The following is a 72,089-nucleotide window of genomic DNA, read 5'->3' on the forward strand; positions in this document are numbered from 1 at the left end:
TGCCCTTCACGGACGAATGAATAAGGAAGATGTGGTCCATATACACTATGGAGTATTATGCCTCCATCAGAAAGGATGAATACCCAACTTCTGTAGCAACATGGACGGGACTGAAGAGATTATGCTGAGTGAAATAAGTCAAGCAGAGAGAGTCAATTATCATATGGTTTCACTTATTTGTGGAGCTTAACAGATAACATGGAGGACATGGGGAGATGGAGAGGAGATGGGAGTTGAGGGAAATTGGAAGCGGAAGTGAACCATGAGAGACTATGGACTCTGAAAAACAACCTAAGGGTTTTGAAGGGGCGGGGGTTGGGAGGTTGGGGGAGCCAGGTCGTGGGTATTAAGGAGGGCACGTGTTGCATGGAGCACTGGGTGTGGTGCAAAAAACAATGAATACTGTTATGCTGAAAAGAAATTTAAAAAAAAAAGAAATACCTAATAAGATATTTACAGAATTTAAAAAAATTTATTATCCCCCTTTCTCATCTCTCCTATTCTGGTAATAACTCACACACAAAGTGGCTGTTTCCAAAAACTCTTATTTACCTGTTCTTCCAAATTTCTCTGACTAATCTCTCCAACTCCTGCATTTCTCTCTTGACTTTCTACTTCTGCCTCCTCCTTCCCTTACAGTTTTCAACGTCCTCTTCTAGGCTCTCAGTTGATTCAGCTCCCCCCTCATTCACTGGTTTGATATTCATTATGAAGCCCTGAAAAAACAAACATAAAATCTATATTTGAAGTTCAGAGGTGGGGTTTGTTTACATAGAACTGAGAAAGTAGATGAGCAACACTATCTCCTGATATGTGGGGGCAGACAGAGATTGTGATCAAATGCACTCATTACTAAATGTTTTCTTCTCAATGTTTTACATTTTTCAGCTTATTAATCTTACAAAGAAGCTCATATGTACACAGGTTAAAAAACTTCCAAAGACCCACAAAAAGAAGCAAGGCTTACTTTCAGGCCTAATTCTAGAAACCATACTCTTAAATGTCAAACCGTTGTCCTGTGTTAAACTCACCTATGCCAATATTTGTAGTCCCTGTCACACATGACTAACATAACTGGGAAAGAGAAGCATCTGCAAGTGAGAGTATATGCAGACATGGATGCTTTGCTTAAAGCTGAATGAAGGCAACAATCCCTTAATAGTAAGACACCTATTTAGCACAAAGAGCCAGCCAGGTACATTAACTCAATGTGGTGTTTTATTTACTGTGTTTGAAATAAAACATTCATATTAACCAAATAAAACATGGCAACACTAGGTCAAATATTTTTATATATCACCACAATTTTTTTATATCCTATTATTCAGCTTTTATTAAGTTTTCATTTGCTGACCATTAATGCTACTGTAACCATATGCTATCTTTGAAATTCTCCTTTAAGAATTATATATTTGGGGCACCTAGGTGGCTCAGTGGGTTGAGCCTCTGCCTTCAGCTCAGGTCATGATCTCAGGGTCTTGGGATCAAGCCCCGCATCGGGCTCTCTGCTTAGCAGGGAGCCTGCTTCCTCCTCTCTCTGCCTGCCTCTCTGCCTACTTGTGATCTCTGTCAAATAAATAAATAAAATCTTAAAAAAAAAAGGAATTATATATTTGATGCTATTAGCATTCCTGTACAGCATTCTAGTAATCGTTTAGTGACTTTAATTTTTCTTATAGAAAAAAGTAATTGAAATGTAAATTTTTATTTAAGACTTTATTCATTAATTTGAGAGAGAGAGAGAGAGAGTGGGGAGGAGCAGAGGGAGAGGGACAAGAGGACTCCAAACTTAGCACAGATCCAGATGCGTGGCTTGATCCCATGATCCTGAGGTCATGACCTGAGCTGAAATCAAGAGTCAGATGCATAACCAACTGAGCCACTCAGGCTCCTTGAAATGTAAACTTTTTGATAAATTTTGGGAACTGGAAGCTTATTATTACAGGGATCTAACTTGTCAAACTCTGGAAAGCATTCAGCAAGAATAATTTGCCAGTTCACTAGCTTACTGATATTTAATACTGATTATATAAAATATTCTTAAAATGAGTCCCTTGTTAAGGAAAATATAAGAACTAAAGAAATTCCTTAATTTCCAGATTTTTCTCATGACCATTGAAGCATTTGTTTTAAGGATATTATTTTCCTTTGTTATGTTAGAGAAGTATCTGTTGAGAATTTGTTCAATTCATGATTATCTTTAATGAAGCCACAAATGTTACTTGTTAAAAAAAAAAGTATCAGTTAATTGGTTCACTCTTATTTTGGTAAGAAATGCTGCCCAGATGCTAACCATTCACCTGGCAAAATGTGATCAGGTGAGATGGTGAGAATGGAGAAATACAAACACGTAATTACAATAGAAAAATCAATTATCAGGTCTTATCAATGAGTAATAAGAAATACAGAATCAGGGGTACCTGGTGCCCTATTATGGGCTGTTAAGTCTGCCCTATTCAGTCTGTTAAGCGTCTGTCTTCGGCTGAGGTCATGATCCCAGGGTCCTGAGATCAAGTCCTGCATCTGGCTCCCTGCTCAGTGGGGAGTCTGCTTCTTCTTCTGCCCTCCCCCCTGCTGGTGCTCTCTGTCTCTCTCACTCTCAAATAAATAAATAAAATCCTTAAATATATATATAAATAATATCATAAAGTAAACATGATATGGAGACAAGAGAGTTCTTATACAGTTAATATTTTAATACATTTGCATAAAGCACTTACTGTATAAGCTGGATTGAATTAGTAATAATTATTATTAACATTATACATATATAATTACTGTAAGAATTATTACCTATAATTCTTTTCCTGTTACATTTTTTTCACATTATCAATTTTTTGAGTACCTACTATGTAGCAGCCTGAGAAGCTCATAATCTATGTAGAGGGCAAAAATGAAAGAATCTCTGGTATGATGGAAATATGTACAGCCTTCCATGAAAGCATATCAAAAGAATACCTAACTAAATGGGTTGGTGAATGAAAGCTTCACAAGATAGGATACCCAAAGTGAATAAGTAGAAATTAGCTATGCTCAGGTCTGTAGTCTGAAGTGAAGAACAAGTGAAATATACAAGTGTCATTGAGCATAAGTAAGTGGTGAAAGATAAGGAAAAAATAAGTAGAGTTCGAACATATTTTCCAAGTCATACTCTGTTGTTTAATTTTTCAAGGAACAATAAATCATTGAAATATTTTCAGCTGAAGAATAAAATGATCAGATTGGCATTTTATAAAGCTTGATTTGATATAAAATGATTGCAGGAAAGACAGTTTGGTACATAGAACAGTTAAGAAACATGTACTATAGAGGAGCATGCTTACCTGGAAGAGTAACCTAAAATGGGGTGTCAGAACCCAAATGGGATGAGAAGGTCACTTACCCTTCAAGTAATACCTGGAAGATTCTTATGAACAGAGAGAAAAAAATACTAACTTGCCAAGTTAATAAAAATCAACAGAATAAATTCCAACTCATGTATCTCTTCCCAGTATATCATTCTCCCACTCTTACACTTCCTAAAATACTACATAGACTCTGATACAGATAATAAATTAATAAAATAAATCAATAAATGTTTTTTGAACTTTTATATCACTACAAAACATTAATTCTGAAAACAGAAAGCCGTGCTTGAATAATAGAGATACATCATCACTAATCTCAGAGAGACTATGTCAGTACCCTAAGGACTCTAACTGTGCCCTCTCCAAAAGAATGAAGGTTATAATAGAACGTAAGTTTAATACCATTTTTCAGAATGCCTCAGTGTTTTTTACATGATAAAGCATTAGAGAGCTATAAAACATATGCTATTTTTAGCAAGTCTATTTTACATGGCTGAAGAATTTGGAATAATCCTGCTAATTAGAAGTCTTTTATAGAGGAGAATATAAAGAATCATTTTGGATGGAATAAAGTTAATGCACACTTCAGCTATTATTAAACAACTACACAACTTTAAAACAAAATCATCTGTTGATAAAATGATATTATGTATGATAGCATGATAATTTTATTTTTGGTAATTTGACATTATGTCTCACATTAGAATAAAGAAAAGTATTGCAGAATTGGCTATTACCAGGTCTAAAATTTTGAAAATAATGATGTGAATTTTAAAAATTACTATTTTGATTCTTTTCCTTAGTATAGATTGAGAGAGAACGTTATTCTCCTCTCAACTCCCTGGAAATGAAATTAATCTTGACATCTGTTATCAGGAATGCATCAGTCTCTGCCCAGTTTGATGTCTGGGAAGACCTGTATCCTGTTGCCTCTTTCTTCATAACTTAATGCAAGCGTGGAATATAACAAAGGATGTAGTGAGAGGGTTGGCAAACTACCACTGGAGGGCCAAACTGAGACATTGACTTGTTTTGTAAGTAAAATTTTACTGGAACACAGTCCCACCCATTTGTTCATATTTCATGTGTGGCTTATGCGTGGCTTTGTCCACAGCTGCTTTTGTGCTGTAACAGTGGTTTCAAAAAGTTGAACAGAGACTGTATAGCTGCAAAGCTTACATTATTCACAATCTGGACCTTTAAAGTACAATTTTGCAGACTCTTAGACTAAATGGTGGTAGCCTCAAGGCTCTTACTCTTTCCATATTCACAGTAGGGTTCTGAGTACTGTCACTTGTCATTCTTTCTTTTAAAGATTTGATTTACTTATTTGAGAGACAGAGAAAGAGTGAGCATGAGCAGGGGAGAGGCAGAGGGAGAAAGAAAGGGAGAAGCAGACTCTCCACTGAGCAGGGAGCCTGATGCAGGACTCCATCCCAAGCCCCTGGGATCATGACCCAAGCCAAAGGAGACACTTAACCTACTGAGCCACTCAAGCATCCTGAGTCACTTATTCTATATTGGATATCAAAATATGCACGCATCAAACAAGAGTGTAGATCCATCAGTGATAATCACAAGAGAATTAGGAATTTCCTTAAGATGTCCTGATATTAAAACATTCAACAAATATCCTTGACTTTCAAGTGTGCAAAATGGTGTGTGTTTAGAGAATGAGGTTTTTTAAAGTAGTTTTTTTTGTCCTTTGCTTCCAACCTTGACATTTCTGCCTATATTCAATGTACTCTAGATATAAAATTGATTCAAATAATATGAAATCTCAAAATAAAACCTAATTTTTAGAGATTATTTACATTCAAATGGTTAGTAAGGCCATGATAATGGTATTTAAGTAACAATCATTAAAGTAGTCAGGGACAAAAAGCAATCAGTCCAACATTAACAAAAAAATAAAAACTAGGCAATTAGCCAAAGAAAAATCTACTTGACCAATATAAGAAATACATTTAATGTTTTCCTATTTTCCTTTTATTTTTACTGTGGGAAACTAACTAATGTATAAATCAAAGACTATCTCACCTAAAACAGTTGTGAGAGAAAATTTACTAATGGTATCTAAAAATCATCACATAAATAATTTATAGAAATTAATTTTGACTTTAATTTTTAGACATTTCAATAGATATTTTCATAAAATAATAGGTAAATGCTACTGAGCATAATATAAAATTACAGGATAAATTTAAATACAGCAGTGAAAATAACACCTGCCCTCCTAGGTCTCTGGAAAGGATTTACAGTCAGCCCCAAGATGCACGTTTATTTATTTTAAGATTTTATTTATTTATTTGACAAAGAGATCATAAATAGGCAGAGAGAGGAAGGGAAGCAGGGTCCCCATTGAGCAGAGAACCTGATGAGGGACTCAGTCCCAGGACCCTGAGATCATGACCTGAGCCGAAGGCAGAGGCTCAACCCACTGAGCCACCCAGGCACTCCCCAAAATGCACGTTTAAAAGAAACTTGACCCTCAGGCCACAGTTATGACCATTAGCTAATAGCCTCCTTTACAAAAAAGCAGAACTCCTCTTTCTTTTTGCTGTGCCCTGGGGATGGTAGATGTTTAAAAACTCTTTCTCTGTTGATTATAGTCCTATGGACCATTGAGTATAAGCTCCACTGGCCACCAAGCCAGGCAATGTAGAGATATCCCCTGGCAACAGTCACATAAATTGAGGCACCAGATAGGAATATGAGCTCCTTTTTTTGGTAACTGATTATTACAATCCCACTGGACCAGGAACATAAGTGCCTTTGGCCTTCAGAGCCCAAAGATGATCAAAAGATGTCACCTAGATAGCAGCTGAAATAATTGGGGTACCAGATGTATGTAAAAGTTCCCTTCCAGGAAATATTGGTGCTATGGAGAATGGCAAAGGGAGAACACAGATGGTACCCATCAGTCTCCATCCCTGGAAAATGTTCCAGCAGACTCTTAGACGTGTTTGTGAAATTAGAGATCTGCCCTTCAGGCTGATGCTTTAATATAAGCAGCAAGCCTCCTTTACTTTAAGTGAGGTCATGATCAGCTGCCTCTGAGCAGGGCCCTTGATTGGGTGAGTCCCAGTACACCCACCCACCCTGTAAGAGGTGTGTTTTAGATGACTAGAGTATATTATGGGTCTTGGGACAGGAGTTCTTTTGCTTTTCAAAGTTAGACATTTTGGAGGTATGTCTTTCAAATATAAGTTTCAAAAGTTGGGATGCCCAGGGGCACCTGGGTGGCTCAGTGGGTTAAAGCCTCTGCCTTCAGCTCCGGTCATGATCCCAGGGTCCTGGGTCTGCTCATCAGGAGCCTGCTTCCCCCTCTCTCTCTGCCTGTCTCTCTGCCTACTTGTGATCTCTCTCTCTGTGTCAAATAAATAAATAAAATCTTTAGGGAAAAAAGAAAAAAAAGTTGGGATGCCCAAAGTGGATTTGAATACTTTGCTCCTCAGGGAGAAACTCTAGGTTGTGAAGTTCCTCAGGCTTGTGGGATGCTGCACTGAAGGTGGGTTTATTTTGAGATTATTTCCAATGTCCTGCTCTCACTTACCACTTTGATGTGGTTTTCTTCTTGGTTGTTGATGTATAGTTGTCACTCAGCCAGGCTTTAGGTTTTTATAAGAGAAAACTGCTATTTGTACCTGTAGACTCATTGTGTCCATGGGAGGAGATAAATTCAGGATCTTCCTACATCATCATCTTGAATCAGAATTTCTATATAATCTCATTAAGCAATTTCTTTTTCTTTTTTTTTCAATTTTTTTTCCTTATTTTCAAATTAACACCAGGTATCTAAGGGCCTCTTGAAAGCGGTATTTTCCTGAATTAATTTAGATAAGCATATATATATGCTAACCTATATATGCTATATATATATAGCATATATTATAAATATATTCTTATATATATAACATATATACTTTTATAGCTCTGTTAAGTTTATAATTTAGACTTAGCTGATTTAGACTGGCTTTCCACTAAAATAAGTAAAAAGTATATCTATTTTATTAGGTTAGTTTGGTTCAAAAGCTATCCTCAGTTAAATTCCCTCAGAACTAATTTATACTTTCTATGGAAGAAAGTTCATACATGAACTGTGATAAATATACTCCAAGAATAGTCTCTGTAGGCATTATTTTGTTAGTGGTCTATAGGCATTATTAATATGTAATAATGCCACAATATTATGCCATAAGTCAATATGTTCTAATTAATTTATTAAATATATACAGCATTGCAAATTATAAGAATTGATGCTTCTATTATACCTTTCATTTATTTTTTTAATTGTGTTATGTTAGTCACCATACAGTACATCATTAGTTTTTGATGTAGTATTCTATGATTCATTGTTTGCATATAACACCCAGTGCTCCATGCAATCAGTGCCCTCCTTAATACCCATAACCAGGGTCACCCATTCTTCGACCTCCTCCCTTCTAAACTGTCCGTTTGTTTCCCAGAGTCCACAGTCTTTCATGGTTTATCTCCCACTTTGATTTCTCCCCCTTCATTTTCCCTTCTCCTAATGTCCTCCATGAAAATTATATACCTTGCATTATTTTGGAATTCTAACAAATAACTTCAAACACAATGTTTCAGTTTTTATCAAAAACTTTCTGGTTTGCATTGCTTTTTTCAAAGACTGCAAATTAATCACCTGGGTTTTTTTTTTTTTTAATGCTTTAGGTTGCACATAAATCTTGTAACAAAGTAAATCCCTGTAATTCAAAGAACCAAAAGTACTTTTACTTCAGCATGCTATTTTCCCCTGCAGCCATATTGTTGCTGATTACTCTCTCACTTTAAATTTGAAATAGAAAACTAAGCTTGCCAAGTTTAAAATCAACACTGGTGTGGTGACCTCTTCTTACTAAAAAAACATAATTTCAGTAAAATTCCAGGTGTTGCTCCTCACTGGAAAACAAAAACAAAAACTTATTCTTAAGTAGACATTAGAAATGAGGATACAGGAAATACTTTTTATTCTGTCAAAAAATACATTTAGAATGTAAATTCTCATTGGGCACTTTAGGAGTAATAACAAGTCCCATGGTTTATATAAATAAGGCACTATTGGGAAATGAGAGACCAAGTTTTTAGGCCTATTTCCCCTGGATGATAGAGGAGTAAATGTGGATATTAAAACCTGTGAAAGGTATGAGGTTTACCTATTTACAAACTACAGTGTAGCCACCAGTCTCATACATGTTGGCAGAAAATATGAAATGCCTTTGTCTAACAGACTTTTACTCAGAATACCAGGTAGTATGAGTTTCATGTGTGCATTTGTTGGCCAAATCCCCAAACCTTATTGGGTCATATTGAGTGGCCCAGGTGGATGCTGTACACACAGTGAGTTTACATCACAGTTGAGCAACCCTGTCATGTAAATGGGCACTAGCAAGCCTGCCAATCTATGTCCAGGAGGGAGACATCATCTTTACTAGTTTGGTCAGGAAGAAAATTTACCCTGTGTCTGGGCAAAGGAGACACTATTTACTATCCTACTAAAATGTCTGTTATAAGGCATCCTTGAAAAGGTAATCCAGAAAAAAAAAAAAGCCCTTTGTTTAAAATAACAAGAAAACATTAATGATTAATGGAGAGAATTGTCTTCCAACATTGCCCACCCATGTTTCTACACCATCTTTGTTTCAGGTAAATTTTTCCATGAGCATACCACTTCTCAGTGACTATGATTCATCTGCCCAACAGGAGATGCTATTTTCCTCTAGCAGCAATGCCATCAACAGGACTCCAAGCAGCAAGGTAAGGCCAATCTGCAATATTGACTTCAGCCATGCCCTCTGGGGTTCTTGCTAAGCAAATGTGCAAAACCCTCAATATCTACCATATAAAGCCACATTACTGTATGGACATTTCTAATTTTCCTGAGGCATTAATCCAGATACAACAGGACTGTGCAAATTCCACCTTGACCTTCAAGAAGGAAGTCTAGGGTATTTGTGTCATCCATCACAACTTTAGCCAGTTAGTTGAGACTGACTGGAATGCCTTCCACGGTGAGGTGGTATTTCCTTAAACACCTGAAGAACTCCTATCACCCAAGATGCAAGTCACTGTGTTCTCAGAAGAGAGGAAAATCAATGTGTGATTCTCACACAGAAAGTAGAGTTCCAAGGGGACAGAGAGTGCCTCTGAATGAAAGTGTGTTCACACTTGTTGCATTCCCCAAGTAGGACTTGCACAGGGTTAAGAGTATTTCCCACGTGGTTATTCAGGTGGCTGAAAGGCATAGGGCTCCAGTTCGTTTAGAATAATTGGATCTAGTTCTTCTGTTAGGTGACCTCCTGTGATGAGTAAGGCCCACCTGTTCTGTTAGTCCATGTCACCTGTCAGGCGGCATTTGTTTACCCAAAAGAATGCTAAACGATGGTGTTGGGAAAGATCCCCATAGGCATTTTGAGCTAGGTTCATCCCTGCCATTTCTAATCATCTTTTCTTCCAAGATTAAGGGTAGTAGCAATCAAACTACAGTCAGAGTTGTATAGCAAGAGATAGACCTAGCAGTCAATTAAACTTAAGGGATTTGTACCAGTTTGAAAAAGCTGCACCATCCACAGATTTTTTTTCTCCATCCACAGAGTTTATTAATAAAGTGCCATAACAGTTCTCAAGACAGTCAGAGCAGAAGTGTTCCTCATACAGTACAACTAGACCAGCAGGGAGAGGTTCTAGGAGCCTATCCATCCACAGAGCAGTAGATGGTGGTGTTTGAATCCTCCAGAGCCCAGTACTTGGTCCCAGGCTCTGTAACTCCATTAATCAGTAAGAAAGATGACAGAGTCCATGAAGGATAAGCAACAATCTTCTCAGAACGTCTTTTCATCATAGATTTAATTACCATTCTGATAAAGTCCAAGAGCTAAGAGTGGCCCTTGCACATACAGGGGACTGTTCCGAGTCTGACTGCATAGCTGTCGCTAGATCCACATGTCCATACATAGGAATGACTGACTATAAACCTGAGCACTCAAGAACGGCTAAACCCTGCACTTGTAACAAACACTGATAATCTTCTCCATGGTCAGTTATATAGTTATACCATCAGTTATACAGTTACACAGTTGGTTATCAAAGACAAAATAATACTAATAGCCTCCCTGCTTTAAATTTCCAGGGTCCAAAATGTTCCCTCTACAATTTTGGGGTTCTTGCTATACCACAACCTCCAAAAAATCTGGTGTTCCATTTTAGCAGCTATAAATTCATAGTTTTTCCAATTGTTCTTTATTTGAACCCAAATCTTTTGTCTGTATGCATCATGTTCAAAAGGGACACAGGCACTTTTATAAAACATAACCAGAATTCAGTTTGAATCCTCTACTCTCCTTTTATGAGACTGTCAAATGGGACATGGGTGAACTTGGTGCATTGAGTTTGTCAATAGTGGAAGGAAAGACATTATGCCCAGAAATGTCAGAATGGATCCTGAATTTTCAAATATCTCTATAGAGTCCTCCATAATTGCCCATGTTTTTTGTCATGATAATTATTCAGGAATCAGCCAAGGGGAAAGAATCCTGTTCTGGGAAAAGGCATACTCATTTACTAAGCACCTTGTTAAGACGTGTATGGACTAGGAGAAGATAAGTGTGGTAGAGTCAAACTATCAGATCTTTGGTCGGTTTTGGGATAAGTGAGCCATAGTCACTAAATTTTAAGTCATCCATAAAGTCAAACACAGGATACAAACTAGATTGAAGGTCAAAGTGACATGACTTGAGTTAGTTGTTTAAAAAAAAAAAAAAAAAGAGTCAATAGTGGTGCTGCACCACTGATCATCCCAGAAAAGGTTTAATGTCCAACTGGTCAATCTACCAGGAGGGGAAGTGGGCAATGCTGCACAATGTCCTTCCTCACCCTACCTCATTGAGACATTGAGAGATTTTAGAAAGAGTTGCAAGTTAAGCAAGCAATGAAAGACTCTGCATTAGACATAGATTCAGGCTGGATTAGCAATTCGATTCCAATCTCATCAGAGAACAGGTCCTTACTGTGGCCATCTGCATGAGTGATGCAGACAGATTAATCACTAGCCATGATTTTTTATATAGTTCATGACCCCCTAAAGGAGTTCTTTAATCTGCCAGCCTATAGTTTTCCCAGGGAGAGAACAAACCCTTTGTTAGACCACTGGCAGTATCTCAAGAGTCAGTTGGTTTCAGCAAAATCTATGGATCTCTGCTTTAAGCAGTGGGGTGGGAGATAAAGTTTCCCCCAGAAGAACAGTTGCACTTTTTCATGTAAAGCAGAGGAGACACCAGGACTGAACCAACTGCATCCTTAAGCATGCTGTCTTAGTCTGGGTCCAGTCAGGAAATAGAATCCATACAGCATGTTAAACATGGGAAGCCTAATACAAAGAATCATTAAATACTGATAGAAGAGTGAAAATAAGATAAGGAAATTTTATCTGCTCTCATAGGAATGAAGGACAGAACCCAAGGAAGAACAAACTTGGGAGGGGACTCTTTACTTGAGGCTCAGGTTTTGACCAAGGTCTGATTCAACCCACTGGACAGCACAGAAATTCAGTTTTCATCATACCAGAGTTGGTCTGAAGTTGTTAGGCCAGCAGGAAGCAATATTCCAGAATATATACGCAAGGCATTCAGGCAATCAGCAACTGTTGGTGTGGGGACACTGAGAGAGTAGGGTTCTGGGATGCAGACGAGTACATACTGATCTACAGAGAGAAGGGCAGTGGGTGCAAGTAAGCCATGCAAAAGTCCGCAGAGGGACTTGCAGCTCAGTGGAAATTCCCTGGGATGCAAATCTGTAGAATGCGCGATAGCTAAGTGGTCCAAGTAAGGGCCTAATGGTAACATTCCAGGCCTCAGTTTTCAGAGAGGGATTATGGTGCTGGTACATGAAGGCGTCTCTCAGGATACTGGTTTCCATTTTGAGAGAGTCACAGGATTGTTGCTAGGTTAGGCTGAGAATGCAAGGCTGGCAAGGTACCATGTGTTCTGGATGCGTGCCTGGTGGAGAACACCACCCGATGTTCTCATGTTCACACTACTGACCCAGTGAGCAGCAGCCCTACACAGCTTCAATGTACTCCCAGTGTCCTTTATGCAGAAAACTTAACATGGTGCACTCAATAAAGAAGAGATGTTTAAAGAAATTCAGCTTATTATCACAGAGAATATTCTGAAATATGAATTTAGATCTGAGCAGTCTTGATAACTGCTATATATAATGAGACTTTCGAGGCCCTTCCCACTCTTTTAGTTATTAAGTTCAAGTTGACCCACCCTGATATGGAAATATCAGGCCAGAGAATCACAGGGTCCCTATGGGTTTGGTGTTCCACTTCAACAAGAGCCCAGTAGAAAGCTAATAGCTACTTTTTAATCAAGTGTCCTTGGGGAGCCTGGGTGGCTCCATTTGTTGAGCATCAGAGATGCTTGGTTTCAGCTCCAGTCTCTGGGTTTCAGAGCATGGAATCAAGCCCTGCTTCAGGCTCTGTGCTCAGCAGGAGTCAGCTTGGGATTCTGTCTCCCTCCCCCTCTCCCCCTGCCTCTGTTCACACATACTCTCTCTCTCTAAAATAAATAAAATCTTAAAGAAAAAAATACAAATTAAAGATAGGCTACATGTCCTAAAGAGCTAAGGATCCCCCGAGAGGGGGAGGACACTTCTGATACATGTGCGTTTGTTTTTTTTTTTTAATTTTATTTATTTATTCATGAAAGACAGAGAGAAAGAGAGAGAGAGAGAGAGAGGCAGATGGAGAAGCAGGTTCCCTACAAAGCAGGGAAACTGCTCCATCCCAGCAACTCGATGCCAGGACTGTGGTATCAGGACCTGAGCTGAAGACAGACACTTAACCAACTGAGTCAACCAGGTACCCTGACAGAAGCTTTCTTTTTTATTTTTCTTTTTTTATTATTTTTTTATCATTATGTTCAATTAGCCAGCATATAGTACATCATTAGTTTTTGATAGAGGCTTTAGATGGCAAAATAATCACACAGATTTGTATTGACCCCAATGTTCAAGTAGTAAAACGTGGTGCTAGATATTTGGGGTTTTTTTGTTTGTTTGTTTGTTTGCTTTTGTTTGTTTGGTTGGTTGGTTTTGTTTGTTTGTTTGTTTTTTGGTTGTTGGAGCTTAAGAGACAAGAGTACTTGTTCCACTGCCAGATGGTAGAAGGTTGTGAATCAAACTTTATATTCCTAAGAAACTATTTGGCAATCAGGCTCCTGAAGTTTTTCAGCGTTATCTAGGCATCCCTTCTTGTAAAGCTGTAATAGACCATGAACAGAATACTGAAACCTAGGCTTCTAACTTGCCAACCAATAGGACATCACTTGTATAGTGAAAACTTTGGAAATCATGGGGTAGGAGTGTTTGCACTAAATCCCAATTCACTTCTTACTGGTGGCAAATGGCACGGCAGTTTATCTTACTAGCACCTCAATACCTACAGATCTTCCCTTGGAAGACTAATTTTCTCTGGCACTTATGGGATGTGTAAGTACAAGCATGTAATACATCAATTTCTACTATACATTTGGACCTAGAAGCAACAAAAAGAGAACACTGAAATAGCTTAAAGGACTCAACTCTCAAAGTTGTATTAGTTTCTTCCCTTACTGTGAACCCTGTACAAACAAACTGCATTTAATCTGGGCACCCAACACACTCCATACTGCCGAGTAGGATGATCAATTGGGTACTTGTAGTCAGCAAAATCATACACGTTTAAGTCCCTTCCCCGCTGAATTTCTTCCGCATACTCGGAGACAGGTATTTGTACCTTTCACTCCCACCTGGATACAGAAAGACCTTGGCCCCACACTTAATCATCTTTCTTCTTAACGTAGCAAATGTTGAGAAGGAGAGAGAGAAATCAGAATGTGCTAAAGGAGGGAATGGCCTTGCAGCCGCAAGCAAGATTTTACGTTCACTCTCTGTTTTGAGTAGCATACTGTGTTCCTGGACTAAGCTAAATAAACTTCTGGTTTTGGTCCACATAAAATTCTAAATTATCATTGCTGACATAATTTATTTCAATACTGGGGACTCCTTGACCCTTCCAGAAGAAAAGTGTGTAACACCCAAAATACTGCTTGTTTTGATACTCACTAGCAGGTAGGGCAGTGGAGAGCCCCTATACCGACCCTTCCTGTTGACAACTTGGGGAACAGCATTCACTACCATATCCCAGGGACCTTTTCTCACATCAATTTATTGTTTCTGCTTGAGAAAGCCATTTCTCTTTCACCACCTCATCTTCATTACTCAAACTGCCAAGAGCTGGGAAGGGTCTGACATTTACCCCGCTTGTTAGCAAAAATATTCGCTTGCCATAGTTTCATGGACAATGACAGGACATAGAAGATACACTGTTGCATCAAAAACAAAGAGGAGTTTATTACTCATAGCACTAGTTGTAGCAACTAAAATCTAATGGACCAGAGGTATTTATACAGATTTTGGAGTTGTTTACAACTAAAAGACTTGGGGGAAAAAAACAAAACAAAACACTGTGAGATTAGGTCAACCTGTTATCAATTTCATCTACAGTTAAAGGTAGACCATCCTAAAAATAAGCTGTGATTTCAAGAATTATACAATCAGAAAACAGACTAAAGGCCCACCCTTATTATCTCTTCAAACCTAAAACAGGTTCCACTTGCTTTATATCTTATCCAAGACTTGTTACTCTAGTCTTTTCAATTTTCTCCATCTTAGCAAGATTATAGTAGAATCTTTTCCCAGGCTGCTTACTATACACACATCCTTGAAGAGTCTATAATAAAACCTGCCAATGCTTTGCTCAGAAGACAGAGAGAAATGCAAGAGATATATGGAGAACTGGTTTCCAATAGTGGGCAGACCATTTTTTCTTTCCGTGAACACCACTCATTTATTATAAATGTTAAAATCTCAGTGTTATTTATGTTAGAGAATTATTCTGAAAAATAAATAATGTAATTGATAATGGAAAGAAAATTACTTTCTTATAAAGTGTTATATTAAAAGGTTTAAAGTTGGGTGCCTGGGTGGCTCAGTCAGTTAAGTGACTGCCTTCAGCTCAGGTCATGGTCCCGGGGTCCTGGGATCGAGTGCCGCATCGGGCTCCCAACTCCACGGGGAGTCTGCTTCTCCCTCTCACCTTCTCCTCGCTCATGCTCTCTCTTACTGTCATTCTCTCTCAAATAAAATCTTAAAAAAAAAGGTTTAAAGTAACTATAATGCTATGTATAGTATGTCTTAAGTATATGAATTATTAGAAATTTTGACTACAATCCTTAATTTTGTTTTATTAGCTGTCCCAAATTCTATTTTGGTAATTATGAATTTATGCTGATAGACAAAAAATCTTTACACTTTTGAGGTCATCTGAACTCAGTGACTAGGGAAGACACTGAAAGCATTTTAAATGAACAAGTTATATAGTAACTGGATGACCAGAAATTTCTTCAAATGCCATAGCTATTCACAATAACTAAGATGAGCAAGTTTTGAATGTTTCATCTCCTTGTGATAAAAATTAAGATAAATTTATATTAAAGATTCATAAACAACCACACAATTGGATAAGTCTCCTTAATGTATTTGTGTTATTAAATACACAAAAAAAGTCTTTCTTTTTATGTTATTCTTCTGAATATTAGTTATCTGGCTTCTTGCTGTTTAGAAAGTATAAAAGTTGAAGTGAAGAAAGTAGGGAATATTTAAACAGATACAAATCACTGTATGATAGTGGTCTCTCTTTTCAGAACATGTCAACTTTGAACTTCTTATTTTTATCACAGTGTGATCAAGTAGTGAGATTTTTCATGGCCAATGTGTTAAATTGACTTGTTGCAATGTCATCTGCCTAGATAATGAAAAATGTTCCCAAGTCAAGATATGCACCAGTGTTCAAAACAGGCTTAATATGCCTGTGCTGTGGCTGCAGGTTATAAGTGATGGTTTTCTTATAAGTTTCCATTTATCTTGCAGGAGAATTGCAGAATACTCTTCCTTGTCTATAGAAAGTTAAATGGAATGACTTAATTTAGATCCAAATATCACAAATTGCAAGAGATCATAAAAAGTGTTTTCCTTCAGTATTTGTGTTTGTTTATTAGATTCTATAAAAATTTTCCTGTTTGACAGAAAAACGTTCATGTTTAGCTTTGAACAACATTTTCATTTGGAATATTCTTGCTCCTCATATTTGTATTTTAGACGATGTAGTGAGTAATGAGCTTTAACCTTATACTTTTCCTTCCTAGGTACTATAATCTTCCCCATGCTGTTCAAGTCTAGAATAAAATGGAATTATTTAAGAATACTTCCCTTCTCTGTATTGGCTTATAGGTTTAAGGGAAGAAGATGAGGTCATGTTTGTTTCCTTTTAGAATTTTCTTACCAGTCTTGAAAAATATAGTTTCATAAAGATGAATCGTTTAGGAACCATGCTATGAAAGACATGTTGATAACACAATAATGGTTTCTGTCTTCTAGAACTGTGAGGTAAAATATGATATGATGGCCGCAGCTTTTCTTCCGAATATTTTAGTGACAAATACAATAGGTTTCTGCCAAGAATATTAAATCATTTTTACAATTAAAATGATAAAGAGAAGCATGAAAAGAAAATGGACTGATTCTAGAAGATAAAAACAACTGCAGGAAGATTACTACCTTATAAGAGATGCTATTTCAATATAGGTGCTGTCCTGCAAAAGTTACATATTTAAAATAGGAATTAATTTAGTATACAGTCATAAAATTACCTGTGACCTAAAATAGACAGAAAACATATTCAAATGGGGGGCACTTGGGTGACCAGGTCATGAACTGGGGGTCTTGAGGTTAGCCTGGCCTCTGGCTCCCTGCTCAGCAGGGAACCTGCTTCTCCCTCTCCTTCTGCCCCTTAGCCCAGTTTTGCGATCTCTTTCTCACAAATAAAATCTGTTAAAAAAATATTTATTTCCTCATTTTACAATTTAATTGGCCCACCACCATTTATTGAAAAGACTGTATTTTCCCCACCAGTCTGTAGTGATACATTTATTATAAATTGTCTATATATGTATTAAATCCATTTGCATAGTCTGCCAATATTATACTGACATTTGTCTTTTACCTTTAATTTTTCAATTTTTTGTAATCTTTACACCCAATGTGGGGCTCAAACCTACAACCCCAAGATCAAGAGTCACAGGCTCCACCAACTGAGCCAGCCAGGGGCCCCATTTATTCTAATTTGTAATAATATCTTAATAATTGATATCTCATAAGGTAATCAGTCTGATAAAGGATTCTGAAAATAACAGCAAACAGCAAACTTAATAGCGAAGTCTTTAAACCTTCCTTCTAGGATTGCAAATGAGACAAGAAAAACCATTATCACTCTCCACTTTTACTTCAGGAGCACTTTGCTATTTGTGGCCCTTGAATCACTACGTAAATATTATACCAAGCTTATGCATATATACACACATGCATACACACATACACACATAGATATCTGTATTTTAATAACTTTGGGCAAAGCAAAGTTGTGTTTATTTTTAAGTTATGCACACATTCTGGGATAGAATGCATATATTATAAAATATTTTTAACTTTTTGAGAAACATCTATACTGTTTTCTACAGTAGCTGTGCCAATTTACATTTCCACTAATAGTGCATGAGGGTATATTTTTCTCCACATTGTTGCCAACACTTGTTCAAAATATTTTTAAATGCTTAAAATTTAGTTCAAAAAAAATGAAAACACATTGTAGAAACCCTGACTTCAAGATGAATGGATTTGAAAAATATTGAGCTACCTTCTCTATTCCTGCCCAAACTTTTGTTACTATAGACTGAAAACACTTACTTACAAAATATGATAACGAACAAATGTATTTTTTTTAAGAAGTTTTTTTTTGTGAAGCAGATCACTATCTGCTTCACAAAACTGCCTCTAGCCTTACCTACCTTAATAGTCCTATTCAGACATCTCTCACTGAGGCCCAAGTTTATCTCTGTCTCATTGAATTTCCAGATTCAGGACTTTGAATTTTTTTTTTAAGTTTTTTTTTAAATTTATTTATTTGACAGAGACAGAGATCACAAGTAGGCAGAGAAGCAGGCAGAGGGGGAGGGGGAAGCAGGACCCCTGTTGAGCAGAGAGCCTGATGCAGGGCTCATTCCAGGACCCTGGGATCTTGACCTGAGCCAAAGGCAGAGGCTTAACCCACTGAGCCACCCAGGTGCCCTGAAATTATTTTTGATAGGCTCTGAACCCTTGAATTTGTTGAGCACTTTATAATTCACTTTATGACTCATTGGACTAGCTTTACTTCCTGTATTTACTTCCAACACATGAATCATAAGCTTTGTACTAAGAGATACTAACAACTGAAACAACTGAAATAGTCTCAACTCTCAGCAAAGTATGAAAACTCAAATTTTATAAAAATAATTTAAATATTGATTCAATGACATACTAAAATTTTAAAAAATTAGATAATAAAAATCCTTCACAAGGGTATGCTCCATGGTTTAATCTGTAATCTAAAAGAATTAATATGTAGAGTATGGGTATCTTTACTTGACTCATCAAATGCCCATGCCTTTAACTATTGGTATATATTCTAAATACTTACATGTCTTATGGTTATAATATTTTCATCTGGTATATATTTAATTTTTATATTTATTTTGTAATTAGATTATGGAATTTAATAATATGATTTATAGGTTATGTGGAATTTAATAATATGTTTTATAACTCACAGAAGTAAATATTGCCAAGACAATTGGTAGAGTCAAAAATATTGACCTGTGGTATAGTAAAATGCAAGAGAAAGTAAGATCAAATGAAGATTAACAAGTGACTTCTGAATTGAAAGGAGGAAAATATTATGAAAATTGAAATAATCAAAAGTATGGTATCTAATTAGGCATAATTTATAGACTATAATGAAAAAGAAATATCAGTAAAATGTGTATGATTTAGGCATTTTAACAAAGATAGTACCCTTTGTATATGTATGTTATGTAATGAAAAAGGAAATTCATAGATAAGGTATTGTTTATTCTTTTGAAATGTACAAATGCCTAGTGAAAAATTGATTACTCCATGTTAAAAATAATGTCCCTCAACTGAGAGTCAACTACCAATGAAATTGGTGTCTTCTATTATAAAATGGAAATAGAATGCATTAAAAAAATTTAGTGGCTTATTTACCCAATCATACCTAAGGTATACATATGAAATATGTATATATGCATGTATATTAGACATTGAATATGGATTTATATCTAGCATAATACATATAAATACATACATGTATATTAATATATAACTCAATAATAGCTTTAATTTGAGGAAGTTGAAGCAAGGAAATGTTTTGATGAAGCGGGGTTTGTATTCAGAGTAGTGGTTGCAAGCTAAAGTAATATTTATAATTTGCTACAATGGGATCACTGCAGTGGGAAATAGTTTATGGCATGCAGAGTTGGATCTCTAATTATAAAAGGAAGAAATCAATGGATCACATAACTTTAGTCAGAGAAAGTCTTCAGAGCCAGGAACCCTCTGGGGCAGAATTTAGTCTGATAAAATGGAAGACTATACTAAGTATATTTATCAACAGAACAATGGACTTTTCTTATTGATCTGCAACATTCTTGTTAAAGCATATGCTAAACATATTACTAGATAGTCTAGAGTTTTTAATCCTCAGGTCAAATAAAAGGTTGAATACTCTGCCCTGATGTAGGTCTTCACACCAGTGACAGTGGTACTGGGAACAATTTGTCTTCCTTATCTGCTTGTCTCTTTGCTCAAGGACAAGATCTTTGTCAAATGCAAGGCTAGAAATTATTTTGATGCCTGTCTCTATGTTCTTTATTTTTACTTATTTTTCAAACTTAGAAGTCCTCCCAAGAGCTTAAGCATTTGGAAAGCAAAAACTAGAAAGACCTGCTTCTTTTACTTTTTGATCTGCCCTACACTTATCCTCAGGAAATTAAATATAGAGAATGCTGACTTCTTAAATAAAAGTAACCGGTATTCTTAGGAAAAAAATATAAAATTAAAATCCCCAGTGTTCATCCTACAATAGTGGTACCTCCTCCCTCTTGAGAGGGCACAAATTATTTCTTTCTGAATGATTTCACACTCTCACCCAGTGCCTACTCTTTGCAAGGCTGGGGGAGTTTCAATAGTCAAATATTTTTGCCCAGTGGGTTCTGATTAAAACTAATCAGGGATTATAACTAATTTAGGTTTCCATGCAGAATTGCGACATGTGTTTTTCACATGTATAACCTATACTTTTTTTAAAAAGGTTTTATTTATTTATTTGACAGACATAGATCACAAGTAGGCAGAGAGGCAGGCAGAGAGAGAGGGGAAGCAGGCTCACTGCTGAGCAGGCAACCTTATTCGGGGCTCAATCCCAGGACGCTGGGGTCGTGACCTGAGCCGAGGGCAGAGGCTTTAACCCACTGTGCCACCCAGGTGCCCCAAACCTCTACTTTGGATTCAATAATTTTCTTCATTCCCAAGAACATCTAGTCAGAGTTGAATCCAAAGGCTTAGCAGTAGACTATATAATTTTTCATTATCTTACTGCAATTTAGCGTGACAGGCTCAAAATTTTATTCTTATAAGTCTTCTTCAAATATGCTTGCATGGTGGGTTAGAGGGCAGGTGATTCATTGTAATTGTCTCACTGAGTTTATTGTGCCTAGTTCATTTGGCTATTTAGATTCTGAAAATTCGAAGCATGGTTTGTACCACTTTCATTGCTATCTTGACATTTGGAATCTCTTTGACTCCAATTCTATTATTTAGTTATTGTATGTCGTGTCCCTGCCTGGAGCAATAAAGGTCATTTACCAAAATCCAATTAAAATTTAAACTTTATGTTAATAATCTGTTACAAAGAAATCCCAACATTTTTAGAAGTTTCTTTTCTCAAATCAGGTGGCACAGCATCTAGATAATTAACAAGCAGGAAATACAATTTCAATTAATGAGACTGTCTTTCTCTTTGTCTCCTTAGCCTCTCCCCCATGACACCTCACCTAATTGTACCCTCTTTGTGAACCAAAAGAGAAAATGAATTAAGACTAAGAAAGAAGAGGAGATGATTTTTTGTTCTCTCAAAAGAATATGAACAATCCCTTTTAGAATGTGAATGTATGCTATGGCAGTTCTATCTCCTCCTGTGAAGGCTACTACTAGAGAAAGAATCAGACCCACTAATGAGTATTTATAAAAGACCAATCTAATTTCAATCCTAAATGAAACAGTGAAAGAATATAACAGTAATTTTATGAAAAACTCTCCGAGAAATGTGTGGCTTCTGTGGCAATTGCTTTACTTAAGTCACTTTCAAATGCATCTTTGAAGGAAGATAGGAAATTCAGTGTTACCTGAAGGGAGAAAACTAATACAATATTATACTTTGCTCACACAAATGAAGTTATTAAAAAAAATGTGTTTCCTGTTAATTTTCAAAGAATAATTGGCCTTATTTTATTTCTTGATTAAGAGTATTATGCATTTACCCATTACTGAACAATGTTTTCACAGTTGTTTCTTCGTATCTAAAGTTATAATAACAGCTTTGTCCTAATCCTTAAATTTTCTATAAATCATTTCTGCAGAACTGCTGTTTTTAGATCATGTATGTTTCAGGTGTGTTCTTTCAAACGCTATCAGCTAAGGATGAAAATACTTATTCATAGTAGAGACAATCATAAAGAAAAAAAGGATTAGAGTTTTTCAGTGAGGCTGTTTACATTTTAGCATAAGTCTAGACACAGATGGTCAGACTTGGAAAGCTTTAGCAGTACTACAATGGTCATATTGCTTTGAAAGGCAGTGCTCATTTGATTCTCAGCAAGAGAATGTCCAAAGTGTGTCATTATTAAACCCTGTTTTCTAAAATCATCACAGTGAAAAGGCAGGGCTTTTTGAATGTTGCCACTTCATCTACAATCTCTAAGAAAATTCCCTAACTCTCCTCAGTAATCTGTTGTGAAGTCTCAAAAGCTCCACATTTTTGTTCATGTTTCATTTTAATCCTTGATCCGATAATTAGAAACTATTGCTACACTTAGTAACCTTTATTTTGTCATTCAGAAAGGAACAACAATACTATTAACAGGCTCCTGTCTACAAATATGTTTATTTTATTTTTAATCTATAATTTGAATACCTCAATACATATTTTAGATTTACAATACACACACAGGCACACAGTGGAACTCCAACAGCCAATAAAGTAATCAAACACAAGTAATGAATGGGAGTGAAGGAGAGCTTATTTGTGCTCAAAAATTAGGTTGATATAACCACTGAATTTTAATAAAATTGTAGTTTTTCTCTTTGTTTCAACAAATTCAAAGTGGAGATACAGTGAATAATTGCCTTTAATAGTCTAAGAAGTGCAAGTTCCTCTTTTAAGAGGACAGATAAAATGTTCAACACCAAACACTAAGAATCACTTACTTTGTGGTGTTTTATTTAAGTGATATTGAACAAAATTTAAATAATGTCCCAAAAATAGTATTATAAAATCTATAGGAAGCTTCTTCTAATGAGCATTTCTAATATCATTGGTAAAAGTTGGGATTATAATATCAAAATGTAAGTCTATGAAACCACATCTTGAATTTGAAATACCATGAGTTCTACAAGAAGGAGATAATCAAAAAATACAGTCCAGGAAGAAAAATGAATTGAACTGAAAATAGGGCAACTTGTTTGGCTCAATTGGTTAACGATCTCCTCCTTCTCCCTTTCCTGCTCCCTTTGCTTGTGTGTGCGTTCTCTGTCTCTCAAATAAATAAAATCTTAAAAAAAAAAAAACACAGAAAAACAAAAAAAAATCAAAACTAAATTGACCAGAATGAAAGAACACACTCAAATTCAGCTTGATTAAATTACTTTTTTTCTCAAACCAGTTATGATGAAACCACACTGCTCTCAATACAATATACATTTTGCCTCTCTACCTAAAAACTAACTCATGGTAAAGAAATAGTAAAAATATGGAGCAAAATGACAGTAGAAGAGCAAATTGTAATAATTACTAATTCTTTAGTATTTTAATGTCTGCAAACTGACACAATTCTAATAATTATTGCAGTTTGTTTCCATCAAAATTTATTTCAAAATAACTTAAAAAGACTTACTAATGCTATTTTACCATTAACAAATCTGAACAGTGACAACTACAATGATTAAAATATTTTGCAATGATAAATAAAATTTCAGAAATATAAGTATTTCCCCCAAGGTCAGAAAATCTACAATGCTGTAAGGAAATACAATGATTCATTTCCTACCTTTCTGTAAATGTCTTATATATTAGCTATAAATAACTAAGTTAAGGAGCACCTGGGTGGCTCAATCGGTTAAGCATCTGCCTTTGGCTCATGGCATGATCTCAGGGTTCTGGGATCCAGCTCCAGGTCAGGCTCCCTTCTCAGCAGGGAACCTGCCTCTCCCTCTTCCTCTACCCCTCCCCCATGCTCCTGATCTCTTTCTTAATCTCTTTAAAAAAAAATAAAGAGAATCTTAAAAAAAAAAAATAAGTTAAAAACTAAGTACTTTTTTTTTTTTTTTTCCAGATGGAGAGAGAGGAAAGAGGAAGGGTAAGGAAGAGAGAGAATCTTAAGCAGACTCCATACCCAGCACAAAATCTGACAGTGGTCTCAATTTCACAACCCTGAGATCATAACTTGAGCCAACCCTTAACTGACTGAGCTACCCAGATGCCCCTAAGTAACATTTTTCTATATAGTAGATATTAACACATTCTTGCCAATAGAGTTTTATCACAAAGTGTTATTTTTTAATATATTGATATCAAAATTATACATAATGCAATCTTTGTTCTCATATTTTGGTACCTACATCAGGAACTGGGAAAGAAAAAAGGTGAAGGAATAACAAACTGATACTTACTGAACAGGTAACATTGACACAGGTTTTAGAGTCATAAAAATTTATTCCCATTACAAAGAAAGGGAGGCTCAAGGGAATTAAATAACGGAATCAAAATCACACTTATGAAAATGGGTAGGCATTCTAAATCAAGCATTTCCCATCTCAAGACCTGTGTGCTTTCAACAAGAGTGCAAATGAAAATTGTTTTGGAAAATGCTTACACCACCAATGTCAGGTTCTTACCTACTTTGTTATAATCCCCCCATTGCTTCTACAGTATTAGACATCCACAGGCCAGTATGCCTGAACATGATATCATAACTTTCACAAGCACTCAATATAAATTCATCACAATAGATCTGTGATTTGGTATTATACTTTGCCTATAAATTGCATAAATTTTTGGAAAATTGAAATTGAGAATTAGTGGCCACCAAAAATCTTGGAAATAGTTAGAAAGTTGAAGGAATTTAGAGAAGGAAAATCTATCTGATCTAACAAAAAGATTCAATCTGATGGTGATGGGGGGAGAAAGGGCACCAGATATTAGCACCAAAGGATCTGTTACTGAAAACAATTATAGCACTTCACAGATGTTTGTATACATCACAAATGTGGGTACAAGATTAACACAAATTAGTACAATTTGTAGGATAATAATTTAAAAGCTCACTAACTTCATATTTTCTTATTAATGAAGCTAATAATTCTCTCCTCATTCTTTGGAGGCTTAAACTAATTTGAAAGATAAATAAGAATGTTTTTGGAAGAATGTCTAATTTTCCATGTCTCCATTAATTATTGCAAGAATATACAGAAAGTTAGTAATAACTTTACATCTCCATTTCCCCCTTATTTCTTCTATTTTTATTAATCATTGAAGCACCTCTATTTTGTCTCTCTCAAAACATTCAAGTCCTAATTCATGATTTTCTAAATTAACTATTGACACGTTTTCTAATACAATCAATATGTCTAATGATCAGTTATTAGAATTAATTTTATGAAAAGACTTCATCCAGGTATTGTGTACTAAAATATTTTATAGATATGGTATAGATACTTTACAGATATGTTCTTAGTCTACATATATTTGGAGGCACTTGGGTTCACTGCTCTTTCAGACTCTAAGCCCTATTTTTGGTAATTTTTCAATATAATACGATGCTTAAGGCAAGTTTTTTTATGTTCTGATGTTACACTGACTTCTTTGGATGACCATGCAATGTAATACAAATGCATAAAAAGCTCATACTTCATTTACTATCCTATTTCTCCTGTCATCCCCATGTGGTGTCATTATAACTGCAGGGAGTGAAAAACCCTATTTCCACATGAAAACCACTTCTAGTTCCCTGATACAAGCCATAAATTCCACCTGCCTTGAGGTGTCAGTTATGAGCCATTGTCTTCTTGCACAACATCACAACATTATGTACACACACACACACACACAAAATCTATATTTGGACACACTAAGATGTACTATAGCACAGACTTGAAGTGGTCTTCTGTCAGTGGACACACACCACTTCCTCAAAACCCCCTGGGGCTTCGGGGTAGAACAAGCTTGTAGAGAAAGGCTATACTCCTACAGGGGTGAGAATTGCAATTTTCCCCACCTCCTGTGTAAACCTGTGGATTGGAGAATTAGGCTTATAATGTGCAAAATTAAAAGAACAGTAGGAAGGAAAAAGCATGCTTTAAAGAGAATTTTAAAGTGAATGTGGGCTTTTTCTAAGACACATAAGAAAACTAAAGTTTAATGTTATTAAAAGGAACAACAAAATGCCTCTAACATTGTTCGGGTTGTGGAAGGAACAAAGAAGACGCTCATTTTTGAATGTACTGTATTTCTGAAAAAATTTGGTTCCATGTGAAACTGACATTAATGACTAGCAGTTATTACATTTAAGAATCAGAGAAAAAAGGGATTACAATTGTGATTTTCAATTGTAATCGAAAAGAGAAAAAGAACCATTCTTACTTAACTCATAATTTTCCAAGCTATAGGTTTCCACACTTTTGGAAGAAACCAGGTGAAGAAAATGATGATAAACATCCAAATAGCTTTTAGAACCAAAGAACTCTGTGCACATGCATGTGTACGTGTGTGTGTGTGTGTGTGTGTGAATGTGTGTGTATGTGTGTTAACATTTTAAGGTGCTGAGAGTGAAAAAGAGTAATGACCTTTCCTCATTCAGTTCCAATGAATAGAATAATTAGCCATCAGTCTTATTATTACAATGTAAATCTAGAAAAATTATTTTTTCTTTCAGAATTTTCTTTTATTCTTCCACTTTTAAAAACTAAATCCCTCCTAAAATTGCATTTTTCCTTCATATTAAGCATATACTTATTTGCTTGGGTAGTATGTAATACACTTGTTAAGTGTAAATGTATTATACGTTATTTGTATTTTATAAATATTCCATGTATATATGTATATAGAAATGGGGTTATGCTTTTCTCCTTTAATTTAAGTTTTTACTCAGATAATTAGCTATTTAGAAATTTAGTTCATGCTTTGGGAAATATTACCCAGAAAAAAATCTTATATTCTGAGTTCACTCATTACATTCATTTGTAAATGACAGACTTTGGGATAGGCTTCTCATTTTTGATATGGTAATCTTAAGCTACTACTACATAACACAATTGTCATAAAGATATGTAGATAAACTGCATATTTTTTGTATTTAGAATTTTTGAGAAACATAATGCAATTACTTACATTATTTTATATCCACAAATGTATTCTTCCAAAACATAAGATTCAAGAGCACACAAACTGAAAAATGATCATGAATCTGATGTGGTTTGAAATGGGGTTCAGAGCCAATGGCCAAGAAAGAATTCTTGAGATGCCTTTGATGCAAAAAGGTGGCTTTATTAAAGCATGGGGGCAGGCAGAAAGAGCTGCATTGGGTGTTGTGAGGAGTGACTGATTATATAAGATTTTCCCATCCTATGGAGCAGAGGGTGATGTTAGAGCTCCAGGAAATTGAGTCTGTAGGTTTCTAGAGACTTCTTTTTTTCTTGTAAATCATTAAGACAGTTGCAAACTGATGGAGGTTCATGTCCTACACTACTGTGACCTCTATCAGGGGGACCATTTGTTTCTCCCTTTCCTTTGTTTGAAGGCATCTAGGAGTGCCTGAGGAATGTTACATATATCCCGCCTTGGGGAGGGGCAGTTGTGGGGAGTTAGCTTGTGCTTTGCCTTCAGCTTGCCTTCTGTTCCCTCATCACACTGAATTACATATTTTTACCCTCTCTTAATATTAATCTAGCTTGTTGCCTGTATAGTTGTTAAAAATGTGACTGTTTCAATGATTTCTCATACTTTTCTCATTAAAAATAAACAAACTAGTGCTGTGAAGTTTGTAAACGTGGAGATTCACAGACCTGTACCCCTGGGGGTAAAATATATATATATTTATATATATATATATTTATAAAAAATAAAATTATAAAAAAAATAAATAAATAAACAAACTATTAAAGTCTGATCCATTTTGTGTATTTTAGTTTTATTATTTTTTAAAGATTTATTTATTTGAGAGAGAGAGCAAGTTGGGTGGGGGAGGGGCAGAGAGAGAGAAGGAGAGAGATCCTCAAGCAGACTCCCCACTAAGTGCAGAGTCCCACACAGGGCTCCACCCTAGGACCCTGAGATCATGACCTGAGCCAAAACCAAGAGTCAGACACTCAAATGACTAAGTCATCCAAGCATCCCCATTTCATGTATTTTAGCTAATTGAATGACTAATAAAGACAACTATTTCAAGAATCAACTAAAACCATTTCATCCTTCACAGGATGAATAGTGTATGAATTTTGTTCACACTAACAAAATTTTCCCTTCTCATTTCCTATAGATACCTTTGGAAAAGACTAACTCAGAATAAACAGAAAAACACTTCTCTAGCCAACTAACATGTCCGAGAGTCGAAAGATTTGTTGAAACTACTTTTAGTGGATAAAATACAGGTAGCTTAGAAGAAATTAACTGTTAGTAGCTCCATTGAAAGCAAGTTGCTTAAATGCAATTACCAACTCTAATCCCACCATCTCCTTTGGCAGTGATGCTAATAGCCATCTATGTTATATACAGTCATAACAGAGGTCTGAAGAAGAAATTTGCAGGCCCAAGTCATAGTCTTTAAAAAAAAATTGTCATAATGAGAAATTAGAATAGATTATCACCTGCTGTGTGCCAGAAAGTACAACTTCAGGGTTTTCCTATAATTCAACCTCTGATGAGCGGCTATCCATACTGAATTTTGTAGAAAAATTGGGGATTCTTTCTGCTATCTTTATGTATTTCAAAGGTATGCCAGCGAACTGTTGTCTGAAGGAAGAAATCTGGGACTAATAAGTCACAATTTTCAGAATAATTGTTGGTCATATCAGCAGATAATACTTTCACCCAAAGTCTTTACTTTCCTATTTTTGTCACTGTATATGGCAGATGAAAAAACTAAAATGTAAGAAAAAATTGTATGTTTGAAGAAGTCTAGTTTACCATCTCATTACAGTTGTATACTTTAGATTGAACTCTTCCAACCTTGAGTACCAAGGAATCCAACATACTTTTAGAGTTGAGGCAGTATTAAGGATGATTTTATACTCAATGTCCACAACTTTAGGTAAAATTTAAGACATCTGGACAGAGAATCAATTTCTAACATATGAACTGTACTGGCTATGCAGGTGGAATTTCGTTGGTCCTGTTATTAAACCTACCTGAGATCACTCAATTTTTTTCTGTGATGTATTTATATTTGTCATTTCCTTCTTTGAAACCTTTTTGGAATGATATTAGGAATAAATTCATAAAGCTTTATTAATCATTACATACATGTATTCAATTGACATGTTAACTATAGCTCACACATTATGAACTGGAAAATTGTACAGTATTATTAAATGACAAAGTTTCTGTGAAAATATTTGTGAAATATTTTGTATACAAGTTGAATATTGAGATTATTTTGTCATTTACTTTTTCTTGCTAATTTAATATTTTTCCAGAGTTGAATTAAGACTGGGATCACCAATTTTTTTAATGACTTCTTTCTTTATACTTATTTTTCTAGACTTTCCACATTTTCCAGTGAGAATAGCATCTTCTAATTCTTGCAATTTCTTACTATAATTTTCTTTGGACTCTATAATACGACTTGTCTTATATTACAGTAGCCTCCCACCCCTTATCTGTGGAGGACACATTCCAAGACCCACAGTGGATGCCTAAAACTTCAGAAAGTACCAAACTCTATATATACTATGTTTTTCTTTTTCCTTTGTATATATACCTATGATAAAGTATGATTCATAAATTAGGCACAGTGAAAGATGAACAGCAATAACAGAATAAAAAATAGAACAATTATACAATGTACAGTAATAAAATTATGTGAATGTGGCCTCTTTGTCTCACCTTATTTTACTGTACTCACCCTTCCTGTGATGCTGTGAGATATAAAGTGCCTATGTGATGAAGGGAAATGTGAGATAAATGGCATAGGTGTTGTGATGTTATGTTAGGCTACTATTGACCTTCTGACAATACATCAGAAAGAGGATCATTTGCTTCTGGACCCCAGTTGACTGAGGGTAACTGAAATTGCTGAAAGCAAAACCTCAGATAAGGGGATGACTACTGTACTGGACTAAAAATTAAGGCAAATACAGTACACCTTTTTATTCAAATCTTTATTTATTATGATTCAATTCTTCTTTTTCTTTCAGTTATATTTGGTATTTTAGTATGTATTTTTTAATTTTTCCCTCTTTGGTTTCCATACCAAAGCAATCTCTTGGTTTTTTGTTACATCTCTGAAGACTCCTTATCAGCATCCTTCACAAATTTATTTGGAGAATATTATTTGTATTTCTCAAACCATCCTAACATTCTGATCTCTGCTGTTTTGTTTTTCCATTCAATCCCTATATGTGGACAAGTTTTTTGTTGCAGTTTCAACTGTAGACTCTCTATTCTCAAATGAACACAAATCTTTATATAGAAAATCCACAGCAAATTCCATTCAGACTTCTCATTTAAATTACAATCCCATAGAACCACCAAGAAGCTTAGATGACAAATATCTAAAATTGTACACATTTATAAGTAATGACATTTTCCTCTCTTTACATTTGAATTTCTTGGGAAAATAAGCCAATTCTTCCTGAGTAAGCTATTTCTTTTAGAGGGAATATCATTTCCCTTCTTCATATTTGTTATCTTCAAATTATCTTAAAATATTTGATCCTTTTCAATATTAAATTCAGATTCCAAATCTGTTTGGTTATTTTGTTGTCTTTTTCCTTTATTATCACTAACACCACAATAGTATAATTTGAGAAATAATTATTTAGAAATTAGGAATAAGAACGCTAGCATTATTAGTTAGCACTTAGCAGACTAAATTTTAATTTGGAGAAATATAAAGTAGAAACTAGAAAGTATTTTAAGGTCTTGGGAAATGATTGGTAGAAAGTATTAAAATTTTAAATGAAGCTAAATTAGTGCTCCCTTTACAAAAATATTTTACACAATTTAGACTGGTTTTTACCTCATTCAAGCTCAATTTCACATCTCTTCAAGGTAATTCTATTTTTTAGTTATTTTTTTGAGACAGTGAGAAAGGGAGCTTATATGAGCAGGGTTGAGGAGGGGAGAAGTGGCAGAAGAAGAGAGAGAGAGAGAGAATAGAATCTTAAGCAGGCTCCATACCCAGTGCAGAGCCCCAAATGGGTCTTGATTTCACAACCCTGAAAGCATCAAGAGTCAGATAGCTTAAACCACTGAGCAACCCATACGCGCCAGTAATTCATTATTTTAGACACAGTGAGGACTTCAAAATTAAATATAGCAATTGATTTTTACTAAGAATTTCAAATAAGTAATTTAGGTACATATTTTCTTTAAATTTTATTTTTTATAAACATATATTTTTATCCCAAGGGTACAGGTCTGTGAATTGCCCAATTTACACACTTCACAGCACTCACCATAGCACATACCCTCCCCAATGTCCATAACCCCACCCCCCCTCCCCCCATCAACCTTCAGTTTGTTTTGTGAGATTAAGAATTGCTTATGGTTTGTCTCCCTCCCAATCCCATCTTGTTTCATTACTCTTCTCCTACCCCCTTAACCCCCCTTGTTGCATCTCCTCTCCCTCATATCAGGGAGATCATATGATAGTTGTCTTTCTCTGATTGACTTATTTCGCTAAGCATGATACCCTCTAGGTCCATCCAAGTCGTCGCAAATGGCAAGATTTCATTTCTTTTGATGGATGCATAGTATTCCATTGTGTATATATACCACCTCTTCTTTATCCATTCGTCTGTTGATGGACATCTAGGTTCTTTCCATAGTTTGGCTATTGTACACATTGCTGCTATAAACATTCGAGTGCACGTGCCCCTTCGGATCACTACTTTTGTATCTTTAGGGTAAATACCCAGCAGTGCAATTGCTGGGTCATAGGGTAGTTCTATTTTCAACATTTTGAGGAACCTCCATGCTGTTTTCCAGAGTGGTTGCACCAGCTTGCATTTCCACCAACAGTGTAGGAGGGTTCCCCTTTCTCCGCATCCTCGTCAGCATCTGTCATTTCCTGACTTGTTAATTTTAGCCATTCTGACTGGTGTGAGGTGGTATCTCATTGTGGTTTTGATTTGTATTTCCCTGATGCCAAGTGATATGGAGCACTTTTTCATGTGTCTGTTGGCCATCTGGATGTCTTCTTTGAAGAAATGTCTGTTCATGTCTTCTGCCCATTTCTTGATTGGATTATTTGTTCTTTGGGTGTTGAGTTTGCTAAGTTCTTTATAGATTCTGGACACTAGCCCTTTATCTGATATGTCGTTTGCAAATATCTTCTCCCATTCTGTCAGTTGTCTTTTGGCTTTGTTAACTGTTCCCTTTGCTGTGCAAAAGCTTTTGATCTTGATAAAATCCCAATAGTTCATTTTTGCCCTTGCTTCCCTTGCCTTTGGCGATGTTCCTAGGAAGATGTTGCTGTGGCTGAGGTCAAAGAGGTTGCTGCCTGTGTTCTCCTCAAGGATTTTGATGGATTCCATTCTCACATTGAGGTCCTTCATCCATTTTGAGTCTATTTTTGTGTGTGGTGTAAGGAAATGATCCAATTTCATTTTTCTGCATGGGGCTATCCAATTTTCCCAACACCATTTATTGAAGAGGCTGTCTTTTTTCCATTGGACATTCTTTCCTGCTTTGTCGAAGATTAGTTGACCATAGAGTTGAGGGTCTATTTCTGGGCTCTCTATTCTGTTCCATTGATCTATGTGTCTGTTTTTGTGCCAGTACCATGCTGTCTTGATGATGACAGCTTTGTAATAGAGGTTGAAGTCTGGAATTGTGATGCCACCAACTTTGGCTTTCTTTTTTAATATTCCTTTGACTAGTCGAGGTCTTTTCTGGTTCCATATAAATTTTAGGATTATTTATTCCATTTCTTTGAAAAAAATGGATGGTACTTTGATAGGAATTGCATGAAATGTGTAGATTGCTTTAGGTAGCATAGACATTTTCACAATATTTATTCTTCCAATCCAGGAGCATGGAATATTTTTCCATTTCTTTGTGTCTTCCTCAATTTCTTTCAGGAGTACTTTATAAAGTTTTCTGTGTATAGATTCTTAGTCTCTTTGGTGAGGTTTATTCCTAGGTATCTTATAGTTTGGGGTTCAATTGTAAATGAGATTGACTCGTTAATTTCTCTTTCTTCTGTCTTGTTGTTGGTGTAGAGAAATGCAACTGATTTCAGTGCATTGATTTTATATCCTGACACTTTACTGAATTCCTGTACAAGTTCCAGCAGTTTTGGAGTTGAGTCTTTTCGGTTTTCCACATACAGTATCATATCATCTGCTAAGAGTGATAGTTTGACTTCTTCTTTGCCGAATTGGATGCCTTTAATTTCTTTTTGTTGTCTGATTGCTGAGGCTAGGACTTCTAGTACTATGTTGAATAGCAGTGGTGATTATGGACAGCCCTGCAATGTTCCTGACCTTAGCGGAAAAGCTTTCAGTTTTTCTCCATTGAGAATGATATTTGCAGTGGGTTTTTCATAGATGGCTTTGATAGTATTGATGTATGTGCCCTCTATCCCTACACTTTGAAGAGTTTTGATCAGGAAGGGATGCTGTACTTGGTCAAATGCTTTTTCAGCATCTATTGAGAGGATCATATGGTTCTTGTTCTTTCTTTTATTAATGTGTTGTATCACATTGATTGATTTGCGGATATTGAACCAACCTTGCAGCCCTGGAATAATTCCCACTTTGTCGTGGTGAATAATCTTTTTAATGTACTGTTGAATCCTATTGGCTAGCATTTTGGTGAGAATTTTTGCATCTGTGTTCATCAAGGATATTGGTCTATAGTTCTCTTTTTTGATGGGATCCTTGTCTGGTTTTGGGATCAAGGTGATGCTGGCCTCTTAAAATGAGTTTGGAAGTTTTCCTTCCATTTCTATTTTTTGGAACAGTTTCAGGAGAATAGGAATTAGTTCTTCTTTAAATGTTTGGTAGAATTCCCCGGGAAGCCGTCTGGCCCTGGCCTTTTGTTTGTTTGGAGATTTTTGATGACTGTTTCAATCTTCTTACTGGTTATGGGTCTTTTCAGGCTTTCTCTTTCTTCCTGGTTCAGTTGTGTTAGTTTATATATCTCTAGGAATGCATCCATTTCTTCCAGATTGTCAAATTTGTTGGCGTAGAGTTGCTCATAGTATGTTCTTATAATTGTCTGTATTTCTTTGGTGTTAGTTGTGATCGCTCCTCTTTCATTCATGGTTTTATTTATTTGGGTCCTTTCTCTTTTCTTTTTGATAAGTCTGGCCAGGAGTTTATCAATCTTATTAATTCTTTCAAAGAACCAGCTCCTAGTTTCGTTGATTTGTTCTATTGTTTTTTGGTTTCTATTTCATTGATTTCTGCTCTGATCTTTATGATTTCTCTTTTCCTGCTGGGTTTAGGGTTTCTTTCTTGTTCTGTCTCCAGCTCCTTTAGGTGTACGGTTAGGTTGTGTATTTGAGACCTTTCTTGTTTCTTGAGAAAGCCTTGTATCACTATATATTTTCCTCTCAGGACTGCCTTTTCTGTGTCCCACAGATTTTGAGCCAGCATGTTTTCATTATCATTTGTTTCCATGATTTTTTTCAATTCTTCTTTAATTTCCTGGTTGACCCATTCATTCTTTAGAAGGATGCTGTTTAGTCTCCATGTATTTGGGTTCTTTCCAAATTTCCTCCTGTGATTGAGTTCTAGCTTCAGAGCATTGTGGTCTGAAAATATGCAGGGAATGATCCCAATCTTTTGATGCCGTTTGAGACCTGATTTAGGACCGAGGATGTGATCTATTCTGGAGAATGTTCCATGTGCACTAGAGAAGAATGTGTATTCTGTTGCTTTGGGATGAAATGTTCTGAATATATCTGTGATGTCCATCTGGTCCAGTGTATCATTTAAGGCCTTTATTTCCTTGTTGATCTTTTGCTTGGATGATCTGTCCATTTCAGTGAGGGGAGTGTTAAAGTCCCCTACTATTATTGTATTATTGTTGATGTGTTTCTTTGAATTTGTTCTTAATTGGTTTATTTAGTTGGCTGCTCCCATGTTAGGGGCATAGATATTTAAAATTGTTAGATCTTCTTGTTGGACAGATCCTTTGAGTATGATATAGTGTCCTTCCTCATCTCTTATTATAGTCTTTGGCTTAAAATCTAATTGATCTGATATAAGGATTGCCACTGCTGCTTTCTTCTGATGTCCATTAGCATGATGAATTCTTTTCCACCCCCTCACTTTAAATCTGGAGGTGTCTTCGGGTTTGAAATGAGTTTCTTGTAGGCAACATATAGATGGGTTTTGTTTTTTTATCCATTCTGATACCCTGTGTCTTTTGATTGGGGCATTTAGCCCATTAACATTCAGGGTAACTATTGAGAGGTATGAATTTAGTGCCATTGGATTGCCTGTAAGGTGACTGTTATTGTATATTGTTTCTGTTCCTTTCTGATCTACTACTTTTAGGGTCTCTCTTTGCTTATAGGACCCCTTTCAATATTTCCTGTAGAGCTGGTTTGGTATTTGCAAATTTTTTCAGTTTTTGTTTGTCCTGGAAGCTTTTAATCTCCCTTCTATTTTCAATGATAGCCTAGCTGGATATAGTATTCTTGGCTGCATGTTTTTCTCGTTTAGTGCTCTGAATATATCATGTCAGCTCTTTCTGGCCTGCCAGGTCTCTATGGATAAGTCTTCTGCCAATCTAATATTTTTACCATTGTATGTTACAGACTTTTTTCCCGGGCTGCTTTCAGGATTTTCTCTTTGTCACTAAGACTTGTAAATTTGACTATTAGGTGACGGGGTGTGGACCTATTCTTATTGATTTTGAGGGGGGTTCTCTGCACCTCCTGGATTTTGATGCTTGTTCCTTTTGCCATATTGGGGAAATTCTCTCTAATAATTCTCTCCAATATACCTTCTGCTCCCCTCTCTCTTTCTTCTTCTTTGGAATCCCAATTATTCTAATGTTGTTTCATCTTATGGTGTCACTTATCTCTCAAATTCTCCCCTCTTGGTCCAGTAGCTGTTTGTCCCTCTTTTGCTCAGCTTCTTTATTCTCTGTTATTTGGTCTTCTATATCACTAATTCTTTCTTCTGCCTCATTTATCCTAGCAGTGAGAGCCTCCATTTTTGATTGCACCTCATTAATAGCTTTTTTGATTTCAACTTGGTTAGATTTTAGTTCTTTTACTTCTCCAAAAAAGGCTTTTATATCTCCTGAGAGGGTTTCTCTAATATCTTCCATCTTTTTCGAGCATGGCTAGAACCTTGAGAATCGTCATTCTGAACTCTAGAGTTGACATATTACCAATGTCTGTATTGATTAGGTCCCTAGCCTTTGGTACTGCCTCTTGTTCATTTTTTTGTGGTGAATTTTTCCGCCTTGTCATTTTGTCCAGATAAGAGTATATGAAGGAGCAAGTAAAATACTAAAAGGGTGGCAACAACCCCAGGAAAATATGCTTTAGCCAAATCAGAAGAGATCCCAAATCATGAGGGGGGAGAAAGGGGATAAAAAAGTTCAGAAAGAAAAAAAAAGAAAGAAAAAGAAAAAGAAAAAAAAAAGAAACAATTAAAAAAAGAAAACCAATAAAGAAAAAATATAAAAAGGAAAAAAAATATATATATATATATTAGATAAACTAGTTAAAAAACATTAAAAAAGAAAAGGGTAAAAGTTTAAAAAATTTAGCAGAAGAAGAGAAAAAAAATTGAAAAAGAAAAAAAATGAAATTAACTGCAAGGCTAAAGAATCATGGGGAGAAAGCCATGAGTTCCGTGCTTTGCTTTCTCCTCCTCTGGAATTCCGCAGCTCTCCTTGGTATTGAAACTGCACTCCTTGGTAGGTGAACTTGGTCCTGGCTAGGTTTCTTGTTGATCTTCTGGGGGAGAGGCCTGTTGTAGTGATTCTCAAGTGTCTTTGCCCCAGACGGAGTTGCACCGCCCTTACCAGGGGCCGGGCTGAGTAATCCGCTCGGGTTTGCTTTCGGGAGCTTTTGTTCCCTGAGCGCTTTCCGTAGAGTTCTGGAGGACGGGAATGAAGATGGCGGCCTCGCAGTCTCCAGCCCGGAGGAGCCGAGAGCCCGGGGCCCCATTCCTCAGTGCGCCCTCAGAGAACAGCGCCCAATTATTCCCGTCACCCTGGCCTCCGGCCGCGCTCCAAGCTGACCGAGCCTGTGACCGGTTCAAGGTAACCCCGAGCTTAGAGCTCACTCCTCGGCTCTGTCTCTGTAGCCGGCTTCCCCGTTCTAATACCTGTAAGCTCTGTGACACTCAGACACCCCCCATCCTTCTGTGACCCTGCGGGACCTGAGGCCACGCTGACCCCGCGTGGGCTTCATACCGGTAAGCCTCTGGAGTGATGTCCCTCAGCGGAACTGACTTCTAAAAGTCCTAATTTTGTGCTCCGTTGCTCCGCCGCTTGCCAGGAGCCAGCCCCTCCCCCCACAGTCTATCTTCCCATCGCTTTGGATTCACTTCTCTGCCAGTCCTACCTTTCAGGAAGTGGTTGATTTTCTGTTTCTAAAATTGCTGTTCTTCTTCTCTTCCATCTCCCGTTGGATTTGTAGGTGTTTGCAATCTTTAGATAAGCTATCTAACTGATCTCTCGCTACCTGAAGTAGTCTCAGCCTGCTACTTCTCCGCCATCTTGACTCCTCCCCGCTAGGTACATATTTTAAAGCCAAAAAAAATGAACTCTACATTTAGTTTAAATCCTGGATTCATTACAATCAGTTGCTCTGTTATTTGGTCTCTCTGCTACATTTCTGGTAACATTTGCAAAGGTAGGAAGCATGGTCTTTGTTTTGTGTCACTGATTGAATTAAATATAGAACAGACATAATATTTCAGGTAAAAATTACCAAAAATGGCAAATACGTAGACAAATGTATTAAATAATTTGAGCTGCCAGAACAGAGATGATATATATAAACAAAAAACAAACAAAAAAGTTTTGCAATTAAAGAAAAATAAAGGAACAAAACTAGAACCATTTTGCCAAAAAATAAAATCTACTGTAACATCTAGACAGTTTATTAAGAAAACATTCAGATCTAGCATATCATAGGCACTGTCCTCTTTTATCTGTGAACATAAAGGAGAGTTTTAAGTAATCTGAAAATACACAATTCATATACTGTTCTCGAAAAAATTGCTCTTTTTCAGGTATAATCCAACTGACAGTGAAATGAACTAAAATCCATAATTAAAACATGAATAACTGCTTGGCTAAAATTATTGGTGGTGAGCAGTAATCCAGTTAAATTCAGAATTTCCTAAACCATTGAAAAGATAGTTAGATATCAGAGGCAATGCAAATGTCAGGAATCACACTTCTAAGGGTAAATAATGTTAGCAAAATTATTTTAATTTTAAACTCTTGCATTCAAACTATAGATTTTATTATGAAAGATAAATAAGGGGTGTTGGTGACATGGGGGAAATTTTAGGGAATTAACGTATATTAATCTGTTAATCTCTTTATCATTCATCACAGATTACAATAATGCATTAAATACATTAAAATAGTTTAAGTGGAAGACACTAGCAAAATTCTACATATATATAAAGAAAATACATAAAATTAAAATAATTGTTATGTCTGAGGTATTGGAATTGCTATTTTTGCATTCTTCTTTTATATATTTCTGTATTTTGAGATATTTCTAAAATGAACACATAGCAATTGTAATTAGAAAAAACATTTTGAAAATAAGTACAAATTTTAATAATTGCTTAGAAATTGTTATGTTAGAAATCTGCTAAGAGAAAAATTGTCTACTTATAAGTTTATATTTTTATATGAATTAACTTTATAGTGAGTTAACCTGAGCAACAGTTTGTCAATTATTCCATATACTTCCCTAGAAATCAACTACAATGTTGAAATAACAGAAAAGACAGGACAAATATTTAACAGACACATACACACAGAAAAAAACAAAAACAAAAACAAAAAAAGTCAAGAAAAATCTGCAATTATAAAGTCTATGCAATAAAGCATACCTGACAAGTACTTGATATTCATCTTAATAAAGGGAGTGGCTGCTGTGAGATGAAAAACCACTTTTTAGATTTTAAAAGTGAGAATTCTGTAGAAGTACATGTCACAATAATAAAGTCTATTCAATGATACTTTAACTAATTTGAGAATGAAGAAAAATATGGGAGTAAGGAAATCAGAAAATGTTCTTAAATGTCCTCAGAATATATTTCTTCCATAAAAAAATAAAATGAATCTATAAAACCTATCTGCTTTCTATGAAAAAGAAGCAGCAAGCAAGAAAGAGGTCATGGAAAATAAAAACACAATTGTATAGAAAAAAAAATCAGTATGTGTATGAGAAAATAAAGCCTAGGGAATCTACCAACATCTGCCTAATAGAATTTTCTGAAAAAAAAAAAAAAAAAAAGTAAAGAATGATAGTGGAATGAAGGAAATAATCAAAATAAATAACAGAATACATTTTCACAGAGCTAAATATTTGTACTTTATTTAAAAGTCTATGAAAAGTTAAAATAAATGACACCCATATTTTAGATACATTCTCCTGAAATTCTGGGATTCAGAGATGAAAGATAAAGTCATAAAATCTTCAAGAGTGTGAACACAGATATAAGCTAAAGGTGTGTGTACAAATATACAATGTAGCATGCATAGATGGAGACCATGTCCTCTGTTCTTACCCTTCCTGCTCTACAAATTGTCCCAGTCCCAACTTCCAACTGCCAGCACCTGACTTTGGCTGAAAACATTCTCAGCTCATTGGCACCCATGCCAGAGAACTCAATTGCACATTCAGTGAATTCCATATCTAATGCCTGGCAAAAATTGGGGCACACAGCCCCCATGTCCTTCACTCCTCTGGTGGAATTACTTTGAGGCACATTACTTTGAGGATTGGGCTGTAGAATAACAAACCATCTATTAGCTGTCTTCTCTTCTCTGTGCCCTTGACTCCCTAACTTTCAAGTATTTTTTAAAGATTCTTTTCCAAAAATCAATTATTTAGAATAAAATCCTTGCCTCAAAGACTTCCTTGAGGAAACCCAAACTAAGGAAAAAAAATCCATCAGATTTTATCAGGCTTTTATTAGTAATTTTAGAAAAAGCAATGCCTACAAAGTTCTCAGAAAAAAAAAAAAATTTTCTCACCAAAATGCTATACCCCATCAATTGGTATAAGGAAAGATTTAAAAAAACAAAAACAAACAAAAAAAAAAAACTGACAGCATGCAAGTGCCCACATGTATTTCTCAAATGCTGAAATATGACTGAAAACAAAAACAACTAAATAGAGCAAAAATTACTTTAATTAAAGAGTAGCCCAACAACCTAGATGCAATGAAGACATTCTGGGGCAAGAGCCATATAGCCCACTTAAAAGGAAGACAGTATAGTAGAGAATTATTTGTCTTATTTAGCAAAGATATTAATAATTTATTAAATATATAGCTATTTTTAATAAGAGAGTGGGAAATCAGTAGGAAATTCTGGTGAAAGAGGGATTTGGGAGAATATGTACAAGAAAAGAAAAATTTTTAAATGACGTAAATTAAAACATTTTGGTTGGTTGAAAATGTGTAAGAAAATGTACCCCATCTGATTTTAAAATTTGAGACAATATGCTTAGTGACATACCATAATTATTCCTTTCTCTATGATCAAGTCATATTATGTGGCTTAGAGAAAATAATGATTATATAATAGAGAATGATCTCTGTAACTGGAAAGAATTAATCGAGGTTACTGCATATAACATGCTGGCTAAATGCCTTGATAATGTAAACATAAGAAACCAGACCAAGATTGAGAGATAAAAAGAGAAAGAAGAATTTGAGGGAAGTGTAGAACTGTTATTTTCTTAATTTTGTATAGTGGGTAGATAAGATATAATGTCTAGAGTTGAATGATCAGGAAATACAGATCCAAATGTAATGTTTTTTGTTTTGTTTTGTTTTTGTTTTTTTAAAGATTTTATTTATTTATTTGACAGAGAGATATCACAAGTAAAGCAGAGAGGCAGAAAGCGGGGGGGGGGGGGGGGGGGGGGGGCGGGAAGCAGGCTCCATGCTGAGCAGAGAGCCTGATTGGGGGCTCAATCCCAGGACCCTGAGATCATGACCTGAGCTGAAGGCAGAGGCCTAACCCACTGAGCCACCCAGGTGCCCCGCAAATGTAATGTTTTAAAACAAAGCTAATCAACAGAAAATAAAAATTGAAAAGTAAGTAATAAATATTATAGCTTATAAGAAGAAAGTTTATTTTAACGGAACTAAATTCCACAGCCTTTTTAGTGAGAAGTTAATTAGAGTAGCTGGAGTCTTTTTGAATCAAGAAATCAACATAATGTTCATATGGCTAAGCAATCACCCTTGGGCTCACACTGACCACAGTCTTTGGAAGAGTATTTCTCTCCTTGCTCTTTGTTCTTTATCTACATTATGGGGATAATAGTAGTGGTTCCTATTTGGGCTAAGGTGAGGATCAAATGATACAACACATTCAAAAACTTTGAAGTGCCCAGTATGTAATAAGAAATCAATAAACGTTACAGATCATATATTAGTTTGCTAGGGCTACTGCAACAAAGTTTAAAACTAAATAGCTTAGGGTGCTTGGTGGCTCAGTCTGTTGGGCATCTGACTTTTGATTCCAGCTCAGGTCATGATCGAGATGTCAAGCCATGCCTCGGGCTCTATTCTGGCTGTGGAGCCTTCCTGAGATTCTCTCACTCTTTCTCCCTCTGCCCCGCTTTGCACATGTACTCTTTCTCTCTCACTCTCAAAAATAACACCACGAAAGCCAAACGGCTTAACAACATAAATTTCTCTCACAGTTCTAGAACATCTAAGATCAAGGTGTTGGAAGGACTGAGCTCTCTCTGAAGGCACTAGGGAAGAATCTGTCTCAGATCCTCTCCTAACTTCTACTAGTTCTTGGCTTATGGAAGCATTACTCCAATTCTGACATGATGTTTTTGCTGATGGGAGTGTCTTCATCCAATTTTTTCCTTCTTATAAAGACATTAGTCACAGTGGGTTGGGGGACCATTTTACTGCAGTATGACCTCATTTTAACAAATTCCATCACCAACAACCCTATTTCTTAATTGGATCACATTCTGAGGTACTGAAGATTAAAACCTCAACATATGAATTTGGGGAGGGGAACACAATTCAATCCCTAACAAATCATTATGAAAGAAACACATATTATTTGGAGTGATGGATTTAATTGTCAGACAAGCAGAAATGGAAAAGAACACAAGCAAGGTACAGTTGTGGGAACAGCACAAAAGATTTTACTTTTAATATTATGCCTACTCGGATGGTTTGAAATTTCACTCTAAAGTTCATGTAATCCTTTAATAAAAAGATAAAACAAAATTTATTCATTTCACACAATTTAAGATTAATGGTAATTATTATAACAATCTTAACACAATCTTAAGATTTTAACAACATTGGTTCAATCTGTGAAGTAGTTCGTTTTGCAGTTTGATTTAAAAATCTTGTTCAACTAAATCTTATACTACAATCTGTGGCATTCCACAACTTCCAACATAGTTCATATTTTGTTTTAAATTTTGACAAATGGTTTTGAAATAAAAGCACCAGGATTAAAAATATCAGCATTTTCTATTTGAAATTTTGACTGAGCAATTAATTAGATGAGTTAAATTTATCTGTCAGACATGATGTATCTTTTTAATGTAATCTTTGAAATTGCAACATGGAATTTTTGTCATTTATGCCAGGCAAAAAGTGCATGTCAGTATTGGTTTTCAATAATTGTAGAATAACTGGCTACTCTCAGCATCAGGAAGGCATCTCTAACCTAACCAGTCTCCTCTATCCATCCCCAGATATTTTCTTGCCCATTATCTTGATTTTACTTTACTTTTGTTTACATAGTAGTTAGCACTACTTGAAATGATGTTATGTGTTTTACTTAAGTGTCATTTTTGTTTCCTTTTTTGCTAAGTTTTATGACTTCTTATATATGTATTTTCAAATTAAGGCATACTACCTCAATATTTTGTTTTGTTTTGTTTCCAGTTTTTATTTAATTTTTAGTTGGTAAACATACAGCATAATATTGGTTTCAGGAGTTGAATTTGGTGATTCACCATTCACATATACTACCCAGTATTCATCACAAGTACTCTCCTTAATAACCATCACCCAGTTATCCTACACCCTGACCACCTCCCCTCCAGCAACCCTCAGTTTATTCTCTATAGTAAATAGTCTCTTATGGTTTGCCACCCTCTCTTTTTTTTCCTTCCCTTATGTCTGTTTTGTTTCTTAAATTCCACATATAAGTCAAATCATATGGTATCTGTTCTTGCTGATTGACTTATTCCACTTAGCATAATACATGCTAGCTCCATACACATCATGCACATGGCAAGGTTTCATTCTTTTTGATGGCTGAGTAATATTTCAATGTATGGTTGTGTGTGTGCTGCCTTCACCCTGTCTATGTTCAGGCCATTTGCCCATCTGGCAACACAGTGCACCTTTGGGGTCTATCCCAGGCAGGCCAGCTGTTTTAAAACTCCAAACTTTAGGGAACTGGCATGGCAGGTACCAATGCTGGTCCTCTAGGGGAAGGTCCAGCACTGGGACTGATATAGGTTTGTCCCAGAAGGGCAGTCATAACAAAGCATGGGGACCTAAAGTTTAGAGTAAAATGCAACAAAACAAAGAGCCACTATCCAGGTTAACCACCCACAGCAGGTGTCTCTGCATCTATGCTGAGCTACAGGGAAGGAACTTGCACCCACATGCACTGCTCTCAGGGCTCCACACCAGCAATACCACAGACCTATAAAACTCTGGTCTTTAAGCCCCCCAGTAGTAAAAACTCATGAAAATCAGCCCCTCTTGTTTTTTTTCCAATCAATGGCTTTGGGAATGTGTTTTCCTTGTGTGATCTCCTGTGCACTCTTCTCTTTCTTTTTGTTTCTCTCTCCCCACTATGAACAGCGCTCCCCCCTCTCCAAAGCATATATAATCTGTTTCTCCCCAAAACCAGGTCTCCACACCTCCTACTTTCCACATTGTGGTCTCCTCTCTCCCTTTGGTGTTCTTTCAGTCCTAAGATTGATTTCTTGGATATTTGGAATGATTTGATATTTATCTAGCTGTGTTTGAGCGATGAGGCAAGTCTAGGGTCCTCCTACTACTCTGCCATCTTAGGTCCTCCTAAAAAACTTTATCTTGTGCTCACTTCGGCAGCACATATACTAAAAAACTTTATCTTTTTATCCATTACTATTTTGGTTTAATCTGTCAAATCCAGAAAACCTAATCTTAACATAAACCCCTTTTTAAAAAAGGTTTTTAATAGTACAATGCTACTGATTGTTAAGTATCAATACTCCATGACCAAGTACAATTTATCCCCAAAACAGGTGAAAAGTATAATATATGAATATCCATCAATATGTGGGGCTTTATTAATAGGAGATGAAATTGTCCCAGATTGCCTGGGCCCATGGGGCTTCTTGAGATATTGGACTTGCAGTGCTAAAAATGGGATGGTTCTGTGCCAAATGTCATGCTTGGTTTTGTCCATTTAGTCTGTACAATGTATGAAAGGAGAAAATAGATGATCAGTTTAATACATTTAGAAACAACACTTAATAGAATAAAACACTCATTCTTAATTAAAAATAAATGCTCAGTTTCTCTTCTTGTGTGGCAGATTAGTTAGTTTCAGATCTATATACTCATTGACAATAATCAGAAAACCTAGAAAAAAAACAACAACAAAATGAAACAAAATAAAACAAAACAAAAAAAAACCTAGTTGAATGCCTTAGAGAGTTAGCAAATCACCAATAACTTGCAAGGCAAGATGGGAGAGAGAAGAAAATTCTGAAGCAGTCATCCACTTGGAATTTCTTGCCTGCTGGAGGCATTAACAAAGAGTCCAGAGGCAGACCCACATTTAACACAAACATTTGATTTATTACTACAGTGGCTCCACTGAGAAATAAGGAAAGGAAGACCTAGTCAACTACATGATAATATTAAAAACAAATAAGCAAACAAAAAAAATCTGTTCCCTATTTCCCACAATACATAAAATCAATCCTTACTTGATTTAGATCTAAAGGTAAAAGTAAAATTATGAAGATACTTGAAAATAACACTGTAGACCTTTACTTAAATAGACATTTCTTAATCACAAGACAGAAAATATTAATTATAACACTAGAAATACAGTGTTTCATTTATTTAAATATACCACTAATAGAATAAAAATGCAATCTCTGAGTGGGAGAGAATATTCTGAATACATGAAACTGATAAAAATGTATTTTTCTCCTGAAAACAACTAAAAATGTCAATATAACTAGGAGAAAAAGGCAAACAAATGAATGGACACATCACAAAAAAGATATACTAATGGATGATAAATATTCAAAAAGATGTTTAAACCCATCATCAGAGAAGTTAAAATAAAAGCCACAGCAAGATATCACTATCCACTAGTAAAATTTCTCAAATTAAAAAAAACAAAATGTGATAACACCAAGTGTTAACAAGGACATTGAGCAAGAGAAGAGTTATTTGGTAAAATCACTTTGAGGAATTCCTTTTATGTTACATCATATACTAGGAGATAATAATTATATTTTTAGATATATGCCCAATAAACACTCAATATGTGTGTCAAAGGACATGGACAGGCATATTCACCTATAATATTTCATTCAAAACAATACTATTTTCATTTTTTCATGTTTATTTACAATCTTGATCCAGATATCTCAAGTTTTAAATATTTAAAACTATGAGGGGCACCTGGGTGGCTCAGTGGGTTAAGCCTCTGCCTTTGGCTCAGGCTCTCTGCTCAGCAGGGAGCCTACTTCTGCTCAGCAGGGAGCCTACTTCCTCCTCTCTCTGCCTGCCTCTCTACCTACTTGTGATCTCTATCTGTCAAATAAATAAATAAAATCTTAAAAAAAAAACATGAGATAGATTGCCATAAAATTATCAATGTCTTTCAAAAATTCAAAAACACTTATTTTAGGCACAGATATACTTCCATGTTAGTTAAAGGGGTTTGATTTTTCTGGACAGACAAATACTTGTTTGAAGTGAATCTTATAAATTTGGCAATTTACAGACTGAATCAAAGTATCTTCTTGATAAAATAAATCACATAATTTTAACTATTTTTGCTGGAATTTGTTCATAAAAATACTTATACTCCAAAAGGCAACATGCAACGTGACATTTCCTACCTTACTATTTTTTTTTTATTTTGTTAATTTAGTTAAAATTATGTTTGTTGTTAATTAAAATAAGCCAGTTTGAAAATATGCTTGTGAAAAATTTATTTATATGTGATCATTTATATTTAATGTCTGACTGAAATATACTTTGTGTGATTCCACTTGTTTATCTTGGAAAGAACTATAGATACACATAATTTTTAATAAAGCCCTGAAATTCTCTTGTGATTGAATTAGTATTCACTTAAAATATGTTAAAATTTACAAGTCTTAAGAAAAAAAAAATTATCATCACCTATTGTTTATGCCATTTATTTGAATAAATCTATGGATTACTAACTATTCCTGCCATGCCTTTTCAAAAATAATGCAGATCTCTGGTATGGGATTATTTAATATTAAAACAACAAAGATAGCTATTCGAAATACAGTTTTTTTATTTTTTTGTTTTTTTTTTAAATATTTTATTTATTTATTTGAAAGACAGAGATCACAAGTAGGCAGAGAGGCAGGCAGAGAGAAGGGGGAAGCAGGATGCCCGCTGAGCAGAGAGCCCGATGGGGGGCTCGATCCCAGGACCCTGGGACCATGACCTGAGCCAAAGGTAGAGGCTTTAACCCACTGAGCCACCCAGGCACCCCCGAAGTACAGTTTTTAAAACCAAATCTCATTCTTGAAAATAGACAAATATTTTGCTGATTGTCAAGAAAACACAGGTATAATTTTAAAAAAAGTATACTGGCACCAACACATTGCCATCTATTCTGGTTCTAAGTTTCAGAATTCTTATGCTTCTACCACTCCTCAAATCCTTTAATTAAAATTCTGGTATTTTTATGCATCTGCCTTTATCTGACCCTTTCAAGTAAGCTAATTTTCTTCAATTATTCCATAAATATTTGCATTAAAATGTTTATTATATTTTGTTGATAACTGTATTTGGTTGAGTTTCAGGTATCTTAACTAAATCATTTTAGAAAATTGAGACTTGCATGGAGATATTTGATAAAGTATTCAACAGTTCAATATCCATTTTATTTTGTGATTAATCAAGTTATAGTAAATTTATCTCTAAAGGAGAGTGAGTAGGACTTCTGGTTTCCACTCCAATATACAAAGAATTGGAAAGTTATCACTCTTCTCACAACAACAAAAAGATGGATATACTTTGATTTTCAGTGACTTTTCTTGGATGTGAAAGGGCAAGTTACCAATCTATTATCTAGAAAGAGGTGCAGCCAGAGAGATATAGCAAATGAGATCCTTCTCCTGGAACAAAAATGGCTGCAGCCAAAAACTAGGAGGAACATTTATATGGTTATTTTGATGAAATGGCAGAGACTGAGTGTGGAGTAGCATGAGAATGTTAAGCTCCTGGAAGCCACCACATTTTCACGGGCTTTCCCTGAAGGAATCTTCTATAACCTCTGCCACCTCAAGTCCCTGGTTTCCATGTGAAGATCCCACAAAGATTCCCTCTTGGTTCTAATATACTGCCAGAGCCTTCCCAGTAATAAAGGCCTACTCTTCAAGGAAAATAACTTTGCTAGAGTACAGTTCTAAAACTTTATCCCAGGTGAAAGAAGGGAATTCATTTGTACTCTAGTACCCTCCAGCCTGTCTGTCTCACCTAAGGGAAAAATGCTATGCTAAAACACAGTCAACTTTATTTTAGGTTAATGCCAAAAATAAAAATAAAACAAACCAACAAAACAAATTGGGAGAACACTATAGCCAGAGAAAAGAATAAAAGCTGAACTACTGAAAAAAAAAAAAAAAGACAAAAAAAAACCACACTAATGACGGGGACAGCCTTGAGATGTAAATCACCAAAGAGACTAAGATTTAATTAAAGGATTATAGAATACTACCTCTACTGGACACCTTATCATCATACAGGTTTCCAATATAATAAGAGTAGGTGACAAATAAAAGAGTTTGAAGAAACAGACTATCTCCAAGATAGGGTCTCCAGTGAAGCTTAAAGTCAATAGGGGAGACAAAAACAAAGACAAAAAGGAATTTGCAGCTTCTGATACCTAGCTAAACAAACATTAAGCATCACCCAACTATTATCCAGAATAATATAGATCTGTACTATAAAGGTCTAGTTAATTCATTTCCTATTACTCAGTACAAAATGTCTGACATCCAACAATGAAATTGCAAGGTATACCAAAATGTAAAAAAATCGTACAATTTGAAGTGACAAAACAATCATAATAAAATTCACATATGACACAGGCATTATAATTATCTGACGGAGTATTAACAGTATTTAAAATAACTATGATTCACAACTGAAAAGCCCAAATACACAAAGTAGATAGCATGCTAAAATGGGTGAGTAATGGAAACAGACAGAATGAAACTCTAGGAAATAATCAAAAGAAAATGATAAAAATCAAACACACAGTAATATATATGAAGAATACATTTAAAGGACCATTCAGTACACTCAGTATAGCTCAGAAAAAAAAAAAAAAATCATGAATTTGAATATATGTCAATAGAAATTTCCTACACTGAAATTCAAAGGAAAAAAAGGATGAGGCAAATTTAAAATTGAATATCCTATCATATTGGACAATATCAAAAGCTATAACATAAGTGAAATCATAATACCAGAGGAGAAAAAAAAAATGGAGAAAAAGAAAAAGTTGAAGTAACAACGACCAAGAAATTTCCACAATTAGTAGTCATCAGATTACATATTCAAGTTAAGAATACCAAACAAAATAAATATAAATATATATGTATGTGTATATATATATATACATATATATGTATATATATATATATACACATTTTTTTTAAGGGTGGGGCACCAGGGTGGCTCAATGGGTTAAGCCTCTGCTTTCAGCTCAGGTCATGATCTCAGGGTCTTGGAATCGAGCCCCGCATCGGGCTCTCTACTCAGCAGGGAGCCTGTTTCCCCTCTCTCTCTGCCTTCCTCTGTGCCTACTTGTGATCTCTCTTTCTCTCTGTCAAATAAATAAGTTAAATCTTAAAAAAAAAAAAAAAGGTGAAGAAGAAAAAGAAAAGGGGAGCAAACCAACAATTTGGCATATCAAGTTCAAATTGCAGAGAGAAAAATAGAAAATCTTAAAGAAGCAATCTAGGAGAGGAGTCAAGATGGCGGAGAAGTAGCAGGCTGAGACTACATCAGGTTGCAGGAGATCAGTTAGATAGCTTATCAAACCATTCGAAACACCTACAAATCCAACGGGAGATTGAAGAGAAAAAAACAGCAATTCTAGAAATAGAAAATCGACCACTTTCTGAAAGGTAGAACCGGTGGAGAAGTGAATCCAAAGAGACGGGAAGATAGACCGCGGGGGGAGGGGCCGGCTCCCGGCAAATGACGGAGCAACGGAGCACAAAATCAAGACTTTTAAAAGTCTGCTCCACAGAGGGACATAGCTCCAGAGACTAAACCGTGGTGAAGCCCACGTGGGGCCAGTGTGACCCTAGGTCCCACAGGGTCACAGAAGGATCGGGGGGTCTGAGTGTCGCAGAGCTCTCAGGTATTAGACCAGGGAAGCCAGCTACAGAGAGAGAGCCGAGGAGTGAGCATTCAGCCTGAGCTCAGAGCGTGGCCAGAGGCCAGGGACACAGGAGTGACTGGGCTCTTTTCTCATAGGGTGCACTAAGGAGTGGGGCCCCGAGCTCTTGGCTCCTCTGGGCCGGAGACTGGGAGGCCGCGGTTTTCATTCCTGTCCTCCAGAACTCTACGGAAAGCATTCAGGGGACAAAAGCTCCCAAAAGTGAACTCGAGCAGATTACTTAGCCCGCCCCTGGTAAGGACAGTGCAATTCTGCCTTGGGCAAAGACACTTGAGAATCACTACAACAAGCCCTTCCCACAGAAGATCAACAAGAATTCCAGCCAAGACAAAGTTCACCTACCAAGGAGAGCAGCAGAATTCCAGTGGAGGAGAAAGCAAAGCACAGAACTCATGGCTTTCTTCCCATGATTCTTTAGTCTTGCGGTTAATTTAATTTTTTTTAAATTTTATATATTTTTTTCTGCTAAATATTTTTTAACTTTTACCCTTTTCTTTTTTAACGTTTTTTAACTAGTTTAATATAAATATATATTTTTTTCTTTTTTATATTTTTCTTTATTTGATTTCTTTTTAATTTTTTTTTTTTTTCTGAACTTCTTTTTATCCCATTTCTCCCTCCCACGATTTGGGGTCTCTTCTGATTTGGTTAGAGTGCATTTTCCTGGGGGCTTTGCCACCCTTTCAGTATTTTATTTTCTCCTTCATATACTCTTATCTGGACAAAATGACAAGGCAGAAAAATTCACCACAAAAAAAAGAACAAGAGGCAGTACCAAACACTAGGGTTCTAGTCAATACAGACTTTGGTAATATGTCAGATCTAGAGTTCAGAATGATGATTCTCAAGGTTCTAGCCGGGCTTGAAAAAGGCATAGAAGATATTAGAGAAACCCTCTCTGGAGAGATAAAACTCCTTTCTGGAGAAATAAAAGAACTAAAAACTAACCAAGTTGAATTCAAGAAAGCTATTAATGAGGTGCAATAAAAAATGGAGGCTCTCACTGCTAGGATGAATGAGGCAGAAGAAAGAATTAGTAATATAGAAGACCAAATGACAGAGAATGAAGAATCTGAGCAAAAGAGAGATGAAGAAATACTGGACCACGAGGGGAGAATTCGAGAGATAAGTGACACCAAAAGATGAAACAACATTGGAATAATTGGGATTCCAGAACAAGATGAGAGAGGGGGAAGCAGAAGGCATATTGGAGAGAATTATTGGAGAGAATTGCCCTAATATGATAAAGGGAATAAGCATCAAAATCCAGGAGGTGCAGAGAACCCCCCTCAAAATCAACAAGAATAGGTCCACACCCCGTCACCTAATAGTAAAATTTACAAGTCTTAGCGACAAAGTGGAAATCCTGAAAGGAGCCCAGGAAAAGAAGTCTGCACCATACAATGGTAAAAATATTAGATTGGCAGTAGACTTATCCACAGAGACCTGGCAGGCCAGAAGGAACTGGCATGATATATTCAGAGCATTAAACGAGAAAAACATGGAGCCAAGAATACTATATCCAGCTAGGCGATCATTGAAAATAGAAGAAGAGATAAATAGCTTCCAGGACAAACAAAAACTGAAAAAATTTGCAAATACCAAACCAGCTCTACAGGAAATATTGAAAGGGGTCCTATAAGCAAAGACAGACCCTAAAAGTAGTAGATCAGAAAGGAACAGAGACAATACACAGTAACAGTCACCTTACAGGGAATACAATGGCACTAAATTCATATCTCTCAATAGTTACCCTGAATGTTAATGGGCTAAATGCCCCAATCAAAAGACACAGGGTATAAGAATGGATAAAAACACAAAACCCATCAATATGTTGCCTACATGAAACTCATTTTAGACCCAAAGACACCTTTGGGTTTAAAGTGAGGGGGTGGAAAACAATTTACCATGCTAATGGACATCAGAAGAAAGCTGGGGTGGCAATCTTTATATCAGATCAATTAGACTTTAAGCCAAAGACTATAATAAGAGATGAGGAAGGACACTATATCATACTCAAAGGGTCTGTCCAATAAGAAGACCTAACAATTTTAAATATCTATGCCCCTAATGTGGGAGCAGCCAACTAAATAAACCAATTAAGAACAAAATCAAAGAAACACATCAACAATAATACAATAATAGTAGGGGACTTTAACACTCCCCTCATTGAAATGGACAGATCATCCAAGCAAAAGATCAACAAGGAAATAAAGGCCTTAAATGACACACTGGACCAGATGGACATCACAGATCTATTCAGAACATTTCATCCCAAAGCAACAGAATACACATTCTTCTCTAGTGCACATGGAACATTCTCCAGAATAGATCACATCCTCGGTCCTAAATCAGGTCTCAACTGGTATCAAAAGATTGCGATCATTCCCTGCATGTTTTCATACCACCTTGCTCTGAAGCTAGAACTCAATCACAAGAGGAAATTTGGAAAGAACCCAAATACAGGGAGATTACACAACATCCTTCTAAAGAATGAATGGGTCAACCAGGAAATTAAAGAAGAATTGAAAAAAATTCATAGAAACAAATGATAATGAAAACACAACGGTTCAAAATCTGTGGGACACAGCAAAGGCATTCCTGAGAGGAAAATATATAGTGGTACTATATTGTTTCTCAAGAAACAAGAAAGGTCTCAAATACACAACCTAACCGTACACCTAAAGGAGCTGGAGAAAGAACAAGAAACCCTAAACCCAGCAGGAGAAGAGAAATCATAAAGATCAGAGCAGAAATCAATGAAATAGAAACCAAAAAACAATAGAACAAATCAACGAAACTAGGAGCTGGTTCGTTGAAAGAATTAATAAGATTGATAAACCCCTGGCCAGACATACCAAAAAGAAAAGAGAAAGGACCCAAATAAATAAAATCATGAATGAAAGAGGAGAGATCACAACTAACACCAAAGAAATACAGACAATTATAAGAACATACTATGAGCAACTCTACGCCAACAAATTTGACAATCTGGAAGAAATGGATGCATTCCTAGAGACATATAAACTATCACAACTGAACCAGGAAGAAATAGATAACCTGAACAGACCCATAACCAGTAAGGGGATTGAAACAGTCATCAAAAATCTCCAAACAAACAAAAGTACAGGGCCAGATGGCTTCCCAGGGGAATTCTACCAAACATTTAAAGAAGAACTAATTCCTATTCTCCTGCAACTGTTCCAAAAAATAGAAATGGAAGGAAAACTTCCAAACTCATTTTATGAGGCCAACATCACTTTGATCCCAAAACCAGACAAGGATCCCATCAAAAAAGAGAGCTACAGACCAATATCTTTGATGAACACAGATGCAAAAATTCTCACCAAAATACTAGCCAATAGGATTCAACAGTACATTAAAAGGATTATTCACCACAACAAAGTGGGAATTATTCCAGGGCTGCAAGGTTGGTTCAACATCCGCAAATCAATCAATGTGATACAACACATTAATAAAAGAAAGAACAAGAACCATATGATCCTCTCAATAGATGCTGAAAAAGCATTTGATAACATGCAGCATCCCTTCCTGATCAAAACTCTTCAAAGTGTAGGGATAGAGGGCACATACCTCAATATTATCAAAGCCATCTATGAAAAACCCACTGCAAATATCATTCTCAATGGAGAAAAACTGAGAGCTTTTCTGCTAAGGTCAGGAACATTGCAGGGCTGTCCATAATCACCACTGCTATTCAACATAGTACTAGAAGTCCTAGCCTCAGCAATCAGACAACAAAAAGAAATTAAAGGCATCCAATTCGGCAAAGAAGAAGTCAAACTATCACTCTTAGCAGATGATATGATACTATATGTGGAAAACCCAAAAGACTCCACTCCAAAACTGCTAGAACTTGTACAGGAATTTAGTAAAGTGTCAGGATATAAAATCAATGCATAGAAATCAGTTGCATTTCTCTACACCAACAACAAGACAGAAGAAAGAGAAATTAAGGAATCAATCCCATTTACCATTGCACCTAAAACCATAAGATACTTAGGAATAAACCAAACCAAAGAGGCAAAGAATCTATATTCAGAAAACTGTAAAGTACTCATGAAAGAAATTGAGGAAGACACAAAGAAATGGAAAAATGTTCCATGCTCCTGGATTGGAATAATAAATATTGTGAAAATGTCTATGCTACCTAAAGCCATCTATACATTTAATGCAATCCCTATAAAATACCACCCATTTTTTCAAAGAAATGGAACAAATAATCCTAAAATTTATATGGAACCAGAAAAGACCTCAAATAGCCAAAGGAATATTGAAAAAGAAAGCCAAAGTTGGTGGCATCACAATTCCAGACTTCAACCTCTATTACAAAGCTGTCATCATCAAGACAGCATGGTACTGGCACAAAAACAGACACATAGATCAATGGAACAGAATAGAGAGCCCAGAAATAGACCCTCAACTCTATGGTCAACTAATCTTCGACAAAGCAGGAAAGAATGTCCAATGGAAAAAAGACAGCCTCTTCAATAAATGGTGTTGGGAAAATTGGACAGTCACATGAAGAAAAATGAAATTGGACCATTTTTTTACACCACACACAAAAATAGACTCAAAATGGATGAAGGACCTCAATGTGAGAAAGGAATCCACCAAAATCGCTGAGGAGAACACAGGCAGCAACCTCTTCTACCTCATCCACAGCAACATCTTCCTAGGAACATCACCAAAGGCAAGGGAAGCAAGGGCAAAAGTGAACTATTGGGATTTCATCAAGATCAAAAGCTTTTACACAGCAAAGGAGACAGTTAACAAAGCCAAAAGACAACTGACAGAATGGGAGAAGATATTTGCAAACAACATATCAGATAAAGGGCTAGTGTCCAGAATCTATAAAGAACTTAGCAAACTCAACACCCAAAGAACAAATAATCCAATCAAGAAATGGGCAGAAGACATGAACAGACATTTCTGCAAAGAAAACATCCAGATGGCCAACAGATACATGAAAAAGTGCTCCACATCACTCCGCATCAGGGAAATACAAATCATAACCACAATGAGATATCACCTCACACCAGTCAGAATGGCTAAAATTAACAAGTCAGGAAATGACAGATGCTGGTGAGGATGCGGAGAAAGGGGCACCCTCGTACACTGTTGGTGGGAATGTAAGCTGATACAACCACTATGGAAAACAGCATGGAGGTTCCTCAAAAAGTTGAAAATAGAACTACCCTATGACCCAGCAATTGCACTGCTGGGTATTTACCCTAAAGATACAAACATAGTGATCCAAAGGGACATGTGCACCCGAATGTTTATAGCAGTAATGTGTACAATAGCCAAACTATGGAAAGAACCATCAACAGGTGATGTCCATCAACTAGATGTCCATCAACAGGTGAATGGATAATGATGTTGTGGCATATATATAGAATGGAATACTATGCAGCCATCAAAAGAAATGAAATCTTGCCATTTGCAATGATGGAACTAGAGGGTATCATGCTTAGCAAAATAAGTCAATCGGAGAAAGACAACTATCATATGATCTCCCTGATATGAGGTAGTGGAAATGCAACATGGGGGTTAGGGGGGTATGAGAAGAATAAATGAAACAAGATGGGATTGGGAGGGAGACAAGCCATAGTGACTCTTAATCTTATAAAACAAACTAGGGTTCCTGGGGAGAGGGGGTCAGGAGAGGGAGGTGGGGTTATGGACATTGGGGAAGGTATGCGCTATGGTGAGTGCTGTGAAGTGTGTAAACCTGGCGATTCACAGACCTGTACCCCTGGGGATAAAAATACATATGTTTATTAAAAAAAATAAAAAATAAAAAAGAAAAAGAAAAAGAAGCAATCTAAGGAGGTGGGAAACACCTTTCTTATAGAAAAACAAAATAAGAATTATAGGAGATTTACTATCTAAAACAATATATCCTAGAAGAGAATGGAGTGAAATATTTAAAGTATTGAAAGAATAAAACTACCAACTTAGATTTCTGTAACCAATGAAATTATCCTTCAGTAGTAAAGAAAAAAAAATAGAGATGTTCTTGGGCAAACAAATACTGAAGGAATTTATCACTAGCATACCTTTCCTAAAATAGATGATAAAAAAATTTCTTCAGGTAGGAAGAAATTTATGTAGGTCAGAATTCATATGTACATTAAAAAAAGAAGATCAGGATAGGAATAAATGAAGGTACATTTTTTTCTATTTCTTATTCTTAATTGATCTAAAATATAACTCTCTGCTTAAAATAATAAAAGAAAAGTGTTCTGGGTAATTATGGCATATGCGTAAGTGCAACAGTTACAGCAATATCACAAATAACAGGAAAGAGAATTAGGAATACTCTGTTATAAAGTGCCAGTACTACATATGAAGTGGTAGTGCTACCTGATGGTGGATTTAGACTAAAAATGCATACTGTGAATTCTAGAATAGTATTTTTTTAATTGAGATACAGTTGATACACAGTGTTACATTAGCTTCAGGCATACAATATAGGGATTTGACAAGTCTTTTTGATATGCTATGCATATTACAAGTGTAGCTTTGATCTGTCACCATACAAAGCTATGACAATACCATTGGCCATCGTCCCTAAGCTGTACAACTAAAAGCTTTTTTAAAGCACAGTTTATATGCTAAGAGAGAAGATAGAATGAAATTATATAAATGCTCAGTTGAAATTGGAAAGGCAAAAAGGAGGGTAAAATGAAGTCCACATGTAACAAATAGATGACAGTTACAAATATAGTACCTATTAATACAACCACATCAATAATCTCTTTAAGTGTGAATGGATAAATACACAAATTAAAAGACAAAACCTCTAAGACTTCATTCTTTTACCTTATTATATGCTGACTGCAAGGAATCAACTTTAAATATAGACCTAGATCGGTTGCAAGTAATGTAATTAGAGAAAGATATATCATGAAAACACTAATTAAAGGAGGCATGAAATAACTATATTAATTTTGGCGAAACAAACTTCAGAACAAGAAAGTTATGAGCAATAGTATGGGCATTATAAAATTATAAAAGGGGCAATTCTCCAAGAAGACACTAGCAATCCAAATGTGTATGTACCTAAAAAGTATTAGAATACGTAAGGTAAGAACTATAAGGAGAAATAGACAAGTCCACTATCAGTGCTGTAGACTGAAAATACTCTCTGTTGATAATTCACTAATCAGGCAAGCAGAAAATTAGTAAGAATGTAAATGACCTGAAGAGCACAATAAATCAACTTGGTTTAATTGACATTTACAGAAAACTTTAACAACAGCTAAATACATGTTATTTTCCAACTCATATGAAACATTCACAAAGATAAGCCACATTCTGGGTCATAAAATATAACTTAGCAAATTTAAAAAAATTAAAATTATATAAACATGTTCCCATAATAACATAATTAAAATAGAAATCAATAGCAAAAATATAACTAAAAAATCCCCAAATGCTTGGACATTAACATTACCCTTCTAATAACCTAGAGACTTTTTTTTAAGTCTCAGTAGAAATTTTTAAAAAATATTAAACTGAATTAATACAAGGACACAACTTACCAAATTTTACTAACATTTTGTATAGCAAAAGCAGAGTCTGAGGAAAATGTATAGCAAGAATGCATATGTTAAAAAATAATGAAGATCTTAAATTAATATAACTAAGCATCTACCTTAGAAAACTAGAGAAACAAGATAAAATTCATCTTTAAAACTAGCATAATTATTTAAAAAAGAGAAGAAAAATCAAAGAAATTTAAAATGGGAAAACAATAGATACCATCAAGAAAACCAATGGCTGGACCCCTGAAAAGCTTAGTAAAATTGATGAACCTCTAGCCAGGCTAACCAAGAAAAAGGGAGAAGACACCAATTACTAATATCAGAAAGAAAAGATCTAGGACACTGACAATACCAAATGCTGGTAAGTATATGAAAGAACTCTCATTCACTGCCAGTGTGAATACAAAAATGATAAGGCAACTGTGGAAGACATTTTGGCAGTTTCTTCTAAACATACTCTTAACATACAACCCACTAATTGTGCTCCCTAATATTTACCCAAAGGGTTGAAAATATATGTCTGCACAAATATCTGCACATAGATACTTATAGAAGTTTCATTCATAATTGCTTAAAATTGGAAGCAACATGTCCATCATTAAGTGAATGGATAAATTATGAAACTTCTGGCCAATGTAATATTAGTCAGTGCTAAAAGTAAATGAGCTATCAAGTCATAAAAAGACACCGAGGAATCTTAATTGCATATTACTAAGTGAACAAAGCCAATCTGAGAAGCTATGTACTATAAGAATCCAACTATATAACATTCTGGAAAAAGATAAAACTATAGAGACAATAAAAAATCAATTTTTTCAGGGTGGGAAGAGGAGATAAACAGGCAGAGCACAAAAGACTTTTAGGGCAATAAAAACACAATTGATCTTTGTATAACACAGGGGTTAGGGGCTCTCTACTTCATGCGGTTGAAAATCCACAAATAACTTTTGACTCCCTTAAAAGTTAACTATGAGGGGAGCCTGGGTGGCTCAGAGGGTTAAGCCTCTGCCTTCGGCTCAGGTCCTGATCTCAGGGTCCTGAGTTCAAGACCCACATCAGGTTCTCTGCTCAGTGGGGTGCCTGCTTCCCCCTCTCCCTCTGCCTGCCTCTCTGCCTACTTGTGATCTCTCTGTCAAATAAATAAATAAAATCTTAAAAAAAAAAGTTAAAAAAAAAGTTAACTATGAATAGCCCACTATTGACCAGAAGCCTTACAGATAACATAGTTAATTAACACATATTGCGTATATGTATTATATATTGTATTCTTATGATAAAGTAAACTAAAGGAAAGATTAAGAAAGTTATAAGGAAAATACATTTATAGTACTGTACAATATTTGCCAAAAATATCTGCATATAAGTGGACCCACACACTTCAAACCTGAGTTGTTTAAAGGTCAACTATACTTGGTGTATAATATTATAATGATAGATAAACGTCATCTTGCATTTGTCAAAACCCATAGAATATATAATACTAAGAGTGAACCCTAAGGTAAATTATGGACTTTAGGATTATGATGTGCCAATGTAGATTAATCTTGAGTAAAAAAAAAAAAAATGTACCAATCTGGTAAGTGATGTTAATGACAGAGGAGGCCATGGGTGTAGAGGTGCTCAGGTATATGGATAATCTCTCTACCCTCCTTTCAGTTTTACTGTAAACCCAAAACTGCTAGAAAATTAAAATGGAAAAAGTCCTCGAAAGACACAAACTACTAAACTCATAGAAAAATTAATAAGTAATTTAAATAGGGCTATGCCTACAAAGAAATTGAAGCAATACTTAAAAACCTTTAAAAAGAAAGCACCCAGTAAAGATGATCTTGGTGGCAAAATTTTCCAAATAGTTAAGGAATAAAGAATACCAATTTTCCACAGTCTCTTGAAGCAGAGGAAACACTGCCTAACTTGTTCTATAAAGTCAGCAATGTCCTCATACCAAACCCATAATATGGTATTACAATAAAGGAAAACTACAGGCAATTATGTCATGAGCTTAGATGCAAAGATCCTCAAAAAACATTAGTAAACTCATTAGTAAACTCATGTTATAAAGAGTTATATACCTGGATCAAATAGGATATATTACAGATATGTGAGACTTATTAAGCATTAAAATGTTAATCAATGTAAGCTACAATATTAACAGGCTAAAAAAGTAAAATCATATGGTCATATTAATAAAACATAATCTAACTCTCAGTTATGACATGCACACTCAAGAAACTATGAATATGAAGAATTTCCTCAAATGATAAATAATGTTTATAAAAAACCCACAGCTAACATCATCACTACTATACAGCTGAATGACAAGATTCTTTTCTTCTAAGATCTTCTAAGATCAGAAATAAGGCAAGGTAAGGATATCTATTCCTATTAACATTGTACTGGATGTCCCAGTTAGTACAAGATGGAAGGAAGGAAGGAAAGGAAGGAAGGAAGAAAGGAAGGAAGGAGAGGGAGGGTAGGAGGGAGGAAAGAAAGGAAAAAGGGAGTAGAGGGAAGGAAAGAGGGAAAGAAAAGGTATAAAGATGGGAAATATATAAGTGTTAGTATTCTTAGATGGCATGATTACCATGTAGAGAACTTCAAGGAATCAACAACATAAAAATCCTGAAACTAAAAAGTGTAATAGGTCAGACAAAGACAGATAATGAATGATCTCACTTATATGTGGAATTTAAAACAAAACAAAACAAAAACTAACAACCAAAGGAATGGATACAGAGAACAGATTTGTATTTATCAGAGGTGAAGGGTGGGGGTGGGGAAAATGGGTGAAGAAAAAGAAGTGAACATAGATCAGAGGATATACAGTCAATATACAAAGGTTAATTGTATTACTATATGACAACAATGAATAACTGAAATTTGAAACTGAAAAATCAACACCAATCAAAAGACACTAAAAAGGGACATCTAAATAAATCAATCAAAATACATATAGGTGGGGCGCCTGGGTGGCTCAGTGGGTTAAGCCACTGCCTTCGGCTCAGGTCATGATCTCAGGGTCCTGGGATCGAGTCCTGCATCGGGCTCTCTGCTCAGCAGGGAGCCTGCTTCCTCCTCTCTCTCTCTCTATCTGCCTCTCCGTCTACTTGTGATCTGTGTCTGTCAAATAAATAAATAAAATCTTAACAAAAAAAAAATACATATAGGTTCTGTATAGTACTTAATGCAGAAAACAACAAAATATTCATAAAAGAACTCCAGATCTAAATTACTTAATTAATTTTTGTTTATGAATCGGGAGTTTCAATATTGATAAAATATAAATTCTTCCCAACTTGATGTATTGATTTAATGAATTTATAATCAAAATCACAAAAAGACATTGGTAGGGGTGCCTGGGTGACTCAGTGGGTTAAGCTTCTGCCTTCAGTTCTGGTCATGATCCAGGAGTCTGGGATTGAGTTCCTGGGATGGAGCAGGGTTCCCTGCTCAGTGGGGAGCCTGCTTCTCGCTCTCCCTCTGCCCCTCCCCCTGCTCATGCTGACTCTCTCTCTCTCTCTCAAATAAATAAATTAAATCTTTTTAAAAAGTCATTTTTAGTAACTGCCAAATTTATGCTGGAAGTTAATGCAAGCAACTTAAAAAAAATAATAATTTAGGCAGTTGGGAGATCCCAGATTGGCATGTAGACAGTGGCAAAGAAATCCAATTGTATTACAAATGAATGAAAAAAAGCATCACTGAAGTGTCTGAGGGGGAAAAAAAAATGCTAACAGAAGTAATTTTGAAAATGCATGAGGAATGATACATAAGAATTGAACTCCAGTTGATAAAGGTGTTTCCTGTGAGCTAATAAGTTAGCAATCCTAAAACCAGTATACATATATACTGGAATTGAACAAATAAGTAAATGGAAGACAGATGGTGGGAGCCAGATCTTTCATGGTTGGAATGGAGATTAGATAAGCCAGGGAAGAAGGCTAGAATTATCCACAGAGTAATGGATGAGACTTGAAGCCATTAATATGAACTCATGTTAAGCTTGATAAAAAACTAATGGTAATGTGTGTAAGTATATATACAGATGCACACATGCACACATACATGTATACATATATACATAAAGATAAGTATAGATATATGTAAATGCACAGGTTAGCATACACATGTATTTCCTTGCTCTGTCAACTGAGAGGGCCTAAAAGCAAAAATAAATTAGTAGCAATGAAGACACATAGTGCCTATTGATTTCTCATACCACTTTTCAATAAGAATAACCAGACCTTCTTAAAGAAAGACTAATTCTAGGATTGAGAGAAGAAATATACATGAGGATCCCAAAGCATCTTATAGTGTTAGAAAGCAAGTAAGTGCTACAATAAGCAAACAAACAATGATGGTAATATGTCAAAAAGATACAGAAACCAACTGAAACAAATTTCCAATGACCAAAGATGGAAGAATTTGAGTATAAAAATATTTATTAGTCCATAGAGGTATAATAAATGATTAAATAAATAATAAATGCATAAAAAGAGACAATTCTCCTATGCAGAAAAATTCCACATAATTTATGTAGATACATTCCCCTCAGAAAGGTACAAACTACCTACTCCTTGAGTATCTTTCAGTGATGGCTACACATAGTGACTTACTTTAAAGAGCATATATGGAAAGGAGAGAAAAAAGGATAACTTTACAATGGAGAAACCTAACAACCACTACCTCAGCCAAATGAGCAAGGTTAACCTCAACAGTGATAGGTCATGTTGCTACTGTGAGTCCTTGATATGATGTGATAAGAATGACATCTTACCTCTGTAGTCTTCCTCCTTCAAACCTATAATCCTAGCTTAATTATTAAGAAAAAAACATCAGACAAATCCTAAGTAAGAGTTATTCTATAAAATACCCAATTGGTACTACTCAAAATTCTCAAGATCCTCAAAGCAATGAAATTGTGAATAACTGTCTTGACCAAGGGGTATCTAAGGAGACATGACAACTACATATAATATGGTGTCTTGGATAAGATACTGGAACAGAGAAAGGAGATTAAGTAAAAAGTCAGGAAATCCAAATAAAGTATGGACTTCAGTTAATAATGTGTCAATAATTTTTCATTAATTGTAACAGAGGAAACATACTATGATGATAATAATAAGGGCACCTGAGCATGAAGCATGGGAATTCTTTCACTATCTTTACAACTTTCCTGTAAATCTAAAACTACTTAATAATAAAAAATAAATTAAGAAAACTGATGTGATTTGAGAAAATAATCAGTAAGTACTTTTTTCATTTATTTATTTTTGTTTGTTTTGGTTGTGGACTTAGCAAAATATTGGAAAGTTACAAATTTTCCCTTTTCTCCATCAAAAATAAGACAGCCAAAAGATGTTTGTTCTAAATTTTGGGATCCCTTAGCAAAGAGAATTATTTATCAGGTTTTTCTGCTTCAGGTAAGTTCCTTAATTATAAGGAACATTAAATAGTGCTCTTTACATCAGATAACCTTTGGCTATATTTAATATTAAACAAAACATGATAAAATCTAATGGTACTAAGACATGAAAATAAATAAAAGTGATGTATGGCAGTGCATAAATTTTTAGCCTTTGCAGTCACGTTTATTCACATTTCAACTTGATGCCTGAATAACACTGGTTAAGTTAGTAAACTCTAAATATTAGTCTCTTTATCTGTAAATAATAATCATACCTTTCTAACAATCCTCTTGTCATAAACTATCTAAATTACTTAATTTATTACTTGGTATATAAAATGTGTTTAATAAATGAGTCATCATTAATATGCTATTATTATTACTTCTCTTTTCACCGCCTTTTAGCTTCTTCTAATGTTTAACCACTGTTAAAAGTACGGTACACAAGAAGAAAAAAAACAAAAATACGGTACACATTTTATCAAGGTTATTTTTATGAATTGTACATATATACAAAGATTTGTGAGTGAATGTATTAATACACACACATACATACACAATTTTTTTTATTTTTTTAAAAAGCTTTTACTGATTTATTTGAGAGAGAAAGAAAGCATGAGAAGGGGGAGGGTCAGAGAGAGAAGCAGACTTCCTGCTGAGCAGGGAAACTGACGTGGGACTCGATTGGGACTCCAGGATCATGACCTGGGCTGAAGGCAGTCCCTTAACCAACTGAGCCACCCAGGCGCCTAATATTTTTATTTTGTATTCCACTTTTTTATACCATGCATGGCTGTATCTGCTTAAGTATCTGACTAAAATCCTTTACCTACACTTTCGTGTTGCATATTACTTCATGATATGGATCATCTATAATTTTTAAGCATTTCTCTTTAGATGGGCATGTAGATTATTTCCATTTTTAATCTTGCAAGTGATGGTGTTTTATGCTTTTATACATAGCAGCAATAATAATCATAATAAGATGAATAATAATCATAAATAAGATTTGCATGGTGCTTAATATGTATCTGATACCATTATAAGTGATTAATAAATATTCACTCACTGAATATTCACAACAATCTTATCTGCAGATATCCTCATTCTCACTTGACAAATACGGAAAAGAAGCACAAGGAGGGTAATTAACTTGCCCACCTTTTCTTAGACGTTTCTTTTATTTTAATGCCATGACCTACATCTGAGATTCCTATATCCTCCTGAACCTATTTGATAAATATTTTTGTTTAAAGTCATGTATTTGACTTTTCAGATATACTATTATAGTTACTTGTGTTGCTGCCACTTTTTTCTTTACTGATATGATTATTTTGCTTTCAAAAGTGGTATCCTAAATTATTTCAGAGATACAAAAAGGAGTAAAGATCAACATAATACATGTGGATGGGCATATGTCCCAGCTTAAGGCAGACATATTACCAATACTTCTGGCATTCTTTGTGAACGCTTTGTTTTCATTCTCTTTCCCAACCCAGATCAAAGTAACTCCTATACTTACCTTTATGTTTGTCATTCCTTCTTATGCCTTTAAAGTTTTGTGAAGTTTTATGTATCCGTGAACTAAAAGGAGAATTGTACTGTTAGTTTTTAAACCATATAGAAATATATCATGATGCATATATTATTTTTCAACTGTTTTTATAGCGTCATATTTTGATAATGAACTTTAGCCATATGGATACCAATAGTTCCAGTTCATTCATTTCCCTAGCAGCAGGATATCTGGGGCATATCAATAGACCACAATTGATTTATCCATTCAGTAGGTGAACTTTCAGATTAATTCCAGGGTTTTATAACTGAATTTGTGATATATTCTATTTCATACATACATAAGGGGAGAATCCTTGAATCATGAGGTAAGCACACTCTGAGCAATGTGAGTGAAGGGATATGGTAGGCAGAGTTAAGAATGCAGATATTAGAATTACATTCTCTAATATCAAGTTGACACTTAACCAAGCATTGACTCACAGGACTCATTTTCCTCACCTGTGAAACAGAGATATTATTAAAACTTGTCTCATGGGGTTTCTATGGTCATAAAAGGAGTTAACATTGACAAATCACTTAAGATTGCACCTGGCATATAAAATTATATTGATAATTGTTATTATCATTGTTATTAATATTATCTTGGTTTTTACTAGTATAAGTTCGGAGATGAAATCACAGAAGTAATGAGAAGTCAGTGATTTAAGCCTAAGTAGTTCATAGTGAGGACTTCTGCATTTTCCATGAGAATAGATTAAAAGGAAGAAAGGGGAAGAAAACAATTAAGTGTTGTTTACAAGTCAAGTAAAAAGTGTGAAAATGGACCACTCCATTCCCGATTTGTCAACAAGGAAATTATTGGTAAAAAAACGATAGCTTCTGTGGAGTAGTGAGGATGGATACCTGACCAATGTTGGTTAAAGACATACTGAAATTGGAAGCAGTGAGAAGAAAAACATTCTTTCCAAGAGTTTTCTTCTGAAGTGAAGGCAATAAACTGGTTGATAATATTTCTAGGGCTTGCTATTGTTGTTGTTGCCAGCTATTTTGTGTAAGTGTCAGATGGTCTTTGAAAGGACATGCTGTCTGCCACACTGTCAAAAACAAAAATCACTAATATTGATTATATATATACTGCCTGTGACCTAAATACCACTTCATAACTGTTTATTTATTTGGTCCTTTCGGGATATATGCAGTCGGAGGGATAAATTAGTCTGCTTTTATCTTTTATTTTTAATGTATATTTTCTCTGAATTATTAAAATTGTTTTTCTCTATTATTTTGAAACCACTTTCCTAATTCATTTTCAATATTGCTTGCTTCCTCATAAATGAATCCAAAACTGCCTTTTTTCTTCTTAGTAAAGTTAACCATAGCCCAGAGATTTTAAAATTCAGTAATCTCATTTCTCAATATCATTTATTTAAAATGATTTTTTGTACCAATTTCTTTATTAATTCAGTAATTCTCTTATAGGTGAACATTTTATATTTCCAAGAGAGAGTTTTTTAATATTGGGAAAAGGATGAATTTCCTTCTTTCCTTCCATTTCTTTCTTTTTATTTTTCCTTTATTAACAGTGTTAAGATGATGGCTCTTAAATTTTAACATGCATCAGAATCACTTGGAGAGATTATTAAAATATAGATTTCTCAGCTTCTCCCCCAACTTCTAATTCAGCATACATGGATAGAGAATGTGCATTTCTAGTAAGTTCCTAAGTGATTCTAATTGTGCTATTCTAGGAATTACACTTCAAAAATTACAGTGCCAAAGATTATCATCTGTAATTCTTATTTGGTACAATTCTTACTTTGTAATTTATTACCTTTATTGACTACATTCATCAGCAATTCTATAAATATTTTGAATGTAAAATGTTTTTGCTTATATGCTTATATAAGGATATAAATAAAAATGTACATATCACAAAATTATATGTGCATATTTTATTTGGACAAGTTACTTTTTTATTGAAATTTTCATGAGTCTTTAAATATTTTTGCTCCATGAGCTATTTCTGAGAGATGACTTAAACTTTTTTTTTTAACCAATATTGTGTTTTAGTCTATTTCACATTCCATTTCCTAAGACTCTGACTTCTTTCAAAGTTAATTTCATAGACTGATGAAGTCTAATGTTTACTAAGTAGATTATGACTTTTCTCAACATAAAATATTTATTTGTCCTTTTTAATATTTCACCTTGCCATTTGCAATAACATGGATGGACCTAAAGGGTATTATGCTAAGTGAAATAAGTCAGACACAGAAAGGCAAATACCATATGATTTCACTCATACATGGAATCTAAAAAACAAACGAACATACAAAAAAAAACAGAAACAAAATCTTAAATAAAGAACACTGGCACTTGCCAGAGGTGAGATGGGTGGGAGGATTGACAAAATAGGTAAAGGGGATTAAAAGCTACAAACTTCCATTTATAAAATAAGTAAGTCACAGGAATGAAATGTACAGCATAGGGAATATTGTCAGTAATGTTTAATAACATCATATGGTGACAAATGGTAACTACACAGCATAATGTACAGAATTCTTGAATCACTATGTTGTACAACTGAAAGTAATATAACACTGTATGTCAACTATACTCCGTTATTTTTTATGCAAGCTGTTTTTTTTTTTTCAAGATTTTATTTATTTATTTGACAGACAAGGATCACAAGTAGGCAGAGAGGCAGGCAGAGAGAGAGGAAGGGAAGAAGGCTTCCCGCTGAGCAGAAAGCCTGACTCGGGGCTCGATGCCAGGATCCTGGGACCATGAACTGAGCCGAAGGCAGAGGCTTTAACCCACTGAGCCACCCAGGCGTCCCAATGCAAAAGGTATTCTCATACTTTCTCTTCCAAATAAATTTGTTTTTAAGGATCTGCTTCATAAATAATAATTCCTGTTCTTTTAGTTATACATTAAGAACTATTTAAGTTTATATTTCTTTCAATACTTTGAATTACTAACTATAAACTATAGCAGCCTTGTACTCCATGTCCTCCCACTCTATCACACTTCTTCGTCATAAACAGGAATATATCATTGCTTTTAATGTTCTGGTCTATGGTACAACTAACAATTTTAACTATATGTTTTGATTTTTTTCCATGATATTATCTTACCATAATTTCTTATAAAATACATACTCTGATTTTAGTTTTTTGTCTGTTTAAAAATCATACTCCTTTAAATATTTTAACTTGATTTGGTTTTGAACCAATGATTCTACTTCCATTATACATTAGCATTCAAGAGTGGTGGCAAAAGAAATGTGTAGAAGTAATAACCACTTGAATATGTCTGAATACATAATTTTTGTGTGTTTAGTAATATTTTTAAAATTTCTTTTAAATTTGTTTTTAAAAGAATTTTATCTATTCTTCTTAGCTTTGTTTTACTTTTTCAATAGTATTCTGTTTTCTTTGGGATTTTGAGTTTGGAACTACTTTTTCCTATTGTTGGCTCTTCCCAATTATATTAGTAATCCAGTGTCAAAACCTAACTCCCAGTAATAATAATTAATAAGAGTAATTATTATTATTTTATTTTGTCCTGATTTTGTGCCTATATATATATATATGTATAAAGTGCATAAAGTCTACCATTTATAAACAGAGAGCACAGTGGATTTTACATATGCAGGCACCTGTACAACCACCATTCTCATAAATATGTAGAATATATTTTCAAAACCTTAGGTGTTTCCTATATGCTCTTTGCCTTACATATCCAAGTAAAGAAAACACTACTCTGATTTTCATCAACATAGACTGTTTGCTTCTATTCTTGAACTGAATACAAATTGGATACTTAAAAAATATATTTTATGTCTAATTTCTTTCACTCAACAAAATGCCTGTGATTTATCCACGTAGCAGTTGTCATTCTTTTTCAGTTGGGTGTAGGGTTCTATTGTACATACCAACGATTTTTAATCCATTTTCCTAATGGTGGAGTTAGAGGAGGATCTCCGTGGTGGTGGGATCCCAATCACTGAGAAGAAAATGCTGCCTAAGTGGTTTTGATATCTCTGAGTGGACATTAAGTTGCAGTCAGAGTGAAAAATAATTTTGCTGTGATAAGGTGGGAAAAAAGAAGCTTGAAGAAAATTGCAAGACATGTCTTTCTGGCATCACAGTGTCTATTCAGAACCCCATATTGGAAAATTCTACGAGGAAGACAGCTGGCAAAGGGGGTTTGTCATTTGTAGAGTCTTAGCCCCAACATCCTAAACCATAGTAAAGTAGGTTGGGTTTCAGGTTGAGAGAGATGAGTTTAATAACAGCACTGATGTCAGTGACCTGTTTCTAGCCATTGTTGGGGAGAGATAAGAGGTGGGACTGAAGGAGTTTGCCTCCTTATCTCACAGTGATTGTAACCTATATCTTAATATCCTGTTTACCAATACAATTTCTTAAGAGAAGAGAATGTCATTCTTCTCCTTCTATTCTTCCTCTCTGGATGGAGTGTGAAAAATTATGTCAAACTGTTCTCTTGTATTTTTTTAAGTCCCCAAATTCATATATAGCACTTTCTAATAAGCCAGAGGACTTTGTTTATAAACTACGTATGGTTTTTACCCTGAAGACAAATATTGCTGCTACTTTCTGCTCCATGTTAATAGAGGAAGAAAAATGATTTGACTGACACTTTGTTTAAATTTCTGAGCTCTTTCCTGCTTTGTTTAATTGATGATTTCTGAATTTAAAATTTTCAGGGTGTCTTTTGGAAGAAAATCTCCTATTTTGGTATTTTGTACTGTGGCTTAAGCTACACTATTTTCTATCTTATTTTATTTACTTTTATTTACTAGAAGATTCAATTCCCTTGAAATCAACCATTCCAGTCTTTTCAGTACCTTTATGAATATGCCTCTGTACATACTAAAATATTAATAAATTTTTAGGAGGGAGAAGTAGATAGTTTGATTCAGATCATCATCTTGATGCATTTCCATTTTTCCTTAACTTGAAACCATAAATCATCTTGTAGCTCTAAAATTTTTCCAAATCAACAGCTATGTGGGTAGGCTTTCACAATTAAGAGCACAGGGATGAGAACACAAAGCTATTTGAATCATGAAACATTGTAGATCATGTTGGGTAAGTTGGGTTCTTGAAAGAAATAAAAGGCTAAATTGAAAGGTTATAAATTAAACTGAAACAAACTTCTTAGAATAAAATAAACCTGTCTTTGGGTATATTTTTTAACTTCCTAGAGCTTCTAATGCTTTGGAGTGATTTTTATACAACAGGTTTTCAAAACTACGTTTCATGGACGATATTGTCTTGTATATGATTTCAAAGGATGGAACAAATAACCCCCCCCCCCAAAAAAAAGAATTAATGATTTTCTTCACTGAAGAAGAAAAAAATCTTGATAATTTAGGTTTGGATTGCACTAAACCAGTAGTTCTCAAATTTTATGCATCAGAATAACCTGGAAGGCTTGTTAATACACGAAGTATTGGGCACCTCTTCCATTCCATTCTGAGGTTTGGAGTGGCACTGAACGAATGCATTTCTGAAGTTTCCTGGTGATATTAATATTGCTGTGTGGGGACTCTATATTGAAAACCCACTGCTGTAAAATGATCTTGCAAAATACATAGCATATTAAATATAAAGATAACCATTATACAGTTAGCAACACAGTATATAACTAAAACTGGTTTTGTACACTTTGAAATGTGTTAGCTATTATTTCATTAGTCTTAACATTACTTCACCTAGATGTACACCTATGTACCTGTTCTCAAACTCTACAAACCTATCACTTCAGGATTACTCCCTGATGACCTTTATAAATTTCAACCTGTAGAAAGCATCAGAGAGATCTAATGACATACTGAGGAGACAGAATTAAAAAAAAAAAAAAAAAACCACAATCCAAGCACTTTAAAAATATGGAAAATATAGTGAAAATTTTTTATTTAATTTATATACAATGATTTTACTTATGTATTTTTCTGTGCTGCGAATCATTATATATAACGTCCATGCATATACCACTTCTGAGAATCTATAAAAGAGGAAAAACTTAGAAACTCCATGCAGAATACAAACAGCAGCCTTGAAAAGAATGAACATTAATTCAAAATGTCTGCAAAGAAGTAGGGTTTTAACAGTTTTACAAATAGATGTATTTTTTTTCATTTTATGGAAATCTTTTTCATTTTGACATGGATATTATTTCTTTATATTAAGAATGTCCATAGGGTGCCTGGGTGGCTCAGTGGGTTAAAGCCTCTGCCTTCAGCTCAGGTCATGATCCCAGGGTTCTGGGATAGAGCCCTGCATCGGGCTCTCTGCTCAGCGGGGAGCCTGCTTCCTCCTCTCTCTCTGCCTGCCTCTCTGCCTACCTGTGATTTCTCTCTCTCTGTGTCAAATAAATAAATAAAATTTAAAAAAAAAAAAAGAATGTCCATGACTACATATGAATGTTGAGAGAGAAATGTTTTAAAACCTACTTGTGGGACAAATCAGATTAATTCATAGCAATCCTCAAGGCTGCTTTTTGTCTATGACAGCTGGGGTTTGGTTACTTGACTACCTAATGACCAGAGAAGGGGAGAATCCTCAAGTTTGGAAAACAAAGATTTATGTCAGGAATAATAAGCAGCAAATCAAGGGCTGAGGAGAGGAACTAGAGAATGAATGGTGACTTGTGATTGGGTGGCCTTAGTTAGGGAATGGTATATTTAGAAATAAGTGTTGCTTGAGAAATGAACAACTCCTTTTGTTCTCCCATCAAAGAAGGAGTCAGAAGAAATTAATAGAGACTGTCATCATATCTTTTAACAAAGGATGTCACCATTATAACCATGAATTAGGTTCAACATGTTCAATACAACCATTACAACCATTGCCTCTTGTCAATCCCAGGGGGGAAAAACAAAACAACAAACAAACAAGAAGAATGAAATCTCTCAGTGAAATAAATCTATTTTTCTTTGCATAAGTACAGAGTATTACCAACAAGTAAAACTTGTTTTTAATTTTTTAGCTTTTTTTTCTCCAGAGAAACAGAATGTGGTTTTAATAAGTTAACTTACAAAGAAATGTGGAGAGCCCCAGCACACAGTGATGAGAATATTGAGAAATGTCAAAGAGAGAAATTCATTAATCATAGGCCATGGAAAGAGGGCATAACAATCTTATCCCATCCTTATGCCTCTTATCATCCCAACAGCTGACCTCTCTAATGAGAAGTGAAACAAGGTCACAATAATTAGTTCTGAATGGAGACCACATGAAAAAGAATTCAACTTTGCTAGAGGAGAAAGAGATGTGAGAATGTTTAAAGAACAAGATATTTTTCAGTGGAAGAGGTGGAATTCTCCCAAAGGAGGACAATAGGATTGGCAGTCTAAGAGAAGGGAAGGAAACGTTAGTGGGGAAAAAGAGTGAGGTCAGGAATGGAATGGGAAAATGCCCAGGGATTTCTTCAGTGTGGAAGTATAGACCTCAAAAATGGGATCAGTCCCTGCATAGATAAAAGTGAAATTCCAAGATACCTATTATTAAACTGTCATTCCTACATGAGAATTAGTTAAAGCAAGAAACTTTCAATAGTCCCAGGGAGGCTTAGGGAAAAGGTGGACTAGAGGAAGAGAAGCAAATACATTCAGTGTTCCCAGCTACAAGGACATAAAAAGGAGTGCTGTGTCTCTTTTATTGTTACATTGTGGTCACTGAAAGCAAGAAGAGAGAGAAAGATCCACTGAGAACATTCCATAGTCCTGAGGGAGTATTCTTTGAGGGAAACATTCTTGGAAAATAGTAAATGAAAGTATTTTGATAATCCGAGAAGGTATCCAAGGGTTTCCCTTGAGTAGGGCCTCAGAAAAATAA

Source organism: Lontra canadensis, unplaced genomic scaffold, assembly GCF_010015895.1.
Source record: "Lontra canadensis isolate GAN:19392208 unplaced genomic scaffold, GSC_riverotter_1.0 scaffold1, whole genome shotgun sequence".
In the NCBI taxonomy this organism is placed as follows: domain Eukaryota; kingdom Metazoa; phylum Chordata; class Mammalia; order Carnivora; family Mustelidae; genus Lontra; species Lontra canadensis.